Genomic DNA, 71,457 nt, shown 5'->3' with positions numbered 1-71,457 from the left:
ACAGATAGGGAAACTGAGGCCCAGAGAGTTGGAGTGTGTAACTCAGAACTCCACAGCTACTTAGCATCAAAACTAGCAACAATGGTGTTCTGCAAGTTCCCCTCCACACAGCCTACCCCTTTTGCTCCTCTGGGGTAACAAATGTTTCAGTTTGGTGACAAATCCCAAACGGTCTAACCTGTCATTCAAGCGATTGAAGGGGTTGCCTTTTGTGGTAGCATGAGTTGCATCTAATGTGAGGTCTGGATTCAGTCTACTAACCTCTCTATCCTTCAGTTTCTGGTCTATAAAATGAGGATTAAAAATACCTGCCTCAGGGCGCCTGGGTGGCTCAGTCGGTTAAGCATCCGACTCTTGGTCTCCGCTCAGGTCATGACCTCACGGTTTGTGGGTTTGAGCCCTGCATCGGGCTCTGCACTGACAGTGTGGAGCCTCCTTGGGACTCTCTCTCTCTCTCTCTCTCTCTCTCTCTCTCTCTCTCTCGGCTGATTCCCACCAGGGACGGACAGCTATGTAAATGTTGGGTAGATAGTACATAGAAATATTCTGTGCTCATTCATTGAAAAAAATAAAAAAAACATTTACTAAGCAGCTGACTATGTGTTATATCTATTGATGGATAGATATGTTCTGTCTATAGGTACACTTTGAAGGGGAAGAAGAAATACATTTTAGAGATCGCTTCCTGAAAGGAAGGCCTGGTTCCTGGTCCTCTCCCAGCTTGAGGAAATCTCTGGCCTTGAACTCTCTAGCTCTCCCCGCCCTCTGCAGAATAGTAGCAAAGTCTGCCCCCTAGAGGCTGACAACTACTCCTGGCAATAAAAGCGGTCCTTGAAGTCAAATGTCCCACAGGTTCAGCAGGGGCTGTGGATGCGCCAGGCATGGTTTGTTGAGTGTAGGAAGGCTGAAATTCTAGTGAAATGAATCAGATTGAGACTCTGGATTCGTCCCTCTTAAAAAAATACCGACACTGGGGACGCCTGGGTGGCTCAGTCGGTTGAGCGTCCTACTCTTGATTTTGGCTCAGGTCATGATTTCGTGGTTTGTGAAATTGAGTGTGGAGTGGGGCTCTGTCTGGGCTGACAGCACAGATCTTGCCTGGGATCTCTCCCTCTCTCTCTGTCCCACCCCCGCTCATGCTCGTTCTCTCGCTCTCTCTCTCTCTCTCCCTCTCTCCCTCTCTCAAAATGAATGCGAAAAAGAGAAAAATACCTACACTTGGAATTTGTGAAAATGTTGCTTTTATAAATATTATACGTGTAATAATGCATCCTCATCAATATCCTGTTTTACCTTATCTCCCACACTCCCATTCATTCCCAGCTCCTTAAGAACGTGTGTATATCTTTGTGAGCCTTTAGTGGGAGAATTTACACAGCACATGCTCTCAATACTTGTTGGTAGAATAGAGCTGAATTACACACTACTATGAAATCTCAGAAAAGAGGGACAAAGAGAGCTCCAAGACGTTTTCAGAGATTTAAAAAAAACAAACAGGTTTTATAAACTGTTTTCCAAAAAAGCAGATATAGAATTTCCTCAGAGTTATCAAGCCTGGAAACCAGAAGTCAGTGGAATAATGCCTTCTGAAGGAAAATCATTTCCTGCCTAGAATTCTGTATCCAAAACTACCAAAAGAAAACAAGTATGATAAGAGAACTGGACATTTCTCAGACATGCAGAGTTTTCCCTCGAAAAGGTAGTGCCGTATCCTCTCTCTCAGGAAGCTGCTAAAGGATGTGCTCCACCAAAAGAAGGGAGGGAGCCTAGAGAGTAAGATGTCAGATAAAAGAAATGGGGACTCTTGGGGCACCTGGGTGGCTCAGTCAGTCGAGCATCCGACTTCGGCTCAGGTCATGATCTCACGGCTCATGAGTTCCAGCCCCACGTCGGGCTCTGTGCTGACAGCTCAGAGCCTGGAGCCTGCTTTGGAGTCTGGGTCTCACTCTATTTCTGCCCCTTCTCTGCTCATGCTCTCTCTCCTTCAAAAATAAATAAACATGAAAGAAAGAAAGAAAGAAAGAAAGAAAGAAAGAAAGAAAGAAAGAAAGAAAGAAAGAAAGAAAAAAGAAATGGGGACTCTAACACAAGAGGCAGACAACAGGAATCACCAAGATCATGATAAAAGAAAACCCCAGGTAGACCGTCACGTGCCAGGCATAGAAAGCACCTGTGCAGACTGAAGCTTGTCAAAAAACTCCAGGAAATATTTATTCAAGGAGATGACACTGATAGGATCGTGTTTGAAACTATTGAGCAGGGGTTTACACAATCGGGGGTGATGGGGGGGGGGGGACTAGAGATGGGACTAGTGATAAGTACCACAAATATAACTAGATAAATGGTGGGGGCAATTATTAATTCCAGTGAAATATAAAAAGCTATGGAGAGAAGGGGGGGCGGAAATCATGGTTACCTTAGGTGACCCAGTTATGAACAGCATGAACACAGTCTTAACAATGTAAAGACTGGAAGTTGATACAAGCAAGTATGACATAACTCTATTGGGAGATTGGGGGAATGGGAAGTGAGCACGTGTCTGTTCTCATGAACACAAGAGAGGAGGGTGGAGTAAACAGAGCTAAATCTCTGACTGCCATATTGGAAAGTCCGTGCATAATGCCTAACGTGGACAAGATCAGAAAGTATCAACATGCCATCTTATTTAGAGCTATGGAGATAAATGCCAAAAAAAACCTCTAACAAAAGTTAAAAGTAGTTGCATCAGGGCAGTGGGAAAGGAGGTTAAGCCACTGATTTTTTAAAAATCTTTTTAAATTTTTGTTTATTTTGAGAGAGAGAGAGAGAGAGTCAGAGCGCTATCAGGGGAGGGGCAGAGAGAGAGGGAGACACAGAATCCGAGGCAGGCTCCAGGCTCTGAGCTGTCAGCACAGAGCCCGACGTGGGGCTCGAACTCACGGACCGCGAGACCATGACCTGAGCCGAAGTCGGACGCTCCACCGACTGAGCCACCCACGCGCCCCATGCAACTGATATTTTTGACACGTGACTATTTGATTTGTTAAACTTTGTATAATTCTGGCTTAAAAAATAAACCCTAAACTTTAAAAATTGCATCAAACTGAATGGAGATTGAAGTTCTTCACTGAGGCCCACAGTGACGTGGGCGTGGTCAGTTCCACCACGGATTTTATAATGTTGGTGCTAAACTGGACAGCCGAGACTCTAACCCGGGAACCTCAGGGATGCCTCCTTAGCTGAGTTGTGTCCTCCCAAGTTGGGCCAGGGTGTCAGCTCAGACAATGGAGTGTATGGTCAGGGGCCTCATTGCCCGCACCCTAGTCTTGCTTGACCCTTCCCTGACGACCTTACAGCTCCCGGTGACTTTTACGCTTGTGGATTCTGTGGCGGATCTTATCTACTCATGACTCCTGCTTACGATTCAACTTCTGTCCCGTCATCCAAAGACCGCACCAAGGTCTGCTTCTCCTCTGGAATTCTGTCTGTCCGTGAATGGCACTGGCAGCTCCCGGTCAACCAGAGAAGTACCTTGAGAATTACCCAGAACACCCTTTTCCCTCACACTCAGTGTCCCCTGGCTGCCCATCTCCTTACCACCTTCCCTTCCCTCCTTTCTCTTTGGCGCCACCTTAGTTCAGCCTCTTGTGGCTCTTTACCTTGATCCTGTGACCCCTTCCCTATTGGGCTGACACTCTCAGTTCACCACCGTGCTGCCTCACAGTGTTCCAATGCTCTTTGGGCCTCTCCCCTGCCTTGAGCCCTCCAGCAGCCACCCCTACATTGCAGAAGGGTCCCACTCCTCCGCTTAGCACACGAGGCCTTTGTGAGACCGCTCCGGCCACATCCCTGACCACCACCCCTCTGCCTGGCGCGCCGGGCAGGTGGAACGAAGCGTTATGAGCGCATCACGCCTCGCACACGCCAGCCGTCACCATGCAGGGCAAGTGCCGCCTCCTCCGGGATGCATTCCCCAGCGCCCTCAGTATGACTCAGAGGCTTCCTTCACACCCTGCACGCACACCGTTGTGCCAGCTCCTGCCACACTCTGTCATACGTGTTTGCTTGGCTCTTTAAGCCATCCGCTTGCCTTGAGTTTCCCAAGTTCCCACGGCCTATCCGTAGCCAACCCCCCATCTCTAGCCTGATGTCTGGCCCACAGAAGGGAAAACTCCCAGACGAGTTCCACCTCCAGGTGGCCCAAAAACACGAATGAAAATATGTCCAGCTTGTCCGGAATGCTCATGTCTCCGTTGTTTATTTTATTTGTCTTTTTTTCCCCCTGAGGTGTCCCCCCCATGGGATTGGGGGTCCCACCACCTCCTCTCACAGAGTCCATAGGGCGGGACAGCCGGGAGGGTGATCCTGTGGTATAGGGTTCTGGGTTCCTTCTCCTCGAGGGTCCTCTCACTTCTCAGTTCAGAGAGTCTCTGAGTCTGTCCTTGAAGGGAATGTGTTCAGGGCCTACTAAGGTCTGAGAGAACGGGGAGACCCCACTCCTTAGGAGAGAGTACAGAATGAAAGCCTCCTGCCTGGCTGTGTAGAGACCAGGCTCTGTCCGGACATATGGTTTGAAATGAATTTTTCAGCTCCCTGGGAATATATGGCTGTATCTGGAGAGGCCTCAAATGATAGTAGTCATTCTCTCAAAGAAGAGGCCTGTGGGGGTCCCTGGCTGGCTCAGTCGGTGAAGCGGCCGACTTCGGCTCAGGTCATGATCTCGCAGTTTGCGAGTTTGAGCCCCGTGTCGGGCTCTGTGCTGACAGCTTCCGATTCTGTGTCTCCCTCCCTCTCTGCCCTGCCCCCCCGCCGACTCGTGCTCCGTCTCTGTCTCTCAAGGATAAATGAACATTAAATTTTTTTTTGAAAAAGGGCTGTGTGCATGGGTCACATTGTGTTTCCTCGACTGTACGTGTTTTGATGTGCTCCCGGTGTTCGTTGTGTTATTCTTCATACTTCATACCTTCTTATAAACGTTAAATGCTTCTTAATAATTAGAAAGCGGAGTTCCTCCATAAACACGAGAGGCCCTAACTAAACATGAGTCAAAGAGGAAGGAGGTATTAAAACGGGGTGTTCTTTTTGCATAATCTATAGAAAGCTCAGAGGTGTGAGGCTTTGTTTGCATAATGAAATACAAGAAGTGTGGAAGAGGTGAGATGTGTTGATTGCCAAGGGCAACAGTTAAAGGTCCATGGGGTAACAAGCCAGAGGGGGACTGACGGAGCAGGGTTATGTGATATTGAAACCATAGTGTTAGAGAAAGGATAGACAGAATCGTCTGGTTAAGCCCCTTGGTTTATGGGGAACGACACCCAGGCCCAGGGAGCTCTCTTAGTAGAGTCATTCCTTCATTCCCACATTGGTCTACGGCAGGCCAAACACTGTGCTGGGCGTCAAGGAAACCAAACACAACCAAGACGGTGGTCTTACCCTCCGTGATAGTGAGAGAGATTAATAAGCAAGTCATTATCGGGTGGTAAAGTAAATGCACGGTGAAGGTCCATGCTGGCCCATGGATTAACAAAGCAGGAAGCTAGGGAGGGCGTCTCAGAGAGATGTCCCTCAGATAGGGACAGGTAAGACTCAGCCAGGACCTGTGACCGGTGTTGGGGATCCTCTGGTGAGCAAAACAGACATAGCCCTTTCCTGCCCTCATGGCGCTTATGATTAGTTGGGAGGACAACCACCCATCAAAACTCACACACACACACACACACACACAAGAAAAATGGTTACAAGTGCTCCTACGGTTGTTGGTAAGAATTTGTAAAGGACGACAGATGAGCTAGATCTCAAGCCAGCTCTTAAGAAAGAGGGAAAACTAACTAGGTGAAAGAGAGGGGAAGGGCATTCCAGGCAGAGCGAATAGTGTGTGCAAAGGCCCTGAGGCAGGAAGGAGTTGAACATCAGTGTGGCTAGGCAGAGTGAGGGTGAGGGCAGCCGGAGACAGAGGCAGCAGCTATTTGGTGCAGGCATCATGAAGGGATTTTTACTTCGTCCTGTGAGCAAAGGGGAGCCATTGAGAGGTCTTAAGCAGATGAAGGGACATTGTCAGATTTGTCACTTGGAGAGTGCTGACTGCTCTGCAGCTGGGGTGGGGGGTGAGCATGGGGACAGAGGGACCTCTCGGGAGGCATTGTGGTCACCCAGGCGAGAAGAGATTTTGGAAACTGAGAGTGGCAGCAGTGGGAGGATGGGGAGGAGCTGTAGGCGAGAGGGAGTGGTGGCCAGGACTGGCTGGGGGGTGGAGGAGAGGGGAGGAGCGAGGGAGGAATCAGGATAATGCCCTCCAGAGGGAGGGTAATAACTTCCTTGTAGCCAAGTAAACCTTGCAGAGAGAGAAGAGAAATAGTATCAGCACCCCCTGCCTTCAGTTCTCTGTCCTTCTGCCTTTGTTTGGGCACCCCCCCCCCCCCTTCCGACCTCAGCCACCGCAAAAAGGCCAGAGAAGCTGCTTTCAATTCCAAGCATAAATGCCCACGAAAATCCAATCATCAAATTTTATGGGCAGTCATCTTTCACTCTTCGGCATCGCGCCCCTCAGGGCTTCAGGGCAGGACCCTTGGCTCAGATTCCCCTTAATTCTGTGAACAAATAGAATAGCTAGAAAGAAACAAGCCCAAAGCGAAACCCAAGTATTTATGGTTTCCCTTTAAGTTTTCCAAAGTAACCGCTGTGTGAAGTCCCTGCTGGTGATGCCACCATCTCCCCGGCACTCCGAATAGTCTTTTTTTTTTTTTTTTTTTTTTTTTGACGTTTATTTATTTTTGAGACAGAGAGAGACAGAGCACGAATGGGGGAGGGGCAGAGAGAGAGGGAGACACAGAACCTGAAGCAGGCTCCAGGCTCTGAGCCATCAGCCCAGAGCCCGATGCGGGGCTCGAACTCACGGACCGCGAGATCGTGACTTGAGCTGAAGTCGGACGCTTAACCGACTGAGCCACCCAGGCGCCCCAACTCTGAGGAGTCTTGAAAGTGCTTCCTGCTGTCTCTAATGGGGCAACCAAGAGTATCCACTGTTCCCCAATTTTTTCAATAACCTTTTCTTTTCATTGTTTCATTGATTGCTACATTGGTGCCCAATTTGAACGGGCTGAGGCTCAAAAAGAAGGTGTTTTCAAGAACACTGGGCATGTTCACAGACTTCACCTGTGTAGGAGTTGACCAGTCAAGTGGTAGAAAGGGCAGAGTGTGGCTGAAGTCTTGGGATCGGCCAGAACCACTGTGCTCAGGGCTCCTTCCTTCTTAGTTCTGCCTGTGTCTCAGTCCGTTTGGGCTGCAATAATGAAAGTACCTTGTAAATGACAGAAATGTATATCTTACCGTCCTAGAGGCTGGGAGAGCCCACAGTCTGGGTATCGGCAGATGTGGTATCTGGGAGGCCCCCTCCCTGGTTCATAGACAGCATCTTCTTGCTGGGACTTCATATGGTGGAAGGGGTGAGGAACTCTCTGGAATCTTTTCATAAGGGCACTGATCTCATTCATGAGGGCTCCACCCACCTGACCTAACCACCTATGCCTATTCCTAGACCCACCAACCATTACCATAGGGGTAGCTCCCAAGGGGGCTATATTGGAATGGAGGAAGGGCAGTTTCCAGAAAGAGAATGGCCATTAACCAAGCAGATAAAATGATCAGTGCCAGACAACTCACTGAATCAGAGAAAATATTCACAAAAGACGTATGTGATAAAAGGTTAGTATGCAAAATATACAAAGCACTATACAACCCAACCCCCAAAACACAAATAATCCATTTAAAAAATGGGCAGAAGACACGAACAGACGTTTTTCCAAAGAAGACATACAGATGGCTAATAGACACATGAAAAGATGCTCAACGTCACTCATCACCAGGGAAATGCGCATCAAAACCACAATGAGATATCACCTCACACCTGTCAGAATGGCTAAAGTCAAAAACGCAAGAAACAACAGTTGTTGGCAGGGATGTGGAGAAAAGGGAATCTTTGTGCACTGTTGGCGGGAATGTGAACTGGTGCAGCCCCTGTGGAAGCTCCTCAAAAACTCAAAAATAAAATTACCAGCTGATCCGGCAACTCCACTACTGGGTATTCACCTGAAGACTATGAAAACACTAATTCAAAAAGATATATGCCCCTCTATGGTTGCTGCAGCATTATTTACAGTAGCCAAATTATGCAAGCAACCCAAGTGTCCATTGATAGATGAATGGATGAAGATGTATATATATGCAATGGACTATTACTCAGCCATAAAAAAAGAATGGAGTCTTGCCGTTTGCAACGACGTGGATGGATCTAGAGGGTATTAGTGAAGTCAGTCAGTCAAAGAAAGGCATAGCATATGATTTCACTCATATGTGGAATTTAGGAAATAAAACAAATGGACGTTAAAAAAAAGAAGAAGATACAAACGAAAAACCAGACTCTTAACTATAGAGAACAAAGTGGTGGTTACCAGGGGGCTGGCAAGGGATTGGGTGAAATAGGTGAAGGGGACTAAGATTCCACTTGCTGTGATGAGCACTGACTAATGTACAGAGTTGTTGAATTACTATATTGTACACCTGAAACTAATATAACACTAGATGTTAATTACACTGGAATTAAAAAAAAAAGGTCAGTGCCTTCCATGGCCATTAACTCATATGTGCTGAGAATCACATGACTTTAGAAGTGAGGTACCTAGCTCCCTACGGTCTTGGTGCTGGGAAGGATCTTCATTTTCTTAATAAGGACCCTGTCGTGTTTGCCAGAGCAATGACCCGGGAGCACAGTCACATTCAAGGGCTGTCTGTGCCCATTTAATTTCTCATGCACAATAATTTGTGTGCTTCTGCAGAAGATTCTAGAATCCAAATCTGCCACTGCTTTGTGTCTTCGCAGGATTATTTCTTGCTATGACAGATCTCTGACAACTTACCTTTCTGGTCTTCCCCATCTTATTTCTTGCTCTTTGACATTCTCCTTAGTCCCCCGTGCTCCCAAGAACTCTTTTGTCCGCCCAGCAGGAGAGCACTGACCTTCTGACCCACAGAGTCCTGGGGGCCGCTCCTTTAGAGTAGGGGTCCCTGTTCCAGTGAATGTGAGACGATTCCAGATGGCAGGTGAGCAACACAAGGGCCTCTGCCCAGCAGAGATGACGCAGTCACTATCCCATCCCAGGACGACAGCCTGATTTATCTGGGAGGTGGGGGCACACAACCAGGCCCCTCCCTTCAAGTCCGTTTGGCTCAGGTCCCTGGGACCCCACCTCACACCCCCTCCATCTCAGCTTTCTCCTCTGCACCCCCAGCCCTCCTCCCCTTAACTCTTTCAGGTCGATCCTCATTGTGCCCAACGCCTCAGCAACCCCTTCTCTAAACCACACCCTGCTTTTGTCTCAACCTATGCTCCCTGAAGTCCCTCTTCCCCCTTGTCCTGCCCTCCTGCCCTTAGTCTCAAGGCTCTGCTCCCCCATGTCCCCCACCGATGGCACCTCAGAGTCAATCTCCACGAGACTCCCAGGGACCTGCAGCCTCCCCTCCTCCTACTTTCTTCTTTCCTCTGCTCACCCCTTGGGACCTGACTCACACACCCAGCCCCCTCCTGCCTTCACCTGTCCTCCATCTCTGTGAGCAGTCCTCCCTTTGGGGCCGGATCTGTCTGGCTGCTCACATCTTTCCTTTTGGTCTCCCTGATCTGCTAGCTTTTTTTTTTTTTTTTAAATATATGTATTCAAGTAATAAGAGTGAGTTGATTTAGAAAACGAGGTCATTAGCAGTGCAGGTGACTCGTGGATGCAGCAGAAATGGCGGTGGTTGCATGTGGGTAACTCACGTTTGGGAAATAGTGAGTTAGAAGAACGGGTACAATAAACCCAGATGAAAAACAGCTACCAGACTCACGCAATGACAACGGTCGTGTGTCACCTAATTTTATCTGTTGATACGGGCTCGCTCTGTCTGTGAATCAGGTAACCACAATACAAAACTACTGACACAACCTGTTTCCATCCTCCACAGCCTCTGTGGCTCATAAGCCAGGACTTAGTCTCCCCTCTGTGCCTGGACCCACGTACCTTTAAGGAGTTTGTTACCCTCTGAATCCCAGACACTCACTCATTTTGGGAGCTCATATATCCCTTCCATCTCCATGGCTATCAAAAGAATGTTTCTGGCCAGTCTGTTGAGAGTTTGGGACATCAGAAGGAATTTATGGGGTCTTGACATTGAGTATTCCCTTTTTTCTCTTCGCCAAAGTTAGTAAGAGGTTAGGACAAAGCAGGGATGAAAGGTGGTGTGGGGGTGAGGGTAGCCATTCGCTCATTTATTTATTCAACAAACATTGTTGAGCCCTGATTACATGCCCAGCACTGCCCTAAGCACAGGAAATACAATGGTGAACTCGCTACAATTTCCTGGACCTTTGAAAGTTTACAATCCCAAGGAGAAGATAGCCAATGGATAAATAACTAACGATATCATGAGAGATAGCAAGATAGTGAGGTGGTGCTCAGGGAAGGCCTCACGAAGGTGACATTTGAGCGTAAGTGAGGAAACGGGCCACATGGACATGTAGAGCCAAGGGTGCCCCAGGCAAGTGCAAAGTCTCTGAGGCAGGAACATGCTTGGTATATTCAAGGTACAGCAGTTGCAGTAGGGAGAGTATGGGGAGAAGAGGTCAGATAGGTAGAGGAGGGCCAGATCCGGTGGGGTCTGATGGGCTCTGGAGAGGGCTTGAGCTTTGGTTGAGGTAAGAAGCTCAAGAAGGCTTTTTTTTTTTTAAGTTTATTTATTTATTTCAGAAAGAAAGAGAACAAGTGGGAGAGTGGCAGAGAGAGAGAGAGAGAGAGAGAGAGACAGAGGATCCAAACAGGCTCTGTGCTGACAGAAGAGAGCCCAACATGCGGGTCAAACCCACAAACCGCAAGATCATGACCTGAGCTGAAGTTGAACGCTTAATCGACTGAGCCACCAAGGTGCCCCGAGCTCCAAGACGGTTTGGAGCAGAGGAGTGATGTAGTTGACTTGCACTGTGAAAGGATCACCCTGACTGCCATACGGGGAGCAGACACGGGAGTGAGGGTAGAAGCAGGGGAACAGTTAGGAGACTTCGGTGGGGACAACTTGCTAGAACTAATACGTGAACAGCAAAGTCACAGGATATAAACTCCACGTGTAGAAATCAGTTGCATTTCTATACACCAGCATTGAAGCAGCAGAAAAGAGAAATCAAGGAATCGATCCCATTGACAGCTGCACCAAAAACAGTAAGATACCTAGGAATAAACCTAATCAAAGTGGTAAAAGATCTGTTCTCTGAAAATTATAGAACACAAAGACCTAGAAGAACATTCCATGCTCCTGGATAGGAAGAACAAATATTGTTAAAATGTCTATACTACCCCAAAGCAATCTATGCATTTAATTCAACCCCTATCAAAATACCACCAGCAGTTTTCACAGAGATAGAACAAATAATCCTAAAAATTTTTTTTTAACTTTTATTTATTTTTGAGACAGAGAGAGACAGAGCATGAACGGGGGAGGGGCAGAGAGAGAGGGAGACACAGAATCAGAAGCAGGCTCCAGGCTCTGAGCTGTCAGCTCAGAGCCCGACGCGGGGCTCAAACTCACGGACCGCGAGATCATGACCTGAGCTGAAGTCGGACGCTCAACCGACTGAGCCACCCAGGCGCCCCAATAATCCTAAAATTTGTATGGAACCACAAAAGACCCCAAATCCTAAAATTTATGTGGAACCACAAAAGACCCCAAATAGCCAAAGCAATCCTGAAAAAAAAATGCAAAGTTGGAAGCATCACAATACCAGACTTTAAGCTATATTATAAAGCTGTAATCATTAAGGCAGTATGGTACTGGCAACAAAAACAGACACATGGGTCAATGGAATAGAATAGAAAACCCACAACTATATGGTCAACTGATCTTTGACAAAGCAGGAAAGAATATCCAATAGAAAAAAGACATTCTCTTCAACAAATAGCGTCGGGAAAACTAGACACAACATGCCAGAAGAATGAAACTGGACCACTTCCTTACACCATACAAAAAAATAAATTCAAAATGGATGAAAGGCCTAAATGTGAGACAGGAAACCATCAAAATCCTAGAGGAGAACACAGGTAGCAACCTCTTTGACCTTGGCCACAGCAACTTCTTACTCAACACGTCTCTGGAGGCAAGGGAAACAAAAGCAAAAATGAACTATTGGGACCTCATGAAGATAAAGAGCTTCTGCACAGTGAAGGAAACAATCAACAAAACTAAAAGCAGCCTACGGAATGGGAGAAGATATTTGCGAATGACCTATCTGATAAAGGGTTAGGATCCAAAATCTATAAAGAACTTATCAAACTCAACACCCCCAAAACAAATAATCCAGTTAAGAAATGGGCTGAAGACATAGACATTTTTGTAAAAAACACGCATAGATGGTTAACAGACATATGAACAGATGTTCAGCATCAGTCACCATTAGGGAAATACAAATGAAAGTCATGATGTGATCCCACCTCCCACCTGTCAGAATGGCTAAAATTCACAACATAGGAAACAACAGATGCTGGCGAGGATGTGGAGAAAGGAGAACCCTCTTGTACTGTTGGTGGGAATGCAAACTGGTTGCAGCCGCTCTGGAAAACAGTGTGGAGGTTCCTCGAAAGATTAAAAATAGAACTACCCTACGACCTAGCAATAGCACTACTAGGAATTTATCCAACGGATACAGGAGTGCTGATCCAAAGGGGCACATGTACCCCGATGTTTATAGCAGAGCTTTCAACAATAGCCAAATTATGGAAAGTGCCTAAATGTCCATCAACTGACGAATGGATAAAGAAGATGTGGTTTATATATACAATGGAATACTACTTGGCAAAGAGAAAGAATGAAATTCTGCCATTTGCAGCAACGTGGATGGAACTGGAGGGTATTATGCCAAGCAAAATAAGTCAGTCAGAGAAAGACGGATATCCTATAATTTCACTAATATGTGGAACTTGAGAAACTTAACAGAAGACCATGAGGGAAGGGGAGGGGAAAAATAGTTATGGAGAGGGAGGGTGGCAAAACATAAGAGACTCTTAAATACAGAGAACAAACTGAGGGTTGATGGGGGGTGGGGGAGAGGGGAAAGTGGGTGATGGGCATTGAGGAGGGCACCTGTTGGGATGAGCACTGGGTATTATATGTAAGTGATGAATCACTGAATTCTGTACCTGAAACCAATTTTACCATATGTGTTAACTAACGAGAATTTAGATAAAAACTTGAAGAAGAAAAAAAAAAAAAAGGGTGGCTTCCGTGGGGGATAAAGAAGAGGAACAGAAATGTCTACCCGAGGGTGAGAAGCATGAATGTGCTGACAGGTGGGCTGGTCAGGCCATGTTGTTCCCAACTGTGAAAGATGGGGGATCCCTCTGTGGAAATGTAACTCAGCACCAGTACTTCCGGAGGCAGGGAAGTTAGGAATTGATAGGGCCATCTCTCCAGTGTTTGGACACCTCAAGCCGAGATATGGCCTCTCAGTATCATCTCAGAACACGCTGGGCACGTACTGTTCCTACTCCCTACAGCACACTTCCCCTTCTTCATCTACTTGACATTGTTCACCGTCCGGTCTTCAGTTGAAATATCGCTTTCTCAGGCTGGCTTCCCAGACCTCCCTCCCTCCGGGGAATAGGTCAGGTCCTCAGGGTACGCTTTCCTAGTCCTCTGTGCTTATGGCGCTGAGCCCGTATCAGCGCTGTCATTCATTAATTAGTACAATCAGTTCTTCGGTGTCTATTTCTTCCACCAGACTGTAGGCTCCGTGTGGGCGGGGATGGGTCTGCTTTATTCATCTCTCCATCCTCAGTCTCTAGCTGTCTGCCTGACACGAGTGCTCAATATGCTTTTGTTGAATGAATGAAGGAATCAACAAGTGGATGGTCAGGAGAGCAGGTACCAGAGACGCGGCAGGGAGGAGAGTTGGTTAAGGGGGCGATGCAAATAGGGACAGGGTTTGTGTCAACTTAAAAGTCAAAGGACTCACAAACACCTAGGGTGGAAAGCATGAGAACTCTGCCCTGGACTTGCAGACAGACCCAGCCTCGTAGACAGGCCCACACATGCAGATACACACACACACACACACACACACACACACACACACCACACACCTGGCGGTCACAGCGGTAGCTCCTATTATGAAGGATAAGGATGGGTTGATAACATAGAATCTCGACTCAGGAAACTTACTGAAGTGGGAGCAGAAACCAGGACTAATATTCTGATGGCCAGATTTGTTCTTGAGGCAAAGGATTCAATCAACTCAATCAATGGAGTCTCAACCGAAACCAGATCAATCTCGATGGAAATCAGGACATGATCAATTTGGTTTCAGTACCTCCAGCTCCCAGCCTCCAAGTCCTCTTCCACATCCCTTCTCCCAGTCTCTAGCATTCTTATGCCCCTTCCACCCTTCTATGAATCAAAAGAAGACCTTCAGAGAAAGAGCAGGCAAAAATTCTGTCCGCAGTGTAAAAGGCTGATAAGACAAAGTATTACTCTTACCAAGAGCATTTGCACTTTGGTTGGAATAGATACCTTAAGCCACAGGAACAAAGTTTAGAGTTCTTATGCCCTTGTGACTTTGTTCCGTGGACAGCCAGTTGTCTCACAAATGTTCTGATCTTTCACTCACTGCCCTTGGAAGGCACTGTGCATGGTTGTTTTAGCAGAAGAGCATTTTGTCGAAGGGACATTTTTATGTATTATTGTCAAAAACCATTAAGGTTCCAACTATTGAAAAATCACCGAGTAATGTTCCTAACGTACATCCTCATTTCATCCCTGAACCTTATCCCGTCCTCATGCCCCTCCTTCTCACCATTGATGACACGTTGTATCAGAGTTGCCCAACCTGAATGGCCTTTGAGTCAGACATTCTGCTTCATGTCAAGTGGGTTTACTTCTTGCAAACATGAAAATCTCCTGGCTCACTAAATTATGACAACTGATGAGAACTTCTGACTCCCAATTTAGCGCGGCATGCTATGGACCACACTCTCTACTGGCAGATGCGTTTCTTGAGTTTTGGGTACTTGCTGTGTTGACTGATGAAAGGTTTTTACCTTGGGGGTCTACGAATGCATTTCAAGAGTCCATGAATCCCTGAAATCATATCATCCAAATTTGATGAGTATGTATATATTTCGTAAAGGAAAGGGGGGTGCGGTCCGTGGTTTTAATCAGATCCTCAAAGCAGTCTGATCACCGGCTTAGATGGGTAATCTAGATAGTTCAGGTAAAAACAATCTATTTCGTTGGATGTCGCTAGCTTAGTATCTGCCCTCACTAGATACATCGTGTTCTGTTATGTTTATTTTGTCACTGGGCAACCGGTTTATGTAGCACATCATCTCAAGTGGATTTCCTGACACAAATGATACACCTTGGAGACAACCTTTGAGGACTAAACAGAGAAGTGTCTGGATTAACTTTGAGCAAAGTGAAGCACCTGTTTGGTGAGAACATCCTGCCTTCTAGGAGGTGACCCTCTATTCTCTCTCCATTTTCAGTGAGGTTCCAAGAACTGGCCCTAAGAGGAAAAATGTAGCTTCTGGTTTCCATGTTGCCGGGGACCTTACATTGGGAAGAAAACCCAGCAAAGAGCCGCCGAGCACAGGGAGTGGGGGTTGCTTCCGCTTATCTGCCTGCCTCGTGCGTCCTATTCTGTGCAGGGGAGGGAGGATTCTTCCTCTCCCCTTCAAGGTCTTCCAGCTGGACTAAGAATTCAATTTACATGAGAAAGATTAACAGGAAGAGAGAACAAAGTTTTCTTATGCGCGCCCAGAGACCCAACAATGAAATTGAGACCCAAAGATGTGACCAAGGCAGGCAGTCTTTAATACATTTTAGACAAAGAGACAATACATTTGCGAAGAATTTACAGACTAAGGAAAACGGGTGTTTGGGAGCTTTGATTAAATTCTAAGCAAAATTTGGGCTGAGGTAGCAGATTAGTAAAAAAGTAACAAGGTTTATTTCTGCAGCTTTCTGGCCTTTAAAATACCTATCTCCGGTGATAAGGATATCTTTGTACTTCTTAGTACAGGGAGGGTATTTTTCATATGGGAGATTTATTTCCTGCTTTCAGGGGGACAGAGGAGGGTCTGAGTGTCCTTGTACTGGCTGTGTCTGAGATAGCTTCGATTCAAAGTAATCAGTGTGCACTTTGGGGCAGCCTGCCCTGGGCCCCTGAATATGGCTGAGACTAAAATCACTCCCCAGCCACACGTTTCAGATTGAGGTAACTCCTCGCTGCCTTAAAGGTCAGGAAAGCCGCTGTGCTGACACAGGCCCCTCTCCCCATGACAATCTGCCCCACATCGACTCTTGAGTCATCACATCTGGATGACTAGGCTGACAAAAACAAGGTTTCTTGGGGTGAGAATTGGTGGCAAGGCAGTATGGTGGAGCAGTGTGCACTTGGATGCTGAGGATCTGGGTTCGAGTCTTACGAACTTGGGCGTGCTGCATTGATCCCTTTGGGTCTCGGATGAAATTAAATAACGCGGGTCAAACCGCTTCACATGGTGCGAAGGACCTAGGAGGTGCTCAGTGAAAGGGATCGTGCAGGACCCACACCGAAACAGAAGTCCTGGCCGTAGACCAGGATGTCGTCAACCCTCATCTGTCCGGCGGTGTCTTCAGAGGCTTATCTATGGAGACCAGGTAGATCCCCAGACCTGTAGAGATTTGCACCCCTGGTCATTCACTAATTCAACAAATGTTTCTTCACACCTATGCTCTGGGATATTGTCCAAACACATAATGCCTGGCTGCCGGAGGTAGAACTCAAACTGCCTGCGTCTCTCTGAACTGGGAAGTTGGGACAGAGCCAGGACCGGAAAGGAAAAGAGGCGGTTTGTCTCCACAGCTCTCTGCCTGGCCACTAGGTGGCAGCACCAACTTAGGGCTGCTGTCCCCACATTCCTGGCAGTAACTTGGGACTTCAGAAACTCCCCTACGCGCACTCCAGCTTGGTATACAGCTCCAGCTCTGGAGGCAACAAAGGCCGGTTTGAATCCCATCTCCACACTTGGCTGGGCGACCTTGAACAAACCGTTTAACCTTTTTTTCTTTTCAAGATTTTGGTTTCTGGGGCGCCTGGGTGACTCAGTCGGTTAAGTGCCCGACTTTGGCTCGGGGCATGATCTCCCAGTTTGGTTCGTGAGTTCGAGCCCCATGTCTGGCTCCGTGCTGACAGCCTGGAGCCTGCTTTGGAGGCTGTGTCTCCCTCTCTCTCTGCCTCTCCCCTGCTTGTGCTCTGTCTCTCCCTCTCAAACATAAGTAAACATTACAAAAATTAAACACAAAAAACAATTTTAGTTTTAAGAAATCTCCACACCCAGTGCAGGGCTTGAACCCACAACCCTGAGGTTAAGAGGGCCATGCTCCACCCACTGAGCCAGCCAGGTGCCCCCGTTTAACCTACGTTGAGTCTGTTTCTTTATCTGTTAAGTGGGGATAACAATCGTTCCTGAAACAATAGAGTGAACGGAAAATGAGGCAAATGTTTGGTAAATGGCAGCTAATATCACCCTTGCTCCCAAGAGATTAAAGAGCATGGTCCTCTTACTCTTTCGTGCATCACCCTTATTTTGCACCTTTTTTCCTCTTTTAAGGGTGCCCCTGATGCTTCTTTAAAGTGAGCACGCAGATAAACACTTCAGGGTGGGGAGGGGGAAGGTAGGGGGAGGGTCCACAGAGTGATTTTTCTAGAACAGACCTGACTTTTTCCCTTCCTTCCCTTCTCCACCTCTTCTCTTCCTGTTCATTTTCTTTCTTCTACCTTGGGATTTTTACGTCGGGGCGGGGGACGGAGGGGATTTTTACTTGTTTAAAGTGAGAAGTCACCGCTGCTCTGTGTGAAGCCCTTGGCCAGGCAGGGACAAGTGGGGGACAAAGGTTGAGGAGAACAGAGTTACAAACGTAGGAGAGAGTCTGCCCTCGGAGGTACTTACAGTCCTGAAGGTGCTGAACTGATACCCAGCTGGCATGCACCCAAATGTAACTAAAATGATCTTTAAGATATTAAAATATTTGGGGTGCCTGGGTGGCGCAGTCGGTTAAGCGTCCGACTTCAGCCAGGTCACGATCTCGCGGTCCGGGAGTTCGAGCCCCGCGTCGGGCTCTGGGCTGATGGCTCAGAGCCTGGAGCCTGCTTCCGATTCTGTGTCTCCCTCTCTCTCTGCCCCTCCCCCGTTCATGCTCTGTCTCTCTCTGTCCCAAAAAGAAAATAAACGTTGAAAAAAAAAAAAAAAGATATTAAAATATTTACGTTCCGGCTGCTCAGTTGCCTCTGCCCTAGTGCCCCTCTGTGCTGCAGTGCGGGCACGCCCTGACCCCGCTTCAGTGCCAGCTCCAGCACACATTCTGACTGGCCAGGACCCGGCCTGCCAGTTTGAATACCACCCCTGAGCAGGTTGACTGGGCTCCATACACAAAGGACCAGTGCGGGTGGAGAGTGCCGTCTGGAGGCTAAGCTATGACTCCCTGTGATGGTTTTCAAGTTACAGCCTGGGGAGCTTGCCAGAAGCAGCAATGGGTCACATCCAGGTCAGGCATGCCAGAGGCTGGTGCAATCCTGGCTGAATGTCCAGCTTCTGATGGAGCACAGGGCATCCCAGAACCCTCTTGGAAAACAGTCTACTCCTGCTGTCCCCTGAGATTAGGACCCAGTGCCCCCCACTTCCTGGGAAACCCTATGATTCATCATCCCTGAGTTTTGGGTTTCTTAATAGAGAAGCTTACTCTGGACGGAATGGCTTAAGCAGGAAGCGAACCTGCTGGGAGAATATTGTGTGGCTCCCAGAATCCAAAGAAACGGCTGGAGAAAGGCTCGGAATAAGGCAGGAACTAGGACAGTTTTCCACCAGAGGAATTCTCTGGCCAGGGCTTCCTAGTTGGAGGGGAGGGCTCCGACAAGCTTTTGGGTCTTCCCTTTGCTGCGTTCAAGAGTCAAATTCCCAACCTGATAACAGCAAAATGGATTGCGTTTAGTCTAGTAACAATGTGTGATAACACTTCAATTATTTGGGTTTGCATTATTTTTGGTACTGACTTAAAGATAATGACTTTTTACTATATAATTTTATTGTAATTGTAATGACTTTTGACCTGTACTAATCCCATCATTAAACTAGAAATGTGAGTAAACAGGGGTGCCTGGGTGGCTCAGGCGGTTAAGCTTCTGACTTGGGCTCAGGTCATGATGTCACCATTCCTGAGTTTGAGCCCCACCATCCGGCTCTATGCTGACAGCTCGGAGCCTGGAGCCTGCTTCAGATTCTGTGTCTCCCTCCCTGTCCCTGCCCCTCCCCTGCTCGTGCTCTGTCTGTCTGTCTTTCTCTCTCAAAAATAAATGTTAAAAAATTAATAAAAAAAATATGAGTAAATAAAAACTTTTATAAATTCCATTTAAAAAAAACGTCAAATTCCCCGGAATGAAGCTGTTTGGCCCAGCCTGGGTCACATGATTGCACCTTGGCCAGATAAGACAAAGCACCTGTCTGATAGCTCTACTCACTGCAACAGAAATCAGAGTGCTTTACCGAGAGAAGGAGACATAGACTCTGAGTAGCAAAAAAAAAAAAAAAAAAAAAAATCCCTCTAATCACCTGCATGCCAGTTCCAAGTGACAGTTCAGAAACACCTGTCTCTGGCCTCCAGGGGTTAGACCCAGACAGAAGTAGACCGTCATCCTACCACTATATATAGCCTCCTTGGAGGCTACCAGATCAACCCATAAGGTTCTATGAGTGCAGGGGTTACAGAGGTTTTGCTCACGTTTGAATTCTCAGCCCCATGCACAGTAGCACAGAACCAGCCACACAGCAGGAATTCAGTAACTATTTGTTGACTGCATGAGAGAAAGACGGATGAATGGACGAAGGAATGAATGGAACACAGTGCCCGCCTTCTAGGAATGTATAATCCGAGACATTTCTTATTCTGACAATGGAATATGAGTAACAAGATTAAACTTTGCCCAACATACAGACAGTAAGCATCAATCAGATCTTTTAAAAGCAGGAATCAAGGGAAGGAACTCCTTCTCATGGAGGTGGTAGAGATGGGAGCAGGACTCCAGGTGGGGCCAGAGGAGGCTAGGGTAGCAAGCTGTGTTTCTTGAGTTACACGGTCATCTAGGTTTTAGTCTTGTGTCTAGATGTCATCAATCAGACAGAAGCAAGGATCAGAATCAAAGTAAAAGCAAGGTGGAGTCCTGAGCAGGGTTCTGGAAAAAGAGATTTGCCTCTCTCTACCCTCTCAACCTCTGTCTTATTCCTCAAAGTCCTGCTTCCCTGATGTGTACAATAGAAGTTGGCCTGCCTGTCTGTCTAACTTACTCTCTCTCTCTCTCTCTCTCTCTCTGTCCATGAACCAATCCTCTGACCCAGAGAGGAAACAGACACATTCCTAAGTAGCCTCTCCAACTGGAGCTTCAACTATGACAACCATGTTGGTTTCTCCCAAGACCATTGAGAGACAGTGATAAAGACAAGACATCCACCCGTCTCATGGACAAAACCAGCAATGGTGATTAATGGTGGCCAGTCAAATGACAGTAAATAGGCCATTCACTAATCCATGAGCAAAGGTAGAGATTGCTTCTGTCTTGGTTATTTCTATACCCCTGGTGCCCAGCACAGCAGACTCTTAATATTGGTCGGTTTGATAAAGGAAGGAAGGAAAGAAGGAATCAATAAAGTTTCTCTTATATTCTCAAGGCTTGTGTGTTTCAGGTTAAAGTTATCTATGGCTCCCTCAGAGGCTCGTGTACCATATTTCTTCTATTAAACAAATAACCACACAGTTAAAGGTGGAATTTCAGTGTGTTAATGGCTGTGAAAGAAGGGTACATGGTGTTCTGAAACCATGTGATAGTGGGGATCTGATCTAGTCTGGGAATCGGACAAAACTTCCCTACACTGATATTTGAAGAAGAGGTGGGAGTTAACTAGATGGGGGTGGGGGGAGTACAGGATAAAGAGCAGGTCAGTTGAGACTGAATGCATGAACAAGATTCTCAAGGGCGAGGGAGTGCAGAGAATGAAGGGAAGGGACAGAAGCCAGCACGGAGGAAATGAGAGTTGCATAAGGTGAGCTGAGGGGCAGAGGGCGTAAGATTTCTGGGGTCCCAGCCAGGGTTTAGGTGTTCACTTCAGTAGTTACCTTAAGTAACTCTTAAACCCAAATCGTGCATGCTGCGTGCCAGCAGGCCATTGATAAGCTTGGCGAAGACGTGCTAATGGCGGGCGAGGTGGGGGGGGGGGGACATTGGGGCGGGTAGGGGGGGGGCGGTGCGGGGAGGCCGACCGGTACTGATGTGACTTTCAACCTGACTTTACTGCTCGGATGTCACAGCAATGAAGAACTGATCTCCAGGAATGGGGACCTTTGTCTCTGCACATTGCAAGATGGTTTGGAAAGTTTAGTGTCAGTTTCTTAAAATGCCACAAGATAGGGAAATGAGATATGATGCTTTTCACTTTTCAGAACTAGATGTTCTCTAGAGAAAACAAAAGGGGGAAATTTCAGGGATGCTCCTGGGCTTCCAAACTGTAGTATTTATACCCTGTATTTGCTAGGCTTTAAAAATCTAAATATATGTATTTTTAAACAAAAGAAGACTGATCCTCATTTTGGCCGGCATGGAGGTTTTATTCATATCTTTTTTACACCCCTCCTTCCTTGTCTTCTATGCACATTAAAAAGCAACAAGGTAGAAAACCAAGCAAATATTTACATACTGTGTCCGTTAACAAAAGTAATGTTTCCTAAATGAAGCAGCTTTTAGCATGTTTCTTTTTTAAATTTTTTTTAATGTTTATTTTTGAGAGAGAGACAAAGTGTGAGCGGGGGAAGGGCAGAGAGAGAGGGAGACACAGAATCCGAAGCAGGCTCCAGGCTCTAAGCTGTCAGCACAGAGCCCGACGTGGGGCTCGAACCCACAAACTGTGAGATCATGACCTGAGCCGAAGTCAGCCGCTTAACCGACTGAGCCACCCAGGCACCTCAGCACATGTTTCTTTAGGCCAATTCACTTTTTCACGAAAGTAAATTTATCCGTAAAGGAACATATATCATTATGATACATGGAAAACCACCAGATTTGTTAGGATAAATATGTACTGATGGAAGAAAATCTGTTTTAACCAAGTGTCACCTAAAGTCACCCTGCATTCCAGGCACTGTGGCAATTAAGATTATTTTAAAAACGTTTTTTTAACGTTTATTCATTTTTTAATTTTATTTATTTATTATTAAAAAACGTTTTTTTAACGCTTATTCATTTTTGAGAGACAGAGCTCAAGTGAGGGAGGAGCAGAGAGAGAGAGGGAGACCCAGAATCTGAAACAGACTCCAGGCTCTGAGCCATCAGCACAGAGCCCGACACGGGGCTTGAACCCATGAACACTGAGATCATGACCTGAGCCAAAGTTGGATGCTTAACCGACTGAGCCACCCAGGCGCCCCTGAGATGGATTTTAGAAAGCGGGTAGAATTTCAAAAAACAACTGTGGCTTAATCAAGCCATTCGTTCATGCCACTGAGATCAGAACCACCGGCGAATCTTATTAAAAATCAAGAAGATTCCTGGGCCCCATCTCAAGAACCAGTGAAAACATGGCAGAGCCATTCTAGGCAGAGAAAAATAGCACAGAGGAAGAGCAAAGTAGCGAAAGGAAAGTGCCAGATACAGCCCCCAACATGAACTTTCCAGCCTGGCCACTTCATGGGGTTTGTTCCCAAGAGAGGACGGGGTGATAAGCGTGCCAGGACAGGCGAGCAGGCTAAAGTCTAGTGGTCTGGAAGCAACTGGGGCTACCTGCTGGGTTTCTCAGCCTCCGTGCTGCTGACCCTGGGGCTGGACAGTTGTTCGTTGTGGAGTTTGTCCTGTGCGCGTAGCAACTTTAGCAGCACCCCTGGCCTCTGTTCATCACCTGTCTCCCAAACTGTAACAGCCAAACATGTCTCCAGACATTGCCAAATGGTCCCCGAGGGACAAAATCGCCCCCAGTTGAGAACCACTGAGGGTGGGGGGGGACGGTTTAAATTCCTTGTTTGGTTGTTAAATTCCTTGGCTCCCGCATGAGACAGAATTAGACGCTCGCCCCACTGAGCCACCCAGGCACCCTGAGATAGGCGCACCTTTTATAGAGCTTTCCCTTAAGCCCAACCAGCAACTTCTGCTTCTATCTCACTGGTCTGGGTCACATGGCCATGCCTAGCTGCCAGGGAGTCTGGGAAATGCAATCTTTCCAGCTGGGGACGTCACCATCCTGGACAAAATGAGAATTCTGGAGTAAGGAAAAAGGGAAGGGGGAATGGCTTTGAGAGGTCGATTTTCAGGCCTTGCTACTGCTCCTAATCTTCCTTTCTATGTAGAGAGACAAGCTCAGCAGTCTCTCCCCAGTAATCTTCCAGAAGGAGCCGGACACACCTCCCAGGCAGCCCTGGAATTCATCTGTGAAAATTGCCCTAGAAAAGTCCTCCAAAAGGGAGCTTCTTATCTCTGCCTGCTGGTAGAGTCTTCAAACCGAGATCAAGTTTTTAGTCTATTTTCCTCGAAATAGATTGGCTCCATGATACGTGGGAGCAGTTGGGAAACAAGCTTTTTAGGAGGGATGTCTTAGTTCTTATCCTCACTTCCTGTTTCCCTGGGACCCACACGAGGCCAGTGCAGTACGGGGTCATCCACGTGGCAACAATTCCATTCAATTATCTGCCCTACACACTTGCTCCAAAGCCTAAAATGCCACCATTAGGCACTCCCTCCTTTGGGTCAGGCATTCCTCTTTTAGGTGCCTCTTAAAATGTCAGTCCTCTGACAGGGGTAAAAGGGTATTTAATCCACCACCTTCGTGTGGGTCTGAGCTCACTCGCCCTTTTCCTCCTCCCTTGGAATTCCTGCCTAGTAGGCGCTTGGGGGCACTGAAAGCTGTGAGGGGGAAGGTGGCTGGGGTGGGGCAGGGGGCAGAGAGGGACAGCATGTCTGTCCTGGAAAGGAGGGGGGCACGCAGCTGGCTCACCTCCTTTACTGTAAAGCTGCAGCCGCACTGGTACTTTGGTTGGAGGTATTAATAAACTGCTGGTAAGTTTGGGTCCAGCAGATGGCAACCCCATGACCTTTGAGTTGACTTTGCCTCCCTTTCTCTCCCCACCCACACTTCTCAACCTGAAGACTAAAAATCTGGCTTTCCTGTAATTTGCGTTGACTCTAACTCAGGGAATAACACTGCTAGTAAGAGACGAACACAGAGGGTGGCGGGCGGGGAAATCAGCATTCCCCAGGAAGCCTCGCATCAAAGTCACAGATAACGATGACGCGGTCACGCGTCCATTTCTTGCTGCACGGAGCCTTCCTTTAGCCCGGGCTTTCCAGGGAGACATCGTTGGCCAAGAGAGGTGGCAAACCTTTCCAGTGCCACCTCAGACCCGGGCAGAAGAGGTCCCTATTCCGGACCGCCAGGAATGGGCACTGGGCCTCCAGCTAGACTCTTTCTCATGGGGCAAAGAGTTCTTAGACCCAACGGTCATGCCCACCCAAGGCCCTCTGTCCCCTTGTAAACCATGCTCCGTATACCAGGACACCAGAATCCCCCCGCCTGAGTGGCCCTGAGCTGGCTGCCAGGAGTTGCAGCCCTCTTCCCGGATACTTCTTCTTTGGGATAGACCACACCACTGGCATATGCACCTTTGGACCCTAGGGATGGCCAAGGGAGGGCTGTCTGCGCGAGAGGGGTGCGGGTGGAACCCAGTCTCGTAGGCTGGTATGCACACCAACATGAGTGTGGGGCCGCTGAGGGGGAGCCAGGGGAGGGACAGGAAGAGGACAGGCTGCTGTCTTGGGACCGTTTGTTCGTGGGCCACCTGGTGCTAATACAAAATTCTGAAGCACCCGAGAATTCGAAATTCAAACCTCGCCTTCCAGGCTGGTATGCAGGTATGCTTGCAGGAGAAGAGAACATATTTTGCTTACCATATTTCATATATTTTGTAAGCCTGTTTTATAATGTGTAAATACTTAGACATACGCTATGTGGCCTCTGTTTGTACTTTGGCCCCAGGCCCTGCAAATAGTAGGGGCCAGCCTGTTCCACAAACATATTTTACTCGGGCTGTAAGGCGTTTTGAAAATTGAGAGGTTTCGGGGCGCCTGAGTGGCTTCGTCGGTTGAGCATCCCACTTCGGCTCAGGTCATGATCTCACAGTCTGCGAGTTCGAGCCCCGCGTCAGGCTCTGTGCTGACAGCTTAGAGCCTGGAGCCTGCTTTGGATTCTCTGTCCCCCTCTCTCTCTGCTTTTCCCCTGCTCATGCTCTCTTTCTCTCAAAAATAAATAAGCAAAAAATAAAATAAAATAAAATAAAATAAAATAAAATAAAATAAAATTGGGAGATTTCATGTATAAATTCTGATTTGGGCTCTTCTTGACACGTTGCAAGATATGGCAACACTGGACCTGAACTCCCACAGGGCAGCGTGGGATAGAACCAAAGGGCAGCTGCCGGCTCTAGGCAGACAGGCACTCCCTCCTCAGTTTGCCACACTCCCCACTACTCCCAACTGCCCTACATGGGCTGAGCTTCATGTATCTGCATTGCCTGCCTGAGCCAAGTGTGGGTCTGTGGCCCACCAGCCGGAGGGAGCGGTCCCTGTTGGGTAGGAGGCTGGGACAGAGCTGGGGGGTGGGATCCATGGTCAGAGAGCTCTGCAAGTTCAAATTGATTCATAGCCTCTCCTCCAGTGGTCCTGTGTGGAGATGAAGTCAGCACTTCATAACTCCCCCCAGGCTCAGCCTGACGCTTCCTTGACCAGACTGATCAGAAAGGAGAAGCGGAACTGCCTGGGGTCATTAGAAAGTACAGAATGAAAGAGGAAGAGCAGGTCTCAACAAGAGATGGGAACCGTGCACGTGAGCTCTGCATTTCTAGTTGGGGCCCTGAATGTCACTCAGTAGATGTTCGGCGCAGGTCATGTGCTTTCTGTGGGGGTTTCTGGGGGGAATCACAATGCTAGAGAGGAGTGGGGAGGAAAATCTGTGATTGGAAGGAAGCCTGCCCCAACCTCCCACGAGAGGCCGGGACTTGGTGGAGCCGGCCGTAAAGAAAGCAGGGCCTAAAGTTCTGCTTCCTAAGAACGTGAAAGAAAAATGAATGCTGTACGATGCACGTAATGTCTGCCGTCACCATTGGCTTCTTTGCCCTGCCCGGGCCGAGAGGAAACTGATGAGAGGGATCCTCGTTGCCTCGGCCCCTCATCACATAACCCTTAGTCCACGCGGAGTCCGGGAAGAGGAAGCCCCACTTACCAAGTTTTGTTAGGCGACCAAAGGTGAAAATGTCAGACTCTGCTACTAGCTGGGGAAGGTTTTCTGTCTCCAGCAGGCTCTGAGTGCAGTTCCCACACTCTGGGCATCGGCGGGCAACAGCTTCAGGGTTGAGGGGCCCGACAGTGGCAATGTGGCTTCAGAGGCCCTTGGGTTAGACCCCCCACCCCGTAGACAGGCCACAAGGAGGTCAGGTGACCACGTGCCGGGATGCTGCGTTTCCAGACCTCTGCAGAGTTCGGCAGTCACAGTAACCCAACACCAGCATGATCCCAGTGGGGCAGGAGAGACGGGGCGGGGGAGGCCCAGCGCTGAGGCCTTGCATCAAACCAGCCAGAGCTGTGGGCCGGCGGGTTGAGGAGGCACTGCTCCTCTCTTTTCCTTGGGGTCACCATCCCAAGATGGTGGGTTCAAGGGACTCACCATCCCAACATGGGTGCTGACAGGGAGACCACGGGCAGTGGTAGTCCCTCTGAAGGACCAAGGGGTGAGTTTGAGGTGGCTGCGGAAGAGGCTGAACCAGACACATCCTGTGGCGATCCCTGTCACTATTGCCCCCAGCTGACTCAACAGAGGCTGCGTGTGGGGGCAGTCCCCCCCGTTGGATAAGGCTGCGGTGTGCAGGCCAGTGGGCACTCGACCTGGGGACCTATGAGAGCAGGGGACCCAGAACATACTGCTTTCAGGCTCTGCCCAAACTAGAGAATTTGAAGACCTGAAGACAACCCTGTGTCAGTGAGGCACTGCCCTCAAACTGTGCTCAAAATGGCGGCCTGTGGAGCCCAATGGAGACAGGCAAAGCCGTGTGTGCTTTATCGCAGCTTCTCAAGGGAGGTGGGGTCTTTAACAGGACGTGTAGGTCCATTGGGAGGAAATTCCCCAAGGACCTAAGCCACATGCTGCCCCTTGAGAGCACGAGGCAGCACTTTCCCCGTGTTGCCCTTGTGTTCCTAGAACACCTTGCACGGAGCCTGGCATGCAGCATCACCCAAGGCTGGCTTTCTGGGAGGAGCAGAGAAATTATAGTTGTAAAGATGAGCATATCAACCTGAACGACCATTCCTCTGAATGGCATCTTGCACTGGTCCTTCTCCCTGTCTGGAAAATGGCCCGCTGACAATCCAGGAAGCGTGAGGCAGTGAGGAATGGAAGGTGGGAAGGTCATGGTGAGGTGTCGGGGGGTGGGGGGGGGGGTGGGGAACCAAGAAGATGCCTACAGGGAGGATTGAAGATGCTTTGAAAAAACCCAGCTCGGGGCTCCTGGGTGGCTCCGTGGGTTGAGTGCCCGACCTCGGCCCGGGTCACGATCTCACGGTTCATGGGTTCGAGCCTCGCGTCGGGCTCTGTGCTGACAGCCTGGGGCCTGCTTCGGGGTCTGTGTCTCCCTCTCCCTCTGCCCCCCTTCCCGTTCACAGTCTGTCTCCCACATAAACATTAAGAAAATAAAAAATAAAAAAAACACCCAGCTTCCCAAGTAGGCCAACCAAACCATGGAAAAGAAGAGATTAGCAGAGTCCCCAGAGCTGAGACCAAGAGCAAAAGAAGGCCCCCACCCCTGCAGAACCTAGGCTTTCAAGGGACTACGTGAAAGAAGGGAACCTCTTGCCAGACCGGTTGCTTTTAAGAAATTTATTTAGAAAAATAACCCTACCCTGCCCTCCTCCCTCTGTGCCATGGGACTTGGGCATCGTATCGTATTTGACTCTGGATTGGGCCTCCCGTCCGCACGGGGGCCCGGCACATGCTGACAGGCGGCCACGCCGCTGGGTGACCTCACACCCTCTCGGCCGGTACAGTCCTGCGCTCGATCCTTGTCCAGGCCTCTGCCTCTGGGTCTCCGGAGGGAGAGAGGGCCCTGAGGGGCGAGGGCGGCCTGGCCACAGTCTGTGTGCCCCTCCCGAGGCCGGCCAGGGCGGCTGGGGGCGGGGGGCTCCGTCCGCCCCCCACCGCCTCTCAGAGCTCAGGGCTGGAAGCGAGGAGAGCTGACGTGAGGCTGGTGGAAGGCATGGGCGCTGTATACCACGTCGGGGGGCGAGGGCGTGCTGGCCGCCAGCACCGAGCACAGGGGCTCATGGCTGCTTAGCACCGACGTGAAATACTTCATCTCTTCCGTGAGCTGCTTGATCTCCTTGCGCAGAGCCGCGTTCTGTTTCTCCAGGTCTTCACTCTCCTGTGGGGAGACAGGTCAGCATCTGAGACTAGCGTCAAGGAAAGCACAGGATCGGGGGAGGGGGGACCGGAGGAGTCCAGACTGGGTTCTCACCGGCACAGCCGTGGGGACGGGCGTCGGTGAATTTTTCTGCACGCGTGGGTGCACGTGTGCACATGTGTTTGCGTGTGTCATATGTGAGTGCGGGTGCATCTCTGCGCGCCTATGTATGCATAGATGCCCCGTCGAGCCTATGACACTGCTGGAATTTGTCTGTTTTGACCTATAAAGATGGCGGTTCCACATGGTCCCACCCAACAGAGGCGTGCACAGGAATGAGTGTGGGCACGCTCCTTTGTGTGTGTGCGTGTGTACATGGGTCTCCGTGAGTGTATACATGGGTTGAGAGGGGCAAGGGTAGGTGAGGGGAAGCTGGTTGGCAGGTTAGAACCTGAAGAAACAGCAGAGAGTTTTTCTAGTTCTGTTTGATACAGGTCACCATTTCCCAAGCTTGCCCTAGCAGTAGAATTTAACGGCTTGTCACACAGTTCCAGGCTCTTCGTGAAATCTAGAGATTTGAACTGAATGGGTTTGGGATGTGGGGGGGATTCTGGGAATTCACAGAATTTTTATTAAAATGTTTATTTACTTTTTTTTTTTTTTTTGAGAGAGAGAGAGAGAGACAGAGCACAAGAAGAGAGGGAGACACAGAATCCCAAACAGGCTCCAGGCTCTGAGCTGTCAGCACAGAGCCCGACGCGGGGCTCAGAACTCGCAAACGTCAAGATCGGGCCCTGAGCCGAAGGTGGACGCCTCACCAGCTGAGCCACCCAGACGCCCTGGGAATTCGCTGAATTTTATCGAGTGCTCCAGGTCATTCCAATGATCGGGCAAGTTTGCAAACGTGAGTTAAATGCAACCTTAGATTTGTTTTAGTTAGTCAAGCACTAATGAAGTGCCTAAATGTTAGGTGCCTGAACACAGACTATGAACTCAAATGTCCGTTGATTGGCTGGCTGATGACATTAATTGCTGGCCTAGAAGTTGACTCAAAACTACCGTGGGCAGTGGGCAGATATAAGATAACCTACCACGTAAAAGGCACCTTACATAACCCATCAGGAGCATAAGCAGCAATGAGATATCCAGGTTTGCTGCTAACGGCCTTCATCCATGAGCCCAGGGTTTCTTTTTTAAGTGGCGGAGGGGTGTACGACCGGCCTTACCCATCAAGCCAGCTCCCATCTGTCTGTGAAGGACAGATGCAGGCAGGCTCGGCCCCAGCCTGGCATTTCCTGTATGTGGCGTTGAGCTAGAAAATGTGGCTAGGTCGGTACAAAGGAAACCCCTATCTCTAACATGGGGTGGGGGTGGGCGGGATACTCAGACCCACGATGGTGGGGTCAGAGGCACTGGCTTCTTCGGCAAGGTACGGCTGGCTCTCGCTAATCTCGCCACTTGGCTGTTTCCAGGCACATCCCGGAGGCAGGGCATCCCCTCTTTACCGAAAGGTAAGAGAAAGCAACACATGAGACTGGGTGGGGGGTGGTTGGTAAGACGGGAACTGGGGGCCGGGAGTCCTGGCCCCTTCCTCTAGCCCTTTTCCTCGCCCCCTCTGAGAGTTTCCACTGGTGACAACGTTTACTGTAAATTCTGTGCTCTGAAGAGCCTGGGCAAACCCCGAGGCAGAAGGGAGGGGTAGGGTGGGCGGGCCACAGGGACCAACCGCGCTCTGACCTTCTCCCCGCCTAGAGGCAGGCCCAGCTTTCGGGAAGTGACAGCAGGTTCTTCCTCCCCAAGCAAGCTCTGCTGAACTCTCTCTAGTTTTCTCTCCTCCCCCCCGCCTTGCAGATCCCAGAGCTCTAGGATGGGGCGTCACGACTGCCGCTGCCTCTAACCAGAAAACAACCCCCTGTGACAAGAAACTCATCTTTACCTCGGGAAGCAAGACTGCTTCCTGCTAGGGCCCCAGAGAAACCAGCACTGCCAGCCCAGCAGCCTCACTGCCAGCCAGACACTGGCAAGAGGAAGAGTTTGACTTCCCTTGTAGAAGGAAGTGGCTGATCTGGGGCCTCCTCCCAACATGTCCCCACCTGCCAACGTTTGGTCCACTCTGACCCTCCCTGGGGCAGTCATGCCCCGGAAGGGACTCACACGGGGACAGCTGGCAAAGGCCGTTAACTCGGAGGAGCTAGGATCACATCCCCTGACTTCCCTTAACTTCCCAGTGGCAGCTAGCAATCTAGGACTCAGTGAGGGGGGGGCGGGAGCAGAATGTTTGGGAAGGAAATGTCGGCCTCTCACACGCATGTCTTCTGCTGCAGTCAGGGAGCAGTGAGCTGGCTCACAGTGAGTTTGGGCTTCCCTGGAAGCTGCTTTCTACTTTTTGGAATTCACTTGGGGCCCTCAGGCTCCTCACAGGAACCCCGAGATGGACACGCTGAGGCCAACGGGCTACCATTATTCCCACTTCTCAGATGAGGCCAACTGAGACCCTGGGACAAACCTACCCCAAACACCCCCTCCAAATGATTACAGGCTGGTGGCAGCAGCCGCTACGAGGAAAGGCTTTGGAATTCACCTCAAGACACTTATTTTCTCAGAGGTTCAGACACTTCAGCGATTGACCCAAAGCCCCATAACCATACAGGGTTATGCAGAGCAGGGATCGGCTGGAGGCTTCCCCGCCCTCAGCCCCATTCTTCTAGCATACCCAGTGCTTCCCCCAAGAGACTGGTAACTTACGTGACCAAAGGTCTTTGGAGATCACTAAGAAGTCTTCAACTGCCCTACAGTCTCCCAAGAGAAAACAAGGTCTTGATTTGGGTGATCTTTAGACACCGCACTGGAAGCCTGAGTTAGTCATACTTTCCAGTCACAGAGCTGATCATCTGCCTCCTGCCCAGAGTTGGGAGGGAATCATCCATCCAGCTACGCTTTTAGAGGGCTCACTCAAGGCCAGACCTTCTTCCACATGCACAGTGAGGTCCAGAACATACAACAACAGTGGGCTTCATCCGCAGTAACTGGGGACCGGGGCCCTGGCTGGGTGAGCCCCATGACTCTCTTTTCCCTCTCTGAGCCCCAGTTCCTGTTAGAACGGGAAGACTGGACCTCAACAGTGGTTCTCAACCTTGGCCACACATTGAGATCAGTGGGATCCCTGGGGAACCTTACCAATACCAGTGCCTGATTCTGGTTTAAGCAGTCTCGGGGTAACAGCCTGGGCATTTGGGTTGTTAAAGGCTCCCAGGGGATTCTAATGTGCCGTGAACACTGCCAACCATGAGAAGGAACCATGAGCTTAGACGCTCTCCAAGACCTCTTCACCTCTGGAATATCTCAGAGTCCGAACTGACTGAGCGTATTAACCTCTAACCCCCACTCGTTGGGAAGGGGTGCGCGTGAGTGTCAGGGAGAAGGCTGTTGGGAGCAGAGGGATGCAGACTCAATTTATATGAGAAAAATGAGTGGCAATCGATTTTGTAAAAGAATAATCTAGCTTGACGTAGTAATTTTTATTGAATGCTGCCACGTATCAATCACTTTTCAAAGTATTTTAGTTATCATCATATTTAATCTTTGCCACAACCCTATCGGGTAGATAATGTTATCAGACACATTTTACAGAAGAGGACGACCTAAGGTACAGAGAAGTTAAGTAATTCGCTCAAGGTCACCCGGCTCGTAAGTTGCAGCAGCAGGACCAGAAGGAGGCAGTCTGGCTTCAGAGTCTGTGCCCACCATTTTCTCTTGCCTTTGACATCTGTTTACATTGTATGACGTTTGGTAATTATCCTGTGAGGCCTCAGCCCTGTTGGCTTTGCAATTTCATCTTCCCTCTTTTCCCATTTCTTGCAAGTCCGGGCGATAAGGTTCACAATTCACCCTCACCTGTGAAGCTGCCTGATGCCAACCCTGTCATGAACTACAAGCGGCTCGGGGGTGGTTAATGAAGAGGCTTCATGGGGGTGTGGGAACATTCTGGGAAATTCCCTACTGGAGGGGCCGAAAGAGGGTCACTCAAAGAGCTCTCGAATGATGGGGAATCCCCAGGCAGTTCCCTTACCCACAGGGAAGCCAGTGAGGACCAAGGCCAAGGCCAGGCTCTGGCCCAAGGCTCTGGCAGGGACTCTCCAGGCATTCTGAGCGGGCCTTGGTCCTCCTTCCTGCCAGCTCTGGTTTACTTCTCTTTGAATTTTCTAATCACAATTTCCAGAAGAGTGAAAATAGTCCCGGGTGTTCCTCCTCAAGAGAACATGTATTCGTTTATTGATTGGGTGACCTTTCAGCCCCCACCTACACTTGAGCAGGAGAGTAGTGTGTGAAGCTTATCCCTCGCACCCAGCTATGTTCAGCCTCCTGCAGTTACCAATCCCCGTCCACAAAATGCAGATACAGAGTGGAGCCCGCCATTGCTGGAGAAATCTGCGAACTGACAGGCAGGACATTTCCGAAGCCATGGTAGGACGTATGCCTACCCCTCCAACCAATCTGGGGGAATTAGCCCCAACTTCTGGTCCTCACCCGATGAAGAGAGAAGAGGAAACACTAAACCACAGGCCTTTGCACTGAATAATGTACAAGTCTGATTCTGGAGAAATTTTTACTTTCTTGCCATCCTAAACTCCTCCCCCTTGCTTTCCTCTAGAGAGGCTAGAAAATAAATTCACCAGAATGCTCTGCTTCCCTTGCAGCTAGGCATGACCCTGTGACAGATTCTGACCAATAAGGTGTAAGCAGAAGTACCTGGGGGTGGGGCTTCCCTTTTAACTGAAAAAGCAAAGCCTCACCAGGACAAAAGCCACCCTCCCTCAACACAGATTGATGCCTGGAGGTCCAGCAGCTACCTTGCAGCCTTGAAGATGAAAGCCACATACTGAGCATACCTGCACAGAGACAGAAGTAGCTCGGGTCTTCGATGACATTCCTGCCTTAGCCCTGGTCTGTCCCACTCGAATTCCTTGTGAGAGGACTCCTTCTATTACTCGTAGCTAAATGCAATCCTGGCTGATATCTCAAGTTAGAAAGTTTATCACTAGCAAGCCCAATTCCAAAAAACAACTGATAATTGCCATGAACACAAAGGTTTGAGTTAAGTTTTGTTTTGTTTTTTAAACCTGCCAGGCCTCTGGGACAGTGTCTGGGTATAAAACCCCTACAACTGTACCAAACTCACTCCACACATTCTTCCTCATGCACCTGACGGGCTTCCAATGTCACTGCTCCCCAAGTCTCAACCCTGGCTACATACTGAAGTCACCTGAAGTGGGGCGCCTGGGTGGCGCAGTCGGTTAAGCGTCCGACTTCAGCCAGGTCACGATCTCGCGGTCCGTGAGTTCGAGCCCCGCGTCGGGCTCTGGGCTGATGGCTCAGAGCCTGGAGCCTGTTTCCGATTCTGTGTCTCCCTCTCTCTCTGCCCCTCCCCCGTTCATGCTCTGTCTCTCTCTGTCCCAAAAAAAATAAACGTTGAAAAAAAAAAATAATAATAAAGTTTGAAGTCACCCGAAGAGCTTCAGAAAATCTTAATTTCTGGATCTCACTCCTGTGAGAGGTTCCAATCTGATTGTCCTGGAATGGGTCTCAAGCATCAAGACTTTTAAAAATGCTCCCCAGGGGCACCTGGGTGGCTCTGTCGGTGAAGCATCCGACTCTTGATTTCAGCTCAGGTCATGATCTCGCAGTTTTTTGGGTTCGAGCCCCGCGTTGGACTCTGAGCACTGACCATGTGAAACCTGCCTGGGATTCTCTCTCCCTCTCTCTCTATCCCTCCCCCCCACTTGCACTCTCTTTGTCTCTCTCAAAATAAATAAGCTTAAAAAATTGTTTCCCAGGTGAGCTTAATGAGCAATTAGCTTGGGAATCATGTTTGTAGCTGATTCCTCTTTTTAAAAATGTAAGAATATAAATATGGGCAGTGTTTAATTTTATTAAAATTGTATTTTATATATTTAGATTTTTATTAAATATTTTTATTTTATAATATACAGTAAAAATAGCATAATACAAATAACTTTAGAGAGATGGGAGGATGTTTCTAAGTCAAAAGTATTTTCTGAAATTAAATGCCTATTTAAGGCAAAGGCCTTACTATCCCAATTGCTATTATATTTGGTGAAAACAATTTCAAGTAGCCCAGAACAGTTCATTTTTATGACAGAAGAGCCAGAGGTAGGACATCTATTTGAATCTCATTAATGATAACTTGATCAAACCAGGTACCCTTTAAATTGTGGAGCTCCATGAGGGTCTATCACTGCCTTCACTGCTTTGCCATCATTGATTAGGACAGTGCGTGGCACATAGTAAGTGTTCAATAAAATCATGTTGCTTGACTGCCAGCTTGAACTCTCTAATAATTTACCAAACCCTGCTTATGAAGAGTCTACTAAGTAAATTTATGATGTCCATGACATTTCCAAGGGAGTGTTTAAGCATTTACTAGCTTTTATAGCTTCTATTTTATAACAAGGATAGTTGCAAATGAGTGGAAGAGATCCACTTTTTTAAAAAGGCCCAGGTCAAATCCCTACTCAGCAACACTTTTGTTCCGCAAACTGAACCTATGCGTGGGAGTAGCAGAACGAGCACCATTTTAGGAACTCTGCATATAATTTCCTTAGCTGGAACCTGGTTTTCCCCATCCATTCCACACGAAGGAGACTTGAAAAGCCAGGCCCGTGCTCTTAAATTTTTATAAACTGGAAAGTATTATTATACATGAAGTCATATATGACTTAAGTCATATATGACTTCATGTATAATAATACATCTGATATCTCCATCTGATTGATTTGTAGGAAAATGCCAAGCGCTCTGCGTTAAACAAATGAACAAATATAACCTTCTCAATGCAAAACAAAACAGAACAAATGCAATATTGTTCTGCTTTTATATTTACTCTGTCATTTAACTATCGAACAACCCAGGGAGGGGCTATTGCCTCCCATTTTGCAGATCACAAGTTAGGTTCAGACATATTCCCCAGGCAGATCTGAATTAGTTTTGTTGACTCTCCCCACCCTACTCCCTGCCCCTACCCCTACCCCTACCCCACCCCCAGCGGGCTCCTGCTCCCTACCACAGGCTCCTTCCTGAGTTCCTTCTCCTGGTCTCAGAGGCCTGGGCCCACAAGGCGTGTTTTCCGACTTTTGGCCCTTTTCCAACACACAGTTTGGCCTCAAGGCTCTGCTGAGCACACCTTTTCCTCAGGTTCTCCCAGTCTCCTTCTATGACCACGATCTGTCAGGGCTTCAGACAGACCTTCCTTTGCTCACTGTCCCCACCCCGTCTGTCCATTAGTTACATTCAACATCGCACTATTTGATTTTCACCGAAGTACTCTTCACTTTATGTATTGAGCCTGTTTGTCATTTATTTGCCTGTTTTGTTTCTTTTTAAAAAAATTTTTTTTAACGTTTATTTATTTTTGAGAGAAAGAGAGCATGAGTGGGAGAGGGGCAGAGAGAAAGGGAGACACAGAATCCGAAGCAGGCTCCAGGCTCTGAGCTGTCAGCACAGAGCCCGACGTGGGGCTCAAACTCACGATGAGATCATGAGCTGAGCCGAAGTCAGATGCTCAACCAACTGAGCCACCCAGGCGCCCCTACTTGCCTGTTTTCTAGTGTGACTTCCAGTTGAATGCAAGGTCCATGAAATCAGGGACTCTGTCTTGTCCCTGCTGTGCTCTCAATGCCTAGAACAAGCCAAGCCGTACCTGGCACCTAGGGGGCTAATACATACTTGTTGGGCGGATGAATCATTTCTGCTAACATTGGATCTAGTCCTGGGAATATGGCCTTTGCTTTTATAATTTTCTGGATCACTCTACCCCTTTAGCAGGAAGGCGTGTTCTCATACCAGCCGAGGACCCAGAAAATACTTTGGTTAGAGGATCCTCCGTTGCAGGAAATTGCATTTTGGCCCCAGGAATCCAGTCCACTCTGCGTGGCCCTGAACTTTATCTTCCTTTTGAATTTTGATAAGAGCTCAGGTCACCTTCCTTGGTTTCCTGAAACCAAGAGTGATGAGTCGTGTGCTGGGACAGTTCCAGCACATACCTGTTGTCCTGGTGTAATTCTTACTAGTGCTGTTTTTGCTTCCAAAAGTGTTCCCATTTGGAGGATAAGTGGTAAGATTTACTAAAACTTGACCCCCACATTCTAGCTCAGTGATATCATCTTTGTCCTTGTCCTCACTGTCCTCCGGAGTTCACTCCGATCTCTATTTGCCCATTTTCGTATGTTTTTAAATAAAAAAATATGCAGTATAACTACCTTTAAAATATTTTTAAAAAATCATACCCACCCATGATTCTAGTACTCTTAACACAAGTGTTTCCATTTTGCACATGTTGCCCTCTTGCCGTTTTTAAGACACACAAACACTCATTTGTATGAAATCTCAATCGTTGTGCAGAATACAATTTGTTTTTCGCTTTGTCTTGTCACCTCTCCATAATCACCATAATTATCATTTTTATTGGCTCTGTCATCAAATGGAAGATCCGCACTTTACCCCAAATGGTTTTTTAATGTTGGACATTTAGGCTGCTCTCAAAATGTTGCTATTGTAAGTAATACCACAGTGAACATCTTGGTGCATTCTGGGTTTTGTTCGGTTATGTCCTAGGATAAATTTGTACGAGTGAGATTAGCAGAGCAAAGGGCACAACCAGTCTTCCAGTTCAGGGCCGTATTGCAGTAAAAGGGTTATGTAAAATATACAATGTTACCAGCAGTGAATGCATGTGTCAATTTCACTCTAACCCCATTGGCATTTAGGCACTATAATTTTATTTTTTTATTTTAATTTTTTTTTAAACGTTTATTTATTTTTGAGACAGAGAAAGACAGAGTGTGAACAGGGGAGGGGCAGAGAGAGAGGGAGACACAGAATCTGAAACAGGCTCCAGGCTCTGAGCTGTCAGCACAGAGCCCGACGCGGGGCTCGAACTCACGGACCGTGAGATCATGACCCGAGCCGAAGTCGGACGCTTAGCCGACCGAGCCACCCGGGCGCTCCTAGGCACTATAATTTTAAATAATTTATTTGGCCAATTAGCCTTTTGAGGGTTTCTTAATTTCGTTGTAATGTGACAAGTTATTGACAACGAAGGAGGAAGAATTTTCTATGGATCTGTTGCCTAGAACAGCATTCTCAACCAGGGACAATTTTGCCTCCCAGGGAACATTGGACAAGGTCTGGAAATATTTTTTCTCATCACAGCTCAGGGGTGAGGTGCTGCTACTGGAAAGTAGGGGTTAGATTTTACATTTTACAGTGCACGGGATCCCCCTCCCCCAACAAAGAATTATGCAACTCAAAATGTTAGTGGTGCCGAGGCTGAGAAGCCCTTAGTGTGTATCATTTTCACAATCAGAATAGAAAATTGGGTTATTTTCATTTTGGTAGGAAAAATGTTACGTAAGTTTTCTGTTCATAGCTTCTGCCCACTTACCTATTGGAGTCTGGATGTTTTTCTTAAAAAGGACGTTCTTTCTATGGTATAAATATGACATCTGCATTTATTTCTTTTGATGCAAGTATTTTCCCCAATGTATTACTGTCCTTTTCATTTTGTATTGCAACTTTAAGACCTTTTTAACATAAAGGAACGTTTAAACTTCAGGCCCTCTCAACCCGGGACTCTCTTTCTCATCACTTGCTGTATATGCTTGGGCTATATTGCTCAAGATTGGCTAGGTCATTCAAGCCTTCTGGTTAATGGTTTACTTCTTGGCTTACCCTTTGCAAAAGGATGTGTAGGAGCAACACCCTCTGAATAATAAAGTCCTATTCAACAAAGTGGTACAAATCAAAAGCAAATGGTGGGCAGGCAAGAGGTTTAGGTTTTTGGGCGTCCTTGAGAAAGACCTCAGTGTCCCCATTGGTTACATGGCAGGTTGGTTTGCAGCATCTCTGAGTTATCTTTTAATTCTGTGATTCTATATAGAAGGGAAGATGACCATAATTATTGTTATACCCCCCCCGCCCCCCCCCCCCCCCCCACAACCACGCTACCACATGGACCCATAATGATCTCTACATAATGATATCCCACAATCTGAAGGGGACTTTGTCCTGTGGAACCACTCTATGCCCCCTAGGAAGCAGGGTGCCAGACTGAGTACTACGGAGGAAACTAAGAAAATCCCCAAGCAGTTTGGGAAAGGACTTTTTGGTGAGATGCTCCCATTCTTTTCAAGAGAGAGAAGTTTGGGTGCTGCTCGCTGAGGACAGCTTCATGGAGACATCTGCTTGAATGGGCACCATCAATTTGTGACCTGGGACCTGTAATCTCATTTGAACAGAAATTCTTCATAAACATCAAGACTGGTCGGGGCGCCTGGGTGGCGCAGTCGGTTAAGCATCCGACTTCAGCCAGGTCACGATCTCGCGGTCCGTGAGTTCGAGCCCCGCGTCGGGCTCTGGGTTGATGGCTCAGAGCCTGGAGCCCGTTTCCGATTCTGTGTCTCCCTCTCTCTCTGCCCCTCCCCCGTTCATGCTCTGTCTCTCTCTGTCCCAAAAATAAATAAACGTTGAAAAAAAAATTTTTTTAAAAAGACTGGTATGGAGCTGGCCTCCTTCCAAATATGCCTCCCAAACTTAACCACACGGACCCATCATCAGTGGTACAGGCATTCAGGGGTGGTAGATTGCCTTGACATGCTTTTCTTTCCCAAATGAAAATAGTCTACGTTGTTGTTCTGCTTTTTAACATGGTACACATTCATCACAATAAAAAAAAAATACAGAAAAATACTAGGGTAAGATAAGCTACTCAAAACTCATGACTCAGGAATAACTGCTATTAGCATTTTGGAGAACATCTTTCCAGATATCTGTATGTATGCAAACATGCCCCAAACCCACAGATACTGTTTGTAACTTGCTGTTCTCCCCTCATTGCTATGTCATATGTATCTTTCTGTGATACAGACATACATAGTCATTTTTAGTGGTAGCATAAAATTCTAGTGTCTGCATGTGTCATAATATGCTTAATCCCCTATTGTTGGGCATCTGTCCAATTTTACAGTATTGATAAAGCGTTTACTGGTCATGATGAACTAAGCATCTTTGTGCATTTTTTTCTTCAAACATTTGTAAGTGCAATTGCTGTGCCGGAGTATTCTTAGGTGAGATGTTAATATTTATTGCTGCACAGCCTTCTTTAAAAAGGGTTTCAATGGACATGTTGATATATTGCATCGGGACTTTACTTTCTTGACTAGGCCTAATAATGGAGGGGGGAAAAGTGTGAATTTTGGAGGTTGTTGCTTAAAGAACAAAAAAGTAAAGTTAGGAAGAGACTCAAGGAGGATATCAGAGAAGGTGAATATAACTTCATGAGAGTCTGAAGGAAACAGGCAGTATAGCATCATGGCTAGGGAGATGGGCTCTAAAGTCAGGCAGACCTCGTTACAAGTTGTATGATCTTGATCGAATTACTTAACCTAAGAATTATGAAATAAGGCTTTTGTGCAGATTAAATGAGATACTACAGGTAGAACCATTAACACCCAGCGCCTGGTACACAGTCATGTATTTAATTAATGTTTTCAATAAAAGGAAATTCATAGCAACAGAGGACCAAGAGAAGTGACTATTTTCCACAAATGGCTCACTGATTTTCGCTGAATTTTTTAAGGGCAGAACTAGCCAGACATTCCTTCTGTGTTTTGTTTTTGTTTTTGACCTATGCCTTCTCTATGCAAATAAGCCTTATGGCACCGTCTTCCAGAGAGAAAAGAGAGAACTCCAGGAGTGAAAAAGAACCACAAGCAGCTTTCTCTTCCAGTCCTCCCCAGACGACCAAGAACAATAGTGTCATTCTAAGGAGGCCCAGGGGGTTGACATCTTTGCTCAACTGTTTTTCCTCCATTACTCAATCTTCCTCTGATTGTAAGTAACTTAATTCTCACAGCATCAGTTCAAAGCTTCACTTCACGCATAATTTACACTCAGGACCTTTGTTATATATGGCATTAAAGAGATCTCCTGGAACCTGGAACCCTTTTTCTTTTTTCAGACTAGTATAAGACTCCTTTAGGAGCCAGCCCCAGGAAAGCACCTTTCCCACCCCCAGCTAAGGGAGTACTCACAGTTCCAGCTTTCAGATTTGGCCCTGTTCCTCCACCTTGCTTCCAGTTCCATTCTGGAGGCCAGATCTGACTTGTCAAAGGCATAGCTCTGGGCTAATATTACTGTCTCCCCAGCATCTCTTCTACTTTTAGCCTTTTCATGAACAAAGCTTCTCAACTGTTCTCAACTTTTCTTTTCCACTGACCCAGGACACTGGCTCAAAATCCTTCAAGCCACTACAATCAACCAGGATGGCCACACAAGTGACACCGATCTGCCATTCCTTATAGTGGTTTGTCTAGTACTGTAGAAGTTAGGGTTACTCATGACAAATCCCAACTTATAGTTGGTTCTCCCAAAGGACTGAGATATTTATGTCAGATGCTCAAGAGATAAAATGTCACAGAGGAAGACTATTCAGTGTTTGAAATCAAAATTAAAAAAGAAATCATCCTGGGGCGCCTGGGTGGCTCAGTTGGTTGAGCGGCCGACTTCCGCTCAGGTCATGATCTCGCAGTTTGTGAGTTCGAGCCCCGTGTGGGGCTCTGTGCTGACAGCTCAGAGCCTGGAGCCTGCTTCGGATTCTGTGTATCCCCCTCTCTCTGCCCCTCCCCTGCTCATGCTCTGTCTCTGTCTCAAAAATAAATAAAAACGTTAAAAAAATTTTTTTTAAAAAGAAAAGAAATCATCCTAATGCATATGTAGTAATGACTGATGTCGAGAATGTAAATATGTATATTATAAACATAAAAGAACATGATAAAAACAGCCAAGCTGTATAAAAAAAGGGGAAAAGGCAAAGTATCTCTCTTTTGCTTTAGACCTTTCATCCTATTTTTCAGAAACAAATATTAACTTTGAGGGAAAACCCATGTGAAAAATTTTAAGTTCATACACATATGCACATGTATGTTTTTCTTTTTATTAAAAACATACATGGGAGCAAACTAGGTACCATATTCACCCCCTTTTTCACGTAAGCATATAGAAGCTTGATAATCTTTCCAGATTAACACATTCGATGTAACATTTTGACAACTTCATAGTATCCCATTGAATGGACAACTATAGTTTATTTCATTACTTCCTCACCCATGAATATTTAGCTTGTTTCCAGTCTTCACTGTAACAAACAATGCAGCAATGAGTGTCTTCACATGCACATAATTGTGTAATCTGGGTGCATGTTTGTAAATAGACTCCCAGATGTAAAATTGCTGATATTTTACACCTGAGTAAAATGAATGACAGGGTATGTGCACTTGTAATTTGGATGGGCTTTTTTTTTTTTAATTTTATTTTATTGTTACATTTATTTATTTTTGATAGAGAGCACAAGTGGGTTAGGGGCAGAGAGAGAGGGATACAGAATAGGAAGCAGGCTCTAGGCTCTGAGCTGTTGGCACAGAACCCGATGCAGGGCTCGAACCCACAAACCATGAGATTGTGACCCCAGCCGAAGTCAGACGCCCAACCGACTGAGCCACCCAGGTGACCCTGGATGGACTTCTAATGGAGTTGTACTGACATATTCCTACTAAGTAGTATGTGGTGGTGCCTGCTTCTCCATTGCCTTGGCAACGTCACATATTAGCAACATTTTTTGTCTTTGCCAGTCTGGCAGGGAACCTTCCAGTTGCTTTAATTGTCATTTCTCTAAGTGAGGTCTAGAATCTTTTCCATATTTATTTGCTATCTCTTTCTCTCTTTCTGTAAATTGCCCATTTATAATCATTGCTCATTTTTCTTTTGGGTTGTTAATCATTTTCTTATTCATATGAGCTCTCGTGTGAAGTAAATATGCCCTTTTTTTGGTCATGTGTATTACAGATATTTTCCCCAATCTGTGATTTGCCTTTGATTTTGCATAGAATATTTTGAGCTGTATAGAAATTTTTATTTTTTATGTATAAGGGTAACGTATATCAGTTTTTGCCTTTACGGTTTCAGGGTTTTGTACTTTATCTGGAAAAGTCTTCATTCCAAAATAATTTTTCAATGTTCTTTTTTTTCCCCCCAAATTTCTTTAGTGGTTTGTTTTTTGTTTTTTTTTACATTTAATCTGTGTGCATGTTGTATGAGAAATGAAGACTCTAGCTTTCTTCCTCCCAAAATGGCTAGCCAGTTGTCCCAAGTCTATTTATTGAATAATGCAGCTTTCTTTCACTGGTTTGAAAAGCTATCATCATCATTTTGCATTTGCTCTGGTGCCTAGTTTTTAGGAACTGACATATGTGTTTGGGTCTTAAATTTCAGTTTGTTTTGGGGTCTCTTTCTGTATTCTGTTCTGCCCAATGTTCTGCCTTTTCCACATTGTTTTGATTTCTATATTTACAATTCAGCTAATCTTCTTTAATTACCCTCCTCTAAAATTTTCCTAAAAGCTGTCACATGGTTGTTTTTCACCAAGAACTTAGAATAGCTAATCTAAGTCTCTTCTAACTGCCAGAAAGTCCTATTGGGTTTTTATTGGGATCACATTAAGTTAAATTGATAGATTTATTTCAGGAAAATTGCTATCTTTACATAAGGTATATCTTTCCACTTATTGGAATGTTTTTTTTTTAATCACTTAGAATAATTCTAAAGTTTTAAAAAATTGAGCCCTGCATATTTTTTGTTAAATATATTCTTTCCTTCCATTTGCCATTATTGGTATTATATATATGTATATGGAAAAGTATATATATTTTTAAATATATATATATTGGGGCGCCTGGGTGGCGCAGTCGGTTAAGCGTCCAACTTCAGCCAGGTCACGATCTCACGGTCTGTGAGTTCGAGCCCCGCGTCGGGCTCTGGGCTGATGGCTCAGAGCCTGGAGCCTGTTTCCGATTCTGTGTCTCCCTCTCTCTGCCCCTCCCCCGTTCATGCTCTGTCTCTCTCTGTCCCAAAAATAAAAAATAAAAAAACGTTGAAAAAAAAATTAAAAAAAAAAAAATATATATATTAATGTTTTTTAATGTTTATTTGTTTAACATTTATTTATTTTGAGAGAGAGAGAGTGTGAGCAGGGGAGGGACAGAGAGAGAGGGGGAGAAAGAATCCCAAGCAGGCTCTGTGCTGACAGCACAGAGCCCGACCCGGGGCTCAATCTTACAAATTGTGAGATCAGGACCTGAGCTGAAACCAAGAGTTGGACACATAACCAACTGAGCCACCCAGGCGCCCTCACTGTTGGTATTATCAATGGAATCTTTCCTCCCATTAAATTTTCTAATTGGTTGTGGTTTACATATAGGAAAGTTTTTACTCTTTTGTGTTAACTTCGAAAGCTGACTGGGTTTTCTTATCACTTTTAATAGTTTTCAGCTGAACATTGATCCACTTACTGGATCCACTTATTAGCTACTGAAGTCTTTTGGAGATGAACTGGTCCAGTATGTAAATGAACTAGAATTTAAAAATTTTTTTTAATGTTTTATTCATTTTTGAGAGACGGAGCGAGACAAAGCATGAGTGGGGAAGGGCAGAGAGAGAGAGGGAGATACAGAATCCGAAGCAGGCTCCAGGCTCTGAGCTGTCAGCACAGAGCCCCACACGGGGCTCGAACTCACAAACTGCGAGATCATGACCTGAGCCGAAGTTGGACGCTCAACCGACTGAGCCACCCAGGCGCCCCTAAATGAACTAGAATTTAAATAAAAACTTAAAAAAAATTAATTAAAAAACATTAAAAAGGAAATGAACTGGTCAAGATGTGCCTTTGTCGTTTTTCACCAATGCATCTACTATGCCTAACAGATTCCATGGTTGTCTGCAGGAGGAAAGGAAATAAGTGTGGTAAGGGCTTGTGTGAAACATCCAACAGAAGAGAATTAAAATGGAATGTCGACTTTGTTTGTTGATATCACAATTATGAAAAGAAGCACCTGATCCAGTTTACATGAGGGGTACTCAATGCCAGGGATGGTATAAAACTGGCGTAAGATTAAACCGTTGTGGAAAGAGGCTCCTTCCCTACTCTATTTTAAAAGCAATCAGTATACAGCATTTTGGTATAACCCACTTATAGGATAGATACTGAAAACGCTAAATAATAAGTAACCCACACTCTCACTGCAGAAATGAAGTAACGCTTTTGGTATTTTAAGAGAGATAATAGTGGCAAAGCTGAAACCGAGAAAATGACATTACCCCAGCATAGGAGGCTAGCACAGTAATGCAAGCATGGCCCTTATTTGATACGGTACTCTCAGTCGCTGGTCTTTACAATATTGGTAGATGGATCTACGGCTATGTCTGAAGGCCAGAGAATGGTTCCAGAACTTCAACATGTGGAGCCAAGCATGAACTCAAGAGTAAACCAAGCCCTTGACCTTAAGGATGCTAGTGGTAAGCCAGAAGATTTTTCTAGCTGAATCACAAACATAATTAAGAGGATAATGGATAGAGAAGATAGGTGATTACTTCTAAGAGGAAATGAACATTTCAGACCACAGCCAAACCCTCTGCTTGAAGGTGGCAGACGTATGTTATGTGGCTGCCAAAAGCTTTTACCTAAAGTCAAGAAACAAGCTGCACTGGCTGTAACCCCCAGGCTAGCTACGCAAACCTATGTGACCCACTCACTGGGCAAAAAGTGAACCTGACCACTGTGGTGCTCAAAGGAAAGGAACGAGGAGGAGTTTGTCCCCAGATGTGGGGAGGCTAGGAAGGAACATTCTAGAGACTGCGGTTGGAGGTGCGGGTGTGGACGTGGTGACTGCATGACTTGGGGTCTCCATGCATCCCAAGCCCAGAGATTCTCTCACTCTAGCCATGGCCAGTATAATCAAGATGGGCCAAATCTTCTGGTTCTGAATCTTCTCTTACAGAGAGAGAGACAGACAGACAGACAGACAGCTGCGTCCATTGAAAACTTTGCCATAGCAAAGAAAATATATGTCCCCCTCACTGATATGTCTCTGGGCTTGAATGAAGACCAGTGGGTTGAATTTACAGGGAAACAGTGGTGCAGCTCAAGATAGGGAGGACTCTTCTGCTCAGGTTAGGAGGGAAGGAGTTCTCCGACAGAAGTGAGCAGGCGTACATTGGGGACCATTTCAGCGGTGTGTGTGTGTGCGTGTGTGTGTGTGGTTGGGGGGAGGGAGGGGGGCGCATGTAGAGGAATCTTAAGCATCAAAAGTGTGTCTGAACTTGCCAGCCCTTAAGAAATCTCTCCGCCCTGAGATTCTGCAACGTATATATAATCTTGTGATAATTTAGCTTACTTCTATAAGAAAAACTTATTAATATTACTCTTATTATACTTAAAATTTTTGAGTATTATATGCCAAGCAGTGTGTTCAGCTTTTTAGATGCACTATCTCTATGAGGTAGTTACTGTCATTTCCCATTCTATAGATAGGAAAATTGAGTCTAAGGGAGGTTACCAACATTTCTAAGGTCAATCACACAGATAGCAGGTGGCAGAGCTGGGATTCAAACCCTGTGCTTCTGACTGCACAGTCACAGAGATATACTTAATTCACACTTTTTTTTCTTTCTTTCTTTCTTTCTTTTTTTTTTTTTTTGTTTTACTTTTGCAAACTTATAAAGCTTATAGCAGTTTTACAGTCTCAGGACATTGTCTACTTGCACAAAAAGCAAGGCTTTATCCTTTCCCATTTTTTTGATGTTTATTTTTATTTATTTATTTTTTAATTTTTTTTTTAACGTTTTTATTTATTTTTGGGACAGAGAGAGACAGAGCATGAACGGGGGAGGGGCAGAGAGAGAGGGAGACACAGAATCGGAAACAGGCTCCAGGCTCTGAGCCATCAGCCCAGAGCCCGACGCGGGGCTCGAACTCACGGACTGCGAGATCGTGACCTGAGCCGAAGTCGGCCACTCAACCGACTGAGCCACCCAGGCGCCTCTATCCTGTTTAATTTTTATTTGTTTGTTTGCTTGCTCTAAAGAATATTGAATTAGAATCGGAATCTGACAGAGACAAGTGCATGATCATAGATTTTCAAGCTTAAATAAATTGGAGTGTGGTAAGAGCCTAAGCCATAATGAAATCACAGAGAATATAGAAGTACCGGGGTCCCCAGCAACTTAACATTTAGACGGCTGATCAGCATTATCAAAGAGAAGAAAGAATTTGGTGTTCATTCATTTATTTTTTTTTCGATTCGACAAATATTTATGACCTTAAAACTATGTTGGGATGCAACAGAAGACATGCTGAATACATTTCTTATAAAACACAAGCACCCGTTCGGAGATGTTGGTGCAGACTATTCTCGGCTTCCCTACCAAGCTAAAAGAAGCATCTGTTTTCCCCCCTAAAACTACACCTTACTCTTTCTTGAGAGCATTAAAACAACTATTCCAACTGGTTGATTGCCACGGTAATCTTTCAAATAAACACAAAGCATACTTCTTGTCCTTTGTATCAATTGCCCTTTTTACCATTGAAAGACATTACGAGGATGCTCGAGGTTCGGGAATGGTTCAGGAGGAAGGAGAGGAAGGCTGAGCCGCTAGAGGAAGGGATGAAGGGATGGAAGAGGAAGGAGCCAGTGAAGAAAGAGCTGGCAGACTAAGGGACCAAGGAAGGGGCAGAATGAAGACAGGGAAGGCGGTCAGGTATGGGTGACAAGGAGGAAACAGTGCTCTGGCACACGGCCAGAATTCAGAAACGTTGATCAGAGCCCTGCTCCGCCAGTAGAATTGCAGCTCAGCACCACCCGAGGCTCTTGCTCAAGCCAGGGGTCAGGACCTTCTCTAGAAAGTTCCAGACTAGAGGCAACTCAATCAGGACAGTGACCGTCCCAGATAAGTGTACTTGAAACTGCCTCTTTCACAGATCCCTTGGGATGTCATGAAAGATATTTCGAAATAAAACTTAATGATGTTCAGGAAGGCTAAGTAATAAGGTGCGGCCCCCTATGGAGGCCTAGCCCCAGATGCAAGGACCAGGGTGGCTGTCAACTGGCCTCCTAGGGGATGGGACCATATGTGATCCTAATGCTGGGCTCCTGGGTTCCCCCAAAGTGCTTAACACCGTGTAAATTCCTCCCAAAGACAGTCCTGCCTTCCTTCTGCAGAGGCACAAGCTCTCTCTGCCTCCTCCATCTCCGAGCAGGCCATTCTGGTTCTACCCAGCCCTCCTCTGGGCCTCAGGTGATCAACTCATTTACACTTCATGCCCTTGGGGGTCAGGAAGAAGGGCTCACTTCTCTATCAGCCCCATGGCTCATGTTCTGCTACAAATTTTTCTCAATACAACCATAGGAGAGCCTCTCCTTCACACCGCACCCCACAGCCCTACCCTGCCACTCTCCCCCGCCCCTCCCCACATACACATCCCCAAGCAGACAGGCTCAAAGGTGTGGTCCAAGCACCCATGAGTGGTGGGGAGCAAAGCCCAAGGCTCAAGAGAACGAAGGAAGTCCTGAACACTCACCAAGTGCAAGGTGTCAGCCTTCTGTGTCTGCCTCTGTCGGCTCTTCTGGGCAGCAATGCGATTTTTCTCCCTTCTCTGAACTTTTCTCACATCATCAGATGAATCCTGGGAAGCAGACAAGATGGGAATGGGGTGAGTGTGCTCCTCCCTTCTGAGTTAAAACAGGTTCTCCTGCCGTTCGGTATCTGTCCGTCCATCTGTGTGCATCTTTTCATTTGCCCATTCACTCCCTCCTTACCTAAAGGCTGGGCCCAAAAGAGAACCTTCCCCACACTCTGTCACGCTCTCTTACATCTATATAGGTATGCTGGCCAAAAGCTACAGGAAGAAGAAAAAGACCCTGGGGCCTAGATAGGGCTGTATTTGGAAAAAATTGGTTAAGGCGATGAAGTGTGTTTTATCACCTCTCCAGCCCTCTAGGGCTGCTCCACCCTTATTCTTTTCGGCCTAGAATTTTCTTGCTTTTTTTTTTTTTTTTTTTCAAAACTTTGTTGACACCAGCTATGTGACGACTTCTGTGAAAATGCTTTTTCAGAGGTGCTCTTGCTTTTTTTAAAAAAAATTTTTTTAATGTTTATTTATTTTTGAGAGAGAGAGAGAGAGTGTGTGTGGGGGGGGGGGGGAGGAGAGTGGGGGAAAGGCAGAGAGAGAGGGAGACACAGGATCCAAAGCAGGCTCCAGGCTCTGAGCTGTCAGCCCAGAGCCCAATGCGGGGTTCGAACCCACAAACCGTGAGATCATGACCTGAGCCCCCCAGGCACCCCAGAGGTGCTCTTGCTTAATTCCTCAAATCTGTGAAGTTGATATTATCGTTTCTATCTTATATGTGAGGAAACCGAGGCTCAAAGGGCTTGCCCGAGAGTTCACAGTAAGCCAGGACTTACATCTTCTGCTGCTAAGTCTGATGCCTTTCCAAGCCACTCCCCACCCCTCACTGGTTTGTACCCACGTGTCTTCTCCCACATCGCTGGGCTCAGGTCCCATCCCAGATCAGTCTCTCTTTCCCCCTGCATTCCCTTCATTATGCTCAGTGACCCTGACATTCCCCGTGGCTCTGAGCACAATGCCTAATACAAACTAGAGACTAAGAACAGCTCTAACGGTGGAGATTACCTGGCTGTGGCAGGTTGCTGATGGGTGCTTAGGAGGACAAGAGGACCTCTGGTGTCCTCTAAGTATGTCCCACAGATGGACATGTCCTCTACGTGGGCAGAGAGGTTAGCTCCAGCGGTCCCCCAAACACTGCAGGATAGGTGTAGGAGCCTGAGTAAAACTCTTCCACCACCCCTACCCTGTTCCCCCTCAGGTCCACACGGGACAGAGGGGCACTGTTCCTGGGGCAAGACCCTGTGCTCTCCAAGCATGTCTTACCAGCATCCCCAACACTTCCAGGCCATTGCAGTAGGAGGGCATCGGGTCAGATGGGAAGGAAGTGCTTTTCTCTAAGGGGCTGGGAACCCAGATTACCATGGAAGCCATGAGTAATTTCCTTCCTAAGAAGAGTACAGACTTCCAGGCAGCCCGAGCCACCCTGATACCATCTGGAGCAGAGGACTGGATTGTTTGCCCTCTAGAGGTCTCTGCTATGACGTCTCCCCACCTGGTGCTCTTCTGTGTGGTATTCATGACAGATGCTGTCTTATATGTTTATATACTTTTATTTTGGCTGCAGCATCTTGAAAGCCCTCTTGGATGTCTATGCTAAGCAAAGAATGTGGTTTTTAAACCACAGAGTTGGGGAAGACATTTTAATCTCTTGATGTATTAGGTGAGAATGCAGAAGCCTTTCTATAGGGAGGGATGTCAAGGAAGGTGGTGAAGAGAAGTCTCCAAAGGTTTGGGGTCAGGGTGCCTGGGGGGCTCAGCTGGTTAAACGGCAGACTCTCGGTTTTGGCTCGGGTGGTGATCCTCAGTTCGTGGGATTGAGACCCGCGTCAGGTTCCGCACTGACGCTGTGCCCAGCCAGCTGCCGATTCTCTTTCTCCCCCTCTCTCTGCCCCTCCCCAGCTCATGGTCACTCTCCCTCAAAATAAGTTAATAAACTTTTAAAACATTTAAAATAAAATAAAATAAAATAAAATAAAATAAAATAAAATAAAATAAAATAAAATAAAATAAAATAAGCTTCGGGGCTGGCAAGAGGCCCCTCCTGTTGGCACCCCTCAAGCTGAAAACTTTTGACTCAGAAGTCACCATCTAGATTCCAAAACGCCCCCAGACTCTCTACCTCGATCGCTCTGCTTTCCCCGGAACTGAGCCGAGCTGAGCTAGAAGTGAGTGCGTCCGTCAGGTTCCAGTACTGCCTCCCGATTGACCCTTTCCTCCTGTCCAGCGGCCACAGGGGAAAGAAAGAGGCTTCCAGGCTTCGCGACAGCGCCCCAGCATCGCTCTCCGCTGGCCATGCTGGCGGCAGGGGCAGGGCCCCTGTAGGTCCTCCTGCGTCCGCTTCCCCCTCCGTCTAACTTGCTCTTTTTTCTTCTTCGCTTTTCCCCGTGGCCTCTCTCTCTCCCTCTCTCTCTCTTGTCCTGCTGCCCCCCCCCCCCCCGCGACCCCACGCGCCGGGGCCGGGGGTGCCAGCGGCCTCTGTGATGCTGTGCCCCTCGGGTTTCTCCCGCCTTGCAGACAGGTGGACCCTCTCTCCTTGGAGAGGCCGGGGTTCTCTGATGCACATGCCCCTCCTGGCTTCCTAGAAAGCTTCGCGGGGTGAGGACCCGGCTGAGGCGGGGGCGGTGGGCCCCGTCTGGAACCGAGAGGAGAAGGGGCCCTGGTGGAATGGGTGCGGGACGAGGGTCCGCGCCGACAGGCGGCTGAATTGCAACCACCGTCGTAAGTCTGACGGGGTGTTCCTGCCACCAGCCACTTCCTCGCGCCCCGGGGCTCCCTGGGCAGCCCAAGGAGGCCTGGCCCTCCCGCTGCCCGCCCCCTCGGAGACGCAGAAGGTGGGTTGCAGGGAAAGGGGGACCCTACCTGCTTGCCCGGGGGAGGAGAGCGGCTGAAGCTGGAGTCGCTGCTGTCCGAGCTGTGAGGCATGGCTGCAGTCTTCCGGGCTCTCCACCCAGCCCCCGACGCGCCCGCGGGCTCTCTTGTCACCAGCTGGCCTCCCTTCCTGGCTGCTCCCGGGCCGCCAGCCCACCCCCCTGCACAGGTCCCTCCTCTGCCCGCCCTGCAGCCACCTCTGACCCCCGCGTCCTCCTCGCTCTGGGGTGCAGAGGCACTGCTCCCCACAGGGACATGTCGCTCGCTTTGGGGCTCGTGCGCGCGCGCTCTCTCTCTCTTGTGGTTTCTGGTAACTCACACTGGAAGTCACATGGGCGGAAACTTAAACAAGGTAGAAGTTAATTTGAGAGAAAATACATATCTGGGAAAAGACCCACAGAATTATATGAAAGGAAGACCAGAAAAAAAAAAAAAAAATACACAAAACCCCAGATACCTTCTGACTGTTTGAAAGGCAGAAAGCTCTCCTCAGTTGATGGAGATAAAAGAGAAAAACAGCCCAGGCAGGGAAAAACCCCAGCCAGAATTAGCAAGTCCGTCTCCTGTCAACAGGGCAGAAAAGAGAGGAAAAGAGTTTCCATTGTCAGCCGACTTGATTTTTCAACCAAAATAAAGCAACGAGACTGGGATTTCTCTCTGGTTTTTACCCGAAAGCGGCGAGCCATCCGTCCTGTGACAGGCCTCCCTCACCCCCCATGCAGCCTGGTCCTTCCCTGACCGCCCAACAGAAGAGGCCCGGCGAGCTCTGGAAGCCACCGGCGCGGGCTCTAGAGTTGATGTCCCAAATGTCTAGGCGTCACCTTAGCAGCCGGTTGACTGAAGGGAAGAGATGCCTCTCGTGTTCAGAGTCTGAAAGACTCAAGCTCGGGACGGGCTTTGACTCTTAAGGATCCAAGGAGGTCACCGGGTCAAAGCCCAGAATGGAGGAACAGTAAGAAATCGCGAAGTGAGCACCGCACTTGAAGTCGCGTTCTGGCGTTAGCAGGATGCCTGTGGCCCCGGGGGTAGCTCCCCTGAATTCTGTGCCCCTCATCGTCTCCATCTGTAAATGGAGAGCGGTAAAACCCGCCCTGCCCACCTCTCTGGGGGGGCTGTTTCCAGAAGCAAATGATAGCAGGGATTAGAATGCCCCTGGCCGACTGTAAAAATATACGCTGTGAAGACAGGTGTTACTTGTAGTGTTCTTAGCCTTGCTGGGAGCACGTTTGCAGAGTTCTCGGTGAGCAATCTGACATTCACCTGGGCATTGTGGCTTTTTTAAAAGCCCTTGCTTTCTTCCCGGCACGGCTGGAAGCCAAATGCTTGCCTTGCCTCCTCAGGATTAACGGGAAGAATGCCCCCCCTGAAGGATTTTGCATCCACCAGGCTGGATTTCTGTCCTAAGACAATATTGTCCTCAGGCTAAACTGAGCAAAACAAAATTCCCTCCCTCCTGGAAGTTACATCTGAGTGGAGGAGGCAGGCGGTAAACGAAGAAGAAGCTAATATACAACACATCAGAAGGTGACAGGTGCTGTGGAGAAAAATAAAGCAGGTGGGGGGTAGGGAATTCTGGAGGTCAGTGGGTTGCTGTTTCTACAGGGTGGTGAGAAAGGTCTTACTGAAAGGGGGGGGGGGGGCATCTGACCAATGACTTGAAGGAAGGGAAGGAAGGGAGGGAACATTCCAGCAAGGACCCGAGGTGTGAGTGTTTGGTGTGTTAGAGGAGTAGCAAAGAAGCAGTGAGTGGCAGAAGATGATGTGAGCGGGTATCGGGGCGAGGTCACGTAGGGCCTTGGAGGCCACTATGAAGATTGGGGCTTTTATCCGGAAACAAATGGGGAGTCTCAGGAACACCACCTTCCCACCTCCACTCTGTGATTCTCTTCCCGTAGCCACTATTTGTGTCCTCGGCAGCACTTACAAAATTTTGTCATCGTTTTACTAGTTTACTTAGGTTTTTTGTTTCCCTGTTTCCCTCATTAGAGTGTTAGCTCCATTTATGAAGTTAATTCAACCAATGTTTATTGAGCACCTACCACGTACCAGGCAATGTTCTAAGTACCGGAGATACAGTTAATACTTGACTTTTTCTCTGAACCCGATGGTGAGTCGGTTTGCTTTTGCTACCCAGCAAGCCACAGAAAAATCCAATGGCTTAAAACAACAACGATCTATTTAGCTCATGAGTCTCTGGGTCCTCTGGAAGGCTCTTCTGGTAGAGGCTGGGCGAGGCTGATCTTAGCTGGGCTCTGTCGGTGTCCTCAGATAGCTGGTGGGCTGGCTGCTAATCCGATGGCCTTGCCTGGGCCGGCTCTGCTCCACATGATCTCTCATGGCCCCAGCAGGCTTGTTCATCGAGCTGTTGCAGGATTCCAAGAGTAAGCACAGAGGCGTTCAAACCTCCCGAGTCCTGGGCACAGCCTTCCTTCCGCCACATTCTACTGGACAAAGAAAGTCACAAGGCCGGCCCAACTCGGCGGGTTGAGAAACAGACTTCACCTCTCAACGAGAGGGATTTAAAGAATTGTGGCCATTTCTGCCATCTCCCACAGGTGAGGAACCATTGGAGGTTTCAAAGCAGAGGCGTGATGAGCCCTAACGTGGGTGGAGATCTTTGTTCCTCCTCTAACACACCGAACGAGATCTTTCTGGATGCAGTTGAGAGTTTACCGTCGGGGAGCAAAGCGGAAGGAGGGAGACCAGTCAGGATCCCGGTATTGGATTATCATTACTATTATTATTATTCGTTATTGTTATTATTGCAACAATCCAAGTAAAAGGTGTCGGTGGCATACATAGACCAGTGACGCAGTGATGAGGGTGATAGGAAGGGAGCCATGTAAAAACCAGTGACTGTGTCTCTCTTGTTTATAATCACACGCCCAGTGATAGTAGGTACCTGATCGATAGTCGTCAAGTGAGTAATGTATGAACGAATCCCCTTAGAACTTTGCTCGTACTTGGGGCACTTATCACGACCTGCATTGTCCTAGATCTTTTCTCAACCTTATGTACAGAAAGCTCTATAAGGATAAAAATCATCATATTCATGTTTCATTCTGTTTAATTTAAAGTTTATAAATACCTAGTATGTAACAGGAATCATAAATAGGAATAACACAGAGGCCCCGCCCTCGTAGAAAGAAGGGGGAGTAGTGAACCACACTGATACAATGTTCAGATGAAGTTCTTTGCTCTTTGAACATTCTATCGTTCAATAGTAAATACTTGCTGAATGAATGATTGCTTGACTCTGTGGTTCCAAATCAATACACTGAGTTAATATTTATTTAAAAAACATTTTTTTCATGTTTATTCATTTTTAAGAGACAGAGGGAACAGAGTGTGAGCAGGGGAGGGGCAGAGAGAGAGGGGGACAGAATCCCAAGCAGGCTCTGGGCTCCGAGCTGTCAGCACAGAGCCCGACGCGGGGCTCGAACTCCCTGACCTCGAGATCATGACCTGAGCAGAAGTCGGACACTCAACGAACTGAGCCACCCAGGTGCTCCAATATACTGAGTTAATATTTAGGGGCGCCTGGGTGGCGCAGTCGGTTAAGCGTCCGACTTCAGCCAGGTCACGATCTCGCGGTCCGGGAGTTCGAGCCCCGCGTCGGGCTCTGGGCTGATGGCTCAGAGCCTGGAGCCTGTTTCCGATTCTGTGTCTCCCTCTCTCTCTGCCCCTCCCCCGTTCATGCTCTGTCTCTCTCTGTCCCAAAAATAAATAAACGTTGAAAAAAAAATTTTTTTTAAATATTTAACGGAGACTATATACAAGGAAAAAATAGAAAATTAGTTCTGATGTAGGAAGACAGTCTCTTCAATAGTATTGATTTATAAATTATTTTTACATATTTAAGATCAAAGAATAGACACTTGTGTATCCACCATTAAGCTTAAGAAATAAGTTCTGGGGGCGCCCGGGTGGCTCAGTCGGTTAAGCGGCTGACTTTGGCTCAGGTCATGATCTCGCAGTCCGTGAGTTCGAGCCCCGCGTCGGGCTCTGTGCTGACAGCCTGGAGCCTGTTTCAGATTCTGTGTCTCCCTCTCTCTGACCCTCCCCTGTTCATGCTCTGTCTCTCCCTGTCTCAAAAATAAATAAAACGTTAAAAAAAAAAAAAAAAAAAAGAAATAAGTTCTGAATAGAGCTGAAGTCCCCTGTATATCCCTTCCTAACCTCATTCCCTCTCCACCCAGCTAACCATTTTTCAGAATATGGTCTTAATATTCCCATACATTTCTCTATACTCGAACCATATCTATACATACACCTGAAGCAATACAGTGTTGCATGCATGATTTTAAGCTTTTTATATTGTTAATATTTTTACATTTAATTTTTATGTTTTATCACACAGTATCTGAAAGATCATGGCAAGGCTTGGGATACAGGCACCCCCCTGAGATTATTCTGGAGAACTCCACAAAGCCACCAAGTAACAGCTGTACCACAGCCAGTGTCCTCTCAGTTAATATCAGCCCAAAGCCTCCGGACGATGCTAAGGTAGCATTTGCGAGACAGTTAAATCCCTTATGTTGACAGCTAACACATATCAGGACAGTTGGTGGCTCATGCGTGGTACAATTTAGAAAACAGTGCCACCTCTTGGTAGGCAATCTCAGGCCAAAGGACATGGACTGGTGAGCCCCTATTTGACTTGCAATGCTGGGGCTCTTTAACAGTGAACAGTTCGGACAACTGTGCTCTGCCATCCTTGCTATATTCACTTACTATGTGCCCAGACACACAAATGGACTCATTTAATTCTCACAATATTTCCTCCCATTTTATGGATGTGAAATCCTGAGGCACAGAGAAGTTAAGTAACTTTTTCAAGGTCACACATGGCAGCTGACTTCCCTAACACGATCAATCCGAGAGAGAGAGAGAGAGAGAGAGAGAGAGAGACAGAAGGGGAGAGAGAGGAGGAGGAGGGCGTGGCAGTGCCTTTTATGACCCAGTCTCCTAAAGCTTCTGCTTTGTTATATTTGGTGGAGGTGAGACCCTAAGTCCAGCCCACACACGAGGGGAGGCAAAAGAGCCTCCATCTGTTGAAAGGAGGAATATTCCAGAACTTGCAGACATTTCTGAAAACCACCACACTTCCCGAACTGATACTTGAGGGGACATTTAGCTGGATGCAAGCAGCCTGCTGTGAGACCAGGTGGGAGTCAAGGGGGTGTTTGGCTCCTAGCCCTGCCTCCAATTCACTTTATGACTTTAGGAAGGCCCCTCCCCCTCCCCCTCTCCCCTTCCAACCAAGTTGGTGGAAGGGAATGGAAGAGAGGAGGAAATGCTGGAATCTACTTTGTGAATCTAAGTTTGGCAAAGGAAAAAACCCCCACCTCATTAGCTCATGACTGTCTTTTCTCGGGGTTGAGAGCAGCAGACTGGGGCCAGGCTGGCCTACAAACTTCTCCACTTAGCAGCTGGTGACCTTGAGGTCAAGTTACTTAACTTGTCTGGGCCTCGATTTCCATATCTATAAAATGGGAGAATATAACATTACCGATCTCATAGGGTTGTTACAAGGAACGGAATAAATTCAAATCAGTAAAGTTCTTAGGACGCTGCCCCAAAATATGAGTCTTTGTGAAGTTAAACAAACTTGCGTTGCTCTAACTAAACATGACGCGCGGAGAGCCTGGGAGCAGGCTGCTTTCAGGAGTACGTTCAAATGATTTCTAACCAAGAATAACATAAGTGACAACCTGGACAGCGTGGGCATCCGCCGGTCAGAACAGATCCCAGCAGCCGCACCGAACAAATATAACCTTTGAGGGGCTGGATCACGGGAGGTGGGAAAGAGGGTGGTCCTGAAGGAGGAGGGGAAAGGGGAAGTGGGGGGAGGGAGAACTCTAAGAATTTAGGGCAGCGGCTATTTGCCAATCTCTATGTCAGTGTTTCTTTTTTTTTCTTAAAGTTTTGTTTTTTTAATTTTTTTTTTTAATGTTTATTTATTTTTGAGACAGAGAGAGACAGAGCATGAACGGGCAAGGGTCAGAAGACACAGAATTGGAAACAGGCTCCAGGCTCTGAGCAGTCAGCACAGAGCCCGACGCGGGGCTCGAACTCACGGACCGTGAGATCATGACCTGAGCCGAAGTCGGACGCTGAACCGACTGAGCCACCCAGGCGCCCCTCTATGTCAGTGTTTCAACAACTGCTGTCACAATACCAGTGCCTATTGGACCAGCCTTGTTTCAGAGGAGCCGGTTGCATTGTAGGCAAATGGGCTTCTTAAGGTAATTGAAAAGAGGTGGTGCGGAGTGCCACAAGCCTCCCCTCCGGTTCGGTTCTCCTGTCCCTTTGAGCTCCCCAGTGCCAGTTCCCCTTAGAACAACACAGGTTTGAACGGCATGAGTCCACTTATATACAGATTTTTGGGATACAGTATAGCACCGTAAGTGTATTTTCTCTTCCTTATGATCTTTTATTTTTTTATTATTTAAAAAATTTTTTAAAATGTGTATTTATTTTTGAGAGAGAGAGAGAGAGAGAGAGACAGAATATGAGCAGGGGAGGGGCAGAGAGAGAGGGAGACACAGAATAGGAAGCAGGCTTCAGGCTCTGAGCTGTCAGCACAGAGCCCGACGTGGGGCTCGAACTCACCAGCCCACGAGATCATGACCTGAGCTGAAATCAAACGCCTAACTGACTGAACCACCCAGGCACTCCTTTCTTATGATCTTTTATTTTTTTTTTTTCAACGTTTATTTATTTTTGGGACAGAGAGAGACAGAGCATGAACGGGGGAGGGGCAGAGAGAGAGGGAGACACAGAATCGGAAACAGGCTCCAGGCTCTGAGCCATCGGCCCAGAGCCTGACGCGGGGCTCGAACTCCCGGACCGCGAGATCGTGACCTGAGCTGAAGTCGGACGCTTAACCGACTGAGCCACCCAGGCGCCCCTCTTATGATCTTTTAAATAACACTTTCTTTTCTCTAGCTTACTTTATTGCAAGAATACAGCATATGATATAAGTAGCATATCAAAATGGGTGTTAATAGACTGTTTATCTCTAAGGCTTCTGGTCAACAGCATGCTATTAGTGGTTAAGTTTCGGGGGAGTCAGAAGTTACATGTGGATTTTTGACTGGGCAGGAAGACAGTACCCCTAACCCCAAAGTTATTCAAGGGTCAATTCAACTTCAGTCCAATTCCTGCTGACTCAGCTCACTTCCAAGACTTTGAGACCTAATTGGCCCGTGTTTTACCAGAGCGGGCATGCTGTGACCAAATCACGAAGGAAATGGGTTGAAACGGAGGACCCAGGCAGTGCAGAAACCTCCTGAGTGTGTGTGGTGTGCGTCCCCCTGCGGGGTGGGGGGCTGCCTATAGAACTAGGTACTTTTCCATCAGGAGAGTCATTTCAGAAATCAGGCTTCCCTCCCTGGAAGGGGGTGCAAAATCTCCCAAGGCCAAAAAGAAGGAAGGAAACACTCGCTTGGGACCTACCCTCAGATATTCTGATCTAACTGGTCTGAGCATGGGTATTTTTGAAAAGCTCCCCAACGTCGTTCTCAGGCAGCTTTTTGAGTGGGGGAAATCTGGGAGCGTGTTTCTCCAGGAATCCGGGTAGGCTTCCAGACCCAGGAGGAGGAGACGCCGCTGGCTCCCTCCTCTCTGTTCACTCTCTCAGCTGCCCAGGAACACGCAGACACCAACCCGGATTCCAGCGCCCTGAAGTTAACCGGTTCCAAATCTGTTCTCATCATCTGCCTTGAGCCGGTACTTAACCTGTCTAAGCCACCTCCCAGAGTCCGGTCCACCAAAGCGTGCAGTGCAAGACGGGGAGGGTGGGGGGGGAACCCTGAGGGAGACTCCGGGTCAGGAAGTGTTAGCAGCCCTCCCCTGTCCTGGCGGCCTCTCAGTGTACTTGGCCATGGGGCCCTGGCTGCATTTTGTCCCTGTGCCTTTTCCACTGAGAGGCAGTTTGCTCTGCGAGGGTGTTCAGTCTTACATTCTCTAGTTAGTAAAGACTAGACCCTAGGAGAAGAAAGAAAAGAAAAGAATCTCCTGAGAGTGCAAGCAAAGGTCCCCAGGCTCCCCAAGGGGGAGAAGTGGGCGGCCTTTACCGTCAGTCAGCCGCTGCCCACCCCTCAGGCTGCCCCCCACCCAGGACACGGCTCCCAGGTTATCACCGGTCTAGACCATGAATGCATTAATACTAAACCCACTCTTCCCACCCCCAGTTCCATCTGATGCCATTGTGAGGGCCAGTTGGTGGATGTGTCACCTTTGAAATCTGAAGGGTTGACTGCCACTTTTATTTATTTGACTTAAATAATAAAAATCCCCTAGCTGTCTTAATTTTGTTTTTTCTGGTTTTTTTTTTTTTTTCTTTTGGCACTGTGCAGTACATCTTTACTGCTCACAAGAGGGCAAAAGGGGATTTTTCTTGAAGTTTCCCAAACATGGAGGGAAAACATTTACCTGAGGGCAGAGCTCTCCAACAAAGGGCCCAGAGGGGGTGGCCAGGTGAAGGCAGGGAAATTCCCCGGGGGCAGGGCCTGCAGTCCAAACCTCTCCAGCTTCAAGCCCAGATAAGAACTCCTAGAAGCTTCAGGAGGGTGTGGCCCCCCTGCTCCCAGTGACCCCTAAGGGTTGAAGCAGGGTTTCTCCACTTCGGCACTTCGGGCAGATGATTCCTTGTTGTGGGGGCTGTCCTGTGTATTGTGGGGTGCTTGAGAGCATCACTGGTCTCTACCCAGTAGATGCCAGTAAACCCCCCACACTTGTGAAAATCACAAATGTTTCCAGACCTGGCCAGATGTCCTCTGGGGAGGACTTTGTCCCAGATGAAAACCACCAATGTGAAGACCAAACACCCAAAAGCAATGGTTCTCCTGGTCAATCAGGACCTCGTAGCTTCTTCACAAATCCCCTCAAAGCTCAGGAAACCTCCTGGCGCTTTGCTCCGTGCAACTGTGAGTCCCCCAGGTTTTCGATTTACTTTAGCCTGTGCGTGCGGCCATGCTGACAGCACGGCCTCTGGTTGCTTCTGGCACGTTCCCCTCTTCCCTGCTTCCTTCAGACGGGAGGGAGCAATCGCTCTCAAAGGTTGAGAGAGCCTAATCCATTTTTTAGTTTTCCACCAGATGAAAAGCAAAGATCTGTCAAAATGAGGTAACAAAAATTACGATATATTTAAAAAGCAAGGTACTTGGGTTAGAACCAGGTGGTTATGGGATTTATGCAGTTATTAATTCGCAGCTCACTGGGGGGTGGGAAGGAATCCTGCCTTCTCTCACGCCTGGCCGAGAGTCTCTGACTGGATATATGACCTCACTGGGAATGTGAGGCCTGAACCAAATCACTTCCGGGCACGTCTCCCTCACCCACCCAACCCCCGAGAGGATGTGGAGAGAGCTGTGGTCAGGGAAGGAGGTGAGAAAAAGGGAAATGGCTTATTAGCTTTAGGGTTGAATATGAAATCGAATGTTCTGGCTCTGCCACTTAGTAACGTGATCTTGGGCAGAGCCCTTAAAACTTTGTGCCCCAGGGGCGCCTGGGTGGCGCAGTCGGTTAAGCATCCGACTTCAGCCAGGTCACGATCTCGCGGTCCGTGAGTTCGAGCCCCGCGTCGGGCTCTGGGCTGATGGCTCAGAGCCTGGAGCCTGTTTCCGATTCTGTGTCTCCCTCTCTCTCTGCCCCTCCCCCGTTCATGCTCTGTCTCTCTCTGTCCCAAAAATAAATAAACGTTGAAAAAAAAATTAAAAAAAAAAAAAAAAAAAAAACTTTGTGCCCCAATTTCCTCTTCTCTGCAGCGGGGATAACGGTGTCCACCTCATGGTATTGGACGTATTTGAAGTGCTCAGCACCTGTGCCTCGTAAGCATACCGTGCCTTCAGCCATTACCGCCATTCTTTGCAGTTCGCCCAGATAAACCTGGGCTATCCCAGTACCGTGGCTCATCCAAAAGACACCTTGAGAAGAGGGAATCGCGTCCCATACCGACTTTCTGAAAATCCTCTTGACACAGTTTTTTCCCAACGCCACCTTATTGCACCAGACTTTCCTTTTTCTTCTGAGGGCTTTCTCTGCTCCTGCTTCCCGGGCCTCACACCCCTGTCAGACCCACCCCTCTCCCACTGGACAACCCTGGTCTCTACCTCCCAATCAAGTGTCCTCTGTTCCTCAGCTGGACGTCTCCAGGCCAGGTTAGCATCGCTTGCCTTTTATTTCCATTGGCTTCCTCTTCCCCCCCCCCACCCCGGTCCAGCAAAGGGCAACCTGTTTTCTACTCACCTATCGTTGGACATTTGAGCGGCCTTCAGATTTTGATTATTATAAAATGGCTATGCGTTCTCATGTATAAAAATTTGGGGGGCCATATGCTTTTATTTCTCTTGGATGGATACCTAGAAGAAAATACCTGTACCCTTCCTGTAGTCATTTATTCGTTCCAGTAGCTTTTACGTAGATTCCTCAGTATTTTCTCAGATGATTACATTGTCTGGGAATGAAGATGGTTTTACTCTTTCCCTTCCAACACCTTTGACTTTTTTCCCCTGCTTTATTGCATTTCTCTTTTTGTACAGTGCAATGTGGAATAAAGGCATTGAGAGTAAACATCCTTGCCTTGTTTCTGATCTTAAGGGACAAGCATTCAGTCTTCTATCATTAATTCTACTGTAAGCTTTTTTTTTTTTTAATGTTTATTTATTTTTGAGAGAGAGAGTGAGACAGAGTGTGAGTGGGGGAGGGCCAGAGAGAGGGAGACACAGAATGGGAAGTAGACTCCAGGCTCTGAGCTGTCAGCACAGAGCCCGACGTGGGGCTCGAACTCATGGACAGTGAGATCATGACCTGAGCTGAAGTTGGACGCCCAACTGACTGAGCCACCCAGGCGCCCCTACTGTAAGCTTTTTATAGGTTTATTTTTATAGGTTCTGGTTTATCAGGTTGAGGAAATTCCCTTCTATTTCTAGATTGCCGATAGCCTTCATCTTGAATGTGTTTTCAATTTTGTCAAATACCTTTTCTAAATTTATGGATACAATTTCATGGTTGCCCCCTTTATTCCAGTCCCCCTTTATTCCATAATAGATGAATGACATCGATTGATTCTTGAATGTTAAACCAAGTTTGCATTCCCAGGATGCAACACTCTACTTGCGCATACTTCTTAGCATATTTTTTAATTGAGATATAATTCACACACCAAGAAATTTACGTTCTTAAAATGCACAATAGAGTGGGTTTTAGTCATTCACAGAGCTGTGCAACTACCACCACTGTCTAATTTCAGAACATTTTTATTGCCCCCAAAAGAAACTCTGTACTCTCTATTCTCTTCTCCTCCCAGCCCCTGAACATTTCAAATCAATGGAATTGCGCAACATGTGGCCTTTTGTGACTGGCTCCTTTCACTTGACATAACATTTTCTATGTCGTAGCACATGTCAGAACTTCTTTCCTTTTGATAACACAGCAATATTTGATTGTATAGACATACTACATTTTGTTTGTCCATTTACCAGTTGATGGACATACGGGCTGTTTCTACATTTTGGCTATTATGCATAATGCCGCTCCAAACACTTGTGCACACGTTTTGGCCTGGACAAATATTTTCAATTCTCTTGGGCATACAACTGGGAATGGCATTGCTGGGTCCCATGTCACTCTATGGTTAACTTTTGAGAAACTACCGGATGGGTTTCCTTAGCAGCTGCCTCATTTTACATTCTCCAGCCTTTTTTTTTTTTTTTTTAATTTTTTAATGTTTATTTATTTTTGAGACAGAGAGAGACAGAGCATGAACGGAGGAGGGTCAGAGAGAGAGGGAGACACAGAATCTGAAACAGGCTCCAGGCTCTGAGCGGTCAGCACAGAGCCCGACGCGAGGCTCGAACTCACGGACCGTGAGATCGTGACCTGAGCTGAAGTCGGCCGCTTAACCGACTGAGCCACCCAGGCTCCCCTTCCCCAGCCTTCTATGAAGATATCTACTTCTCCACATCTTCATTAATGTTTGTTATCCATCTTTTTGATTACAGTTGTCCTACTGGGTGTGAAGTGGCATCTCATTGTGGTTTTGACTTGCATTTTTTTATGACTAATGATGTGGAGCATCTCTTCCTATGTTCGGCCATTTATACATCTTCTTGGGAGAAATGTCTATCCTAGTCCTTTGCTCTTGTAAAAATTGACTTTTTTATTGTTGAGTTGTGAGTTTGTATATTCCAAATACTAGACCTTTTTTTAAAAAATTTTTAAATGTTTATTTATTTTTGAGAGAGACAGAGCTTGAGTGGGGGAGGGGCACAGAGAGAGGGAGTCACAGAATCTGAGCTGTCAGCACAGAGCCTGATGCGGGACTTGAACTCATGAACCTCGAGATCATGATCTGAGCCAAAGTTGGACGCTTAACCAACTGAGCCACCCAGGTGCCCCAGATACTAGATCTTTATTATATATATTATTTATAAATATTTTCTATGGGTTGCCTTTCACTTTTTTTTTTTTTTTAATTTATGCTATATTCTGTTACAAATTTGAGGTATAGGGTATTTTACCTGATTGATGTACTGTAATCTAGACTGGCTTTTTAGTGAGGTTTTTGGGATTGTTGAGCATGGTATAATCATTTTATCATAGCTAGGGCAAGATTTTGGAATAATTTGGAATGAGTGGTTTTAATCACAAATCTGTGGGGAGATGAATTGGACTCTTCTTCCAAGTTTAATTATAACTACTGCTGTGCTCTTGCTGAAATTAGTTAAACCTGAGCTTGATGACTTACATTTTTGTTGAAATCTCTTTCACTTTCTTTATATTGTTCTTTTAAACACAAACACTTTTAATTATAATGAAGTCTAAGTTATGTATTTTTTCCCTTGGTTGCTTTCGCCTTTGGTGTTGTATCTAAGAAATAATTGCCAAAACCAAAGTCACAAAGATTTGCTTCTACATTTTCTTCTAAGAGTTTTGTAGTTTTAAATCTTATATTTAGGTTTTTGATCCAGCTTGAGTTAATTTTTGTATGTTATGTGATAGAGATCCAAACATTCTTTTGCATGTGAATATCCAATTACTCTAAGGCTATTTTTTGAAAAGACTTCTCTTACTTCATTGAATGGTTTTGGCACATTTGCCAAAAATCAATTAACTGTAAACGTGGGTTTGTTTCTGGACTCTAAAATTTCTTCTGTTGATTTATGTGTCTATCTTTATGCCAGTACCACCCTGTCTTGTATTAAGTTTTGAAACTGAGAAGTATGAGTCTCCAATTTTATTATTTTTTTCAAGATTTTTTTTTTTTTTTTGAGAGAGAAAGGAGGCATAAGTGAGAGAGGGACAGAGAGAGAGAATCCTAGGAGGGGCAAAGGGACAGAGAGAGAGAGAGAGAGAGGAGAGCTCACCCAAAGTGGGGCTTGTGTTTTTACCCAAAGCGAGGGTCATGCTCAAGAGATGTGGGGCTCGTGCTCACCCGAAGTGGGGCTCAAGCTCACCCAATGTGGGACTCACAGTCACGAACCGTGAGATCATGACCTGAGCTGAAGTCAGATGTTTAATGACTGAGCCACCAAGGCACCCTTTTTTTCAAGATTTTTTAGGCTCTTCTAGAACTCTGGTAATACCATATAAATTTTAGTACAAGCTTGCCAATTTCTGTAAAAAATGCAGCTGGAAAATGATATAGATTGCATCAAATCTGCAGATCAATTTGGAAGGCATTGCCCTCTTAACAATATTAAATCTTCCAATCCATGAACATGGGATGTCTTTTCACTTTTCTGGGTCTCTTTGATTTCTTTCAGTGATATTTTATAGTTTTTAATTTATAAGGTTTATACTTTTTTGATTAAATTTAATTAAATGAAAGTATTTTATTTTTGGGGTGCCTGGGTGGCTCAGTCAGCTGAGCACCCAACTTTGGCTCAGGTCATGATCTCACAGTTTGTGGGTTTGAGCCCCGTGTCGGGCTCTGTGCTGACAGCTCAGAGCTTGGAGCCTGCCTCCGAATCTGTGTTTTCCTCTCTCTCTGCCCCTCTCCCACCCATCCTCTGTCTCCTCTCTCCCTCTCAAAAATAATGGCGCAGTCGGTTAAGCGTCCGACTTCAGCCAGGTCACGATCTCGCGGTCCGGGAGTTCAAGCCCTGCGTCGGGCTCTGGGCTGATGGCTCAGAGCCTGGAGCCTGTTTCTGATTCTGTGTCTCCCTCTCTCTCTGCCCCTCCCCCGTTCATGCTCTGTCTCTCTCTGTCCCAAAAATAAATAAATGTTGAAAAAAAAAATTAAAAAAAAATATAATAAAAAATAAAATAAATAAATAAGCATTAAAAAAAAGTATTTTATTTTTTTGATGCTTCTATAAATAGAATTGTTTTCTCCATTTTATTTTTGGACCACTCATTGCTAGTATCTGGCAATAGAATTTATTTTCGTATATTGATCTTATGTTCTGCAATCTTGTTGAACTTCTGTATTAGCTCTAACAATTGTGTGTGTTTTCCTTATTCCTTAGGATTTTCTCTATATAAGATCATGTCATCTGTGGAGAGACTTTTACTTTTTTTCTTTCTAATCTGGATGTTTTTATTTCCTATTCTTGCCTAACTTCTCTGGTTAAAAATTCCAGGACAATGTTGAATAGAAGTTCTGAGAGTAGATATCCTTTTTTTTTTTTGGTTCTTGATCTTAGTGGGAAAACTTCTGGTCAGGCTTTCACTATTAAGCATAATGTTAGCTGTGGGTTTTTCATCGACATTCTTTATTATGTTGGGGAAGTTCTTTTACTTCAGGTTTGTTGAGGTTATCATGAAAAGCTGCTAGGTTTATCAAATGTTTTTCTCCACCTATTGAGATGATCATGTGGGTTTTGTTCTGTATCCTAATATTTAAAAAATTTAATGTTTACTTATTATTTTTGAGAAAGAGACAGAGGGCAAGTGGGGGAAGGGCAGATAGAGAGGGAAACACAGAATCTGAAGCAGGCTCCAGGCTCTGAGCTGTCAGCACAGAGCCCGATGTTGGGCTCACACCCACAAACTGCGAGACCATGACCTGAGCTGAAGTCAGATGCTTAACCGACTGAGCCACCCAGGCACCCTCATTCTTTATGCTATTAATGTGGTGTATTACATTGATTAATTTTTATACGTTGAGCCAATTTTGCATTCCTGAGATAAATTCCCACTACTCATGGTGTACAATCCTTTTTATATGCTGTTGGACCCAATTTGCTAGCATTTTGTTGAGGATTTTTGCATCTGTATTCATATGGATAGTGGTCTTTAGTTTTCTTTTCCTATGATTTATTTCTCTAGCTTAGGTATCAGGGTAATATTAACCTCATAGAATGAGTTGAGAAGTATCCTCTCTTCTAATTTTCTGCAAGAATTTGAGAAAGATTGGTGGTGTTAATTATTCTTTAAACATTTGGTAGAATTCACCAGTGAAACGATTTGGTCCTAGGCTTTCCTTTGTGACAAGTTCTTGACTAGTAATTCAGTCTCTTTATTTATTTTCAGTCTATTTAGATTTTCACTTTCTTCTTGACTAAGTCTCAGAAGTTTGTACTTCTAGGAATTTTTCCATTTTATCTAGGTTATCCAATTTGTTTGCATACAATTGTTCATAGTATTCTTTTATAATCCTAATCCTTTTTATTTCTATAAGAGCAAAAGTATGTCCCTCTCTCATTTCTGATTTTAGTAATTTGAGTCTTCTTTCTCTCTCTCTTTCTCTTTTTCTCAGTCAGACTAGCTAAAGGGTTTTCAACTATGTTGATCTTTTCAAAGGACCAACTTTCAGTTTCATTGACTTTTTCTATTTTTTTTTTTCTATTCTCTATTTCATTTAGGTCTGCTCTAATCATTTTTATTCCTTTCCTTCTGCCTCCTTCAGGTAAGTTTGCTCTTCTTCTTCTAGTTTCTTAAGATGGAGGTTTAGGCTAATGATTTGAGATCTTTCTTCTTTTCTAATATAGGCATGTACAGCTATAAATTTCCCTCTAGGTATGGCTTTAGCTGCACCTTATAAGTTTTGGGTTGTTATGTTTTTGTTTTCATTCACCTGAAAGTATTTTCTAATTTCCCTTGTGATTTCTTCTTCGATACATTGATAATTAAGGAGTATGTTATTTAGTATCCACATATTTGTGAATTTCCAAAATTATTTTTTCTGTTACTGATTTCTAATTTCATTTCATTGTGGTTGGAGAACCCACTTTGTATGATTTCTATCTTTACAACTTTACTGAGACTTTCTTTATGGCTCAAAAAATGGTCTATTCTGGAAAATGTTCCATCATGCACCTAAGAAGAATGTGTATTCTGCCAAGTTTTGTTGGGTGGAATGTTCTAGTGATGTCTGGTTTAGTTAGTTTATGGTGTTCAAGTTTTCTATTTTTTTCCTTAATCTTATGTCTCATTGTTCTATATTAATGAAAGTATAGTACTGGAGTCTTCAGCTATTATTTTTGAACTATTTCTCCCTTCAATTTTGTCAGTTTTTGCTTCCTGTATTTCAAGGCTTTGTTGTTAATGCATAAATGTTTATAATTATGTCTTCTTGATGAATTGACTCTTTTGTTATCATAAAATGTCCTTAGCCACAGTAGTGATAGTTTTCCTCAAGTCTATTTTGTCTGATATTACTGTAGCCATCCATCTTTCTTTTAGCTACTATTTTCATAGTATATGTTTTCTGATCCTATTGTATTCACCTTATTTTTGTCTTTGAATCTAGTGTGTTTCTTAGAGAAGTATGTGGTTGATTCTATATTTTTTAAATCCATGTTGCCAATCACTACCTTTTGACTGGAATGTTTAACACATTCAAATTTAATGTAATTTCCAATAAGGTAGGATTTATGTCTGCCATTTTGCTACTTGTTTTCTACATGCCTGATGTCTTTTTTTGTGTGTGTCTCTATTTCTTCATTACTTCCTGCTTTTGTGTTAAATAGATATTTCCTAGTATGCAATTTTAATTTCCTTATTTTCTTTGTATAACGCCTTTTGAGTTATTTTCTTAGTGGCTGCCCTAAAGATTACAGTTAACATTTTATAGCAACCTAGTTTCGGTTAATACAAACTTTTTTTTTTAAGTTTTATTTATTTATTTTTGAGAGAAACAGAGACAGTGTGAGCAGGGGAGGGGCAGAGAGACAGAGAGGGAGAAAGAGAGAGAATCCCAAGCAGGCTCTGCATAGCCAGCACAGAGCCCGATGTGGGGCTCAAACCCAAAAAACCATGAGATCATGACCTGAGCCAAAACCAAGAGTCAGATGTTCAACCAACTGAGCCACTCAGGTGCCCCTGGCTTACTACAAACTTAACTGCAATAGTATACAAATAAAAATTTTCCTATAAACTCCATTCCTCCCTACTTTGTGCTAATATTGTCATACAAATTATTGCTTTATACATTATATGCCTATCAACACAGATTTACAATTATTGCTTTATGCAGCTATTTTTTTAAATAAGATTGGAGACAAAAGTGTTATAAACAAAATACACATTTAAATTGTCTTTTTACCTCTAGAGTTATCATTGCCAGTTCTCTTTATTTCTTCATATGGATTCAAGTTGTTGTCTGGCATTCTTTCTTTCTTTTTTTTTTTTTTTTTTGGCATTCTTTCATTTCAACCTGAATGATTGACTCCCTTTAATATTTCTTGTGGGGTAAGTCTGCTAGTAATAAATTTTCTCAATTTTTGTTTATCTGGGAATGTATTAAATTCTCCTTTATTTTTTAATAGTGTTTTAAGAAAAACTTTTGTTTTTTAAGAAAAAAGCCAATGTCTCTTGTAGGTATGTAGTATGTAATAGTAGGGGTTCTCCAGAGAAATAGAACCAATAGGAGGTGTGTGTGTGTGTGTGTGTGTGTGTGTGTGTGTGTGTTTAGAGAAAGAGAGTGGGAGAAAGAGGGATACATTTTTTATAAGGAATTGACTCAACAAGTTCCAAGATCAACAGTCAGCAAGTTAGAGACCCAGGAGAGCTCATGTATAGATCCAATCCAAGTTGGAAGGCCAGAGAAATGGGGGAGAGCCAACAGTGTAACTCCAGTCCAAAGGCAGTAAGCTTGAGACCCAGGAAGGATTGATAATTCAATTTGAGTCTGAAGGCAGGAAAAAACAATGTCCTAGCTTGTGGATAAAAGGAATCTCCTCATATCTGAGAGAGTGTCCTTTTTGTTTTATTCTGGCCCTTTTGTTTTATTCTGGCCTTTAACTGATTGGATGAAGCCCACCACATTACTGCTGTGTCAGGACTTTGTAAAATTAACATTTGTTAACTGAAGCTCGGGGTGTGGAATGGTGAGCCCTGGTTCAACAAATGGCCACAAGAGAAATTGAAATAGAAAAGTTCATTACTCGCAAGTCCTGGAGGAAATACATAGTATACCTCAAGGGATCACATTGGAGGGCCAAGACAGGGTGTAAGCAGACAGAGTGATAGGGCCTGTGGCATATGCCTTTATTAGAGTCTGTAGGTAAAGTGTTTTAGGGTTCCCTGAAGGAAGCCAGATTGGTCCATTTAAACCAAGAAGAGCAGGGTTTGGGCAAGACCCACGGGGGTCTTATCTAAGGAGTACACAAAGGGAAGACCCTGGGAGGTGGCGGGAGGGCTGTTGATGACAAACACTGTTGGGGGAATCACATCAGGAACTTATGTTTGCTTGTGACCCTGTGGACTGTTATCTAGGGCATGTGCTCGCGTGAGAGGCTAGTGTTGGCTTTAAGCCCCTACAGCCTGCTTGGCCAAACAAAATGAATGCCAAAGCAGCAATACCATGAAGTAATTTAGCTAAACTCTCGACAGGAGGGCAATTTGCTTTATTAAGTCCATCAATGTAAATGTTAAACTCTTCCAGAAACACCCTCACAAAAACAGTAAGAATAATGTTTGACCAAATATTTGGACCCCTCATGGCCTAATCAAGTTGATACAGAAAATTAACCCTTATAGCAATATTCAATAGAATATTAAATAATTGAACAAAAAGGCTATACAAAGAGGCAAGGCCGCTAAGATTGAACTGCTTTCTGGCTGGGAGAACCACCAAATATCCCCTTCTTCCTCGATCCCCATTGAAATGACAGCAAAGTGCAGTAAGGAGTTGATTCATAGCAAAACTGATCATGGAAGGAGAGGACATTGGAGACCAGAGGCTCTGATGTATTTGTGGAAGACTGAAAAAAAAAAAAAAAGTTGGAAATGGGCATGTCGTAGCTGCTGAGCCCAAATCCAATTTAGCACATAAAAGGGTACGGTCCAGAGAGACAATGGTCTAACAGAATACTATGCCCCCATGACAAATAATGTTACAAAAGAGTGTTTAATGAAAAAATTAGTGACACACAAAGATGTTTGCAACATTTAAAATCAAAAGCTGGCTTAAAAACATTATGTTTAGCATGTTCCTATTGTTCGTAAGAAAATATATATATACGTATTGAATCAGGAGACCATACACTATCTGTTAACAACGCTAACAATGACCACCTCACAATTTTCTCAAGCAAACATGTATCTTATAATGATAATAAAAGTGACTTTCAACTATTACATACCTACAAGAGACTGAGATTTTAGAACATCTCCACGCATTTCTAAGACTGTTACTATTGTGGGGACAATGGTAATATATGGGCAGATGGGTGGTTTGTGTAGCTCAACAAAATAGATGAAGTCACCCAAGATTGGCCACCCTCCTCTTCGTGAGCCTCAGGTATCCATCTGCCAAGTTTCCCAATGCATGTCACATAAAACTCTCTCATCACTCTGGTTCCTCAGCGAACAGAGTGTGATTTGTCTTCACTCACAGAGTCGCCATGTTCAGACATACATGTTCCCTGTGATCTTCCAACTTTCCTGTAATCTAGTCTCCCCCACGGTGGAGGTCATCATCCTCAGGAACCTAGGTGACAAGATTAATGGCCAGGCCCATGTAGCTTCTTACTAAGTGCCACTCAGGGTAGGAAGGACTCGTCTTCCCTGTGAGTCCTTCCTCTAAACAGAGAGGAATTCACATAATGAGAAATCTCTCATGAGTATATTATAAACCAAATCTGAATTAAAGGTGGAATTAATTCAGGAGACATTTGATTTGTGTTACTTCTCTGGAAGTAGGTGGAATAGAGTACATAACAGCCCCTGTGTGCCCACTATCACCCTCAAAGTATATCTAAGAGGATATAAGATTCTCGAAGTATATCTAAGAGGATATAAGATTCTTACTCCTCTCTCTTTCTACTGGTCAGTGTAGCTTCCTTGGATCCATGGAGATACATGGTAGGGTTAGGGTTAGGGGCTGAGAAAACAGATGTACGAGTGGGTTTTCCAATTTTATTATTATCTAAAGATTACCTTTAAAACTACATCAGACCGGGGCGCCTGGGTGGCGCAGTCGGTTAAGCGTCCAACTTCAGCCAGGTCACGATCTCGCGGTCCGTGAGTTCGAGCCCCGCGTCAGGCTCTGGGCTGATGGCTCAGAGCCTGGAGCCCGTTTCCGATTCTGTGTGTCCCTC

At 46.3% G+C, this 71,457-nt stretch overlaps 1 protein-coding gene and 1 long non-coding RNA gene across 2 annotated transcripts; one reads left to right on the top strand and one right to left on the bottom strand.

Annotated features, from left to right (window-relative positions):
- Positions 1-27,968: 27,968 nt before the first annotated feature.
- Positions 27,969-51,251, bottom strand: BATF (basic leucine zipper ATF-like transcription factor). Its single transcript, XM_045451549.1, has 3 exons — positions 50,954-51,251; positions 47,987-48,091; positions 27,969-28,524 (listed from the first exon to the last, which is right to left on the bottom strand). Exons 1-3 carry the CDS (start codon positions 51,014-51,016, stop codon positions 28,315-28,317), a joined length of 378 nt encoding a protein of 125 aa, XP_045307505.1. The 5' UTR covers positions 51,017-51,251; the 3' UTR covers positions 27,969-28,314.
- On the top strand, positions 37,539-39,575 carry LOC123584099. The gene is made up of 2 exons (XR_006705159.1): positions 37,539-38,841; positions 39,070-39,575. It is a non-coding gene; the product is annotated as an uncharacterized LOC123584099 (long non-coding RNA).
- Positions 51,252-71,457: the final 20,206 nt, after the last annotated feature.

Source organism: Leopardus geoffroyi, chromosome B3 (genome assembly GCF_018350155.1).
Source record: "Leopardus geoffroyi isolate Oge1 chromosome B3, O.geoffroyi_Oge1_pat1.0, whole genome shotgun sequence".
In the NCBI taxonomy this organism is placed as follows: domain Eukaryota; kingdom Metazoa; phylum Chordata; class Mammalia; order Carnivora; family Felidae; genus Leopardus; species Leopardus geoffroyi.
Note: the sequence above shows the minus strand (reverse complement) of the source record. Positions and strands in the feature narration are given on the sequence as shown.

Excerpts from the sequence above, each read along its gene's own strand:
- BATF (XM_045451549.1), bottom strand. The coding sequence starts at position 51,016 with ATGCCTCACAGCTCGGACAGCAGCGACTCCAGCTTCAGCCGCTCTCCT. Across the intron at positions 48,092-50,953 it reads CTCCTCCCCCGGGCAAGCAG|GATTCATCTGATGATGTGAG; the intron begins GTAGGGTCCCCC and ends TCTGCTTCCCAG. Across the intron at positions 28,525-47,986 it reads AGGCTGACACCTTGCACTTG|GAGAGTGAAGACCTGGAGAA; the intron begins GTGAGTGTTCAG and ends GTCTCCCCACAG.